The sequence below is a fragment of the Ictalurus punctatus genome, chromosome 17 (genome assembly GCF_001660625.3).
Source record: "Ictalurus punctatus breed USDA103 chromosome 17, Coco_2.0, whole genome shotgun sequence".
NCBI classification, from domain to species: Eukaryota; Metazoa; Chordata; class Actinopteri; order Siluriformes; family Ictaluridae; genus Ictalurus; species Ictalurus punctatus.
This window is the reverse complement of record NC_030432.2, coordinates 17150801-17222889: the sequence shown is the minus strand read 5'-3', so window position 1 is coordinate 17222889 and position 72089 is coordinate 17150801. Positions and strand designations below refer to the sequence as shown.

General features: G+C 37.3%; 1 protein-coding gene and 1 non-coding gene across 6 annotated transcripts; both read right to left on the bottom strand.

Moving 5' to 3' along the window:
- Nucleotides 1–29972: 29972 nt before the first annotated feature.
- On the bottom strand, nucleotides 29973–30085 carry LOC124629122 (U5 spliceosomal RNA). The gene has a single exon (XR_006984006.1). It is a non-coding gene; the product is annotated as a U5 spliceosomal RNA (small nuclear RNA).
- A 13737-nt stretch (nucleotides 30086–43822) lies between these two features.
- On the bottom strand, nucleotides 43823–62284 carry etv1 (ETS variant transcription factor 1). 5 transcript variants are annotated; one of them, XM_017490248.3, is made up of 13 exons: nucleotides 62125–62284; nucleotides 61568–61731; nucleotides 61241–61319; nucleotides 60898–60945; nucleotides 56763–56816; nucleotides 53383–53512; nucleotides 51846–52076; nucleotides 50106–50353; nucleotides 48696–48764; nucleotides 48537–48605; nucleotides 46332–46501; nucleotides 44579–44680; nucleotides 43823–44405 (listed from the first exon to the last, which is right to left on the bottom strand). In XM_017490248.3, the coding sequence occupies exons 2-13, from the start codon at nucleotides 61610–61612 to the stop codon at nucleotides 44184–44186; spliced, it is 1467 nt and encodes a 488-aa protein (XP_017345737.1). In that variant the 5' UTR covers nucleotides 61613–61731; nucleotides 62125–62284; the 3' UTR covers nucleotides 43823–44183. The 5 variants fall into 5 exon arrangements, with proteins under 5 accessions (XP_017345737.1, XP_017345739.1, XP_017345738.1 ...); XM_017490250.3 differs by having other exon boundaries at nucleotides 51846–52037; XM_017490249.3 differs by having other exon boundaries at nucleotides 61568–61728.
- Between the last annotated feature and the right edge of the window lie 9805 nt (nucleotides 62285–72089).

The following is a 72089-nucleotide window of genomic DNA, read 5'->3' as shown; positions in this document are numbered from 1 at the left end:
TGTGAAAAATGCTTGAGGCAATGTTTCAATAGCTACCAGAAAGCTTAAAAATGTGCCTTTTCTCTCACAGAAATGATCACATTACTCATTTTTACATTTTCTTATTTGACAGTCATGTCTAAATTCATTCATCTTCTATTTTAACACAAAAGCAGCTTTTTAAAGGAACAATCCACACGGAATGATGTGCATATTAATCTTTATAATTAACATGTGAGCTTCGGTGGCATCCAAGATGTACTTTGTAGTGAAATTCTGAGTTCATTTTCATTAGTTTAAATGTGCTTTTCAAAATGTTGGTCTATTTTTACTTTGGTTAATGCTTTCCTAGCCCTTGCTTTATCTCTACATAAAGAGAGCAATGCAGCGGTGCTTTAGTCCTTTAGACTGACCTTCCTCATCTGTACACTCTGCTCAAACAGGTCAACTTCCAAAGCTTCTACTTTCATGCTAATACCGGCATCAATATCATTGTGTTTTGTCATCTTGTAGATTGCTAATTAGAAAAAGCCAAGTCTTTGCTGTAACTTTGCACAATTGATTCACATAACGGCACAACATCCTGGAACTTTGATTCCAACATTTGCTGTGTCCACTACTTATATCCTGCATTTCCCATTAATATTACATTGAACAACACTGGAAAATGGTAAGTGAGAGAGGAAGCCATTGCTCTTTTGTTTTCAGGAGCTAACAGTGAAACCTGTACATTTTAAACACATTGTACAAACGATGTCTTCCTGTGCTGTGAGAGCAGCAAAGGACTGCTAACTTCTCACTGGAATAACAAAAATACAGTACCAGCCAACAAATGAATACTAATAACTGCAGTTAAACAAACAAAAATTAAAATGTAGTTATAAGAGTAATGCCCATCTAGGTCAGCCAACAGATCAATCTTTGTAGCTTAATTGGTATGATTAGCTGTTTTTCCCATTTACTCTCATACTGTATCTCAGTAAAACACTCATCTATGTCACCCAGACGTAATTAGACATGCACACAGATGCTGTTTGGGTTGCATTAGAGGTAAAGTGGTTTGGCTATGTCTCATGTCCTGAACTAGTCTCACATTTCTCAGTTTGTTCTGCACAAGTTCAATGTTCAGACTACACCCTCCTTCATTTTTCCTTTTTACGAAGAGAGGATGCAGGTGTGTGCTGCTTCCTCTCACTAATAATGTCCAACATTATGGAAAAGTGCAATGCAACATGGTTATTGAGAGTTGTCAACTGTATTCATTTGTATGCCTTCTGATGTGAAATAAAACAAAAATAGCTGAATAGATCGTGACTGTGAAGATGCATTTAGGCTACTATTTTTTTTTCTTTAGATCAATCTTTTACACAATTATTTTTTCACATCACTAAATATAATGTGCATATTTTGCAGAACTACTTGACAGAACACCTGCCATCAGAAAGAGCATATTACTGGAAGACTTGTGCTTAGCATATGACTCAGACCGGTAATACATTTTCTACAGAGCTACCTTTTCTTGGAAATTCATGTTCATTTTGCCCCAGTCATGCAGATAGGAGGCCTGCATTCTGTATAGGGTTTTCTGTTCACATTTTCACATTATTGATTTATAAAGGATTGCTTTGGAGATACAGGAACTAAAGGTTTCATTAGGACAAAAAAAAGAGTATAGGTTCAACTTTTCATTAGTAATGTAATTGCTAATTAGTAATTGTAAACATTTCAGGGGATTTTTGGGGAGTAAGATGAGTTCACTTCACTTTCAATTAAAGATGTTACCCCAACCTTCCCGGGCCATATAAGTTGTGTTTTTCACAGCAGTCTATCATGTTTACAGCAGTCTATCAACTGTTTGACTTAGTCCAAAACCAGACTTCTTTCAGTCTGACCATGTTGGTGGTTTGGACTGATATTTCCAGTAATTTTAGAGTTTAAGAGACATATCAATGTTGGAGAAAACAATATGTCCTCATTTGCATGAAGAGTGTTAATTAATAGCAAAACTTATATGCTGGAAAATGCTGTAATTTACTTAACAAAACTATGTAATATAAATATATAAGATAACTGAATAACAAATTTATCCAAGATTAATACTATATGGATTAATACTACTGGATTTCTGTAAAACTGCTTTGCGACAATGTCCGTTGTTAAAAGCATTATATAAATAAAAATTCATTGAGTTGAAGTAGGTACATAGCTGTACTAGGTATGCAGCTACTTATTGCACTATGTTTTAATGTTTTGTTTTGTATATGGAAAATGACCACCAGAGGGCCACTGCTGCCCAGATATCATTCTGAGAACAGTCATGACGCTGACAGGCACAGCAGTGTTGCTGGGGTTTTAAACACTTATCACTCTTGGGTTAAGAAAGAGTTGCCATACAAGAATACCAAGCCAACAGCAGGGCTGTGGTCAGAGGCTGGGACTAATAAAGTGTTAGAAGAGGATAAACACATTGTACACACATAAATTAGCATCTAACTACACCAACAAAGTAGGTGTTTTGATACATTTTAAGTGTAGACTGAGATGGTATAATGGCTAGTGTTGCTGTCTCCTCACCGCTCCAGGGTCCCCTGTTAATCCTGAGCTCTGGTTAGTGTCTGTGTGGATCTAAGCAATACTATTCTCCCCACATTTGCTTAGGTTTCCTTCTTTCAAAAATATACTGGTAAGTGGATTGACTACTTTAAAATGCCCATATGGTGTTCTGTGATGGACTAGAATCCAATTGTGTAGTCCCGCCTCACACCCTGTGTTCCTGGTATAGGCTCCGGATCCACCGTGACCCTGACCAGGACCAGTTTACTGAAGATGAAAGATGAATGAAAGAAGGATTTGTGAAATTAATATTAACACTTTCTTAGAATGCTCTATCTTTAATCAGCTAGAATGGTTTTCTAATAACAACTCATTAAATCATTCCAATTATTTACAGTAAATTGTACAGATTATTTATTGTAAAATGTATCTGGTCTAGGTAACTGTAGTAAAATGTTAACATTTGAGTCTTCATTTGTGGTCATACTGTATGCCCTTTTACAGAAAAGCACCATTGTACACACAGCACTGTAGATAAAACTGTGAGTTTAAATTTCTTCCAGTAGATGGGGCAGTTGTATCTTGTTAGAAAATGTTAATGAGAATTAACTGACAAGCATTGAACGGCACAGCAGGAGTTTTTGAAAACTTTTTATACCAAAGCCTTTTAAGTTAATTCCGAGTTAACTTAATATATATATTTGCACAGCCTTATTTCAGTCTCCACATAAACTGTAGTCTACAAATTTAAGGCTACATTCACATACATTACTTTTTAACTCTGGTTCTCTTGTACTTGAGTGACTGTATATAAGCATGCAGGCTACTCTCAGTGACAAATGGATATAAAACTGGTTATTGACTTATTGATGTCATCATAAAGAATCTAAATAACAGAAGTACTAATGCACCATTAATTTTGATCGATATCAGGTCAATGCACATAAGTGTGTGCCATTAAAGGAATATTTTATAAGGCTGTTTGATGCAGTTGATACGCTACATTATAGTTTTGATCCCACTGAACATTATGAACAGCTCCTGTGTGACACTTATGGGTTAAGAGTACTATGCTGAGATAATATCTAATAAACTTAACGGAAGGTAATGGAAAGAAATACAATGCATGATGCATGATTATATAAAACGTTATGGTATAACAAATGTACAAAGTTCCCCCTTGTCGAGATAATCAGACTCTATCACTCTCTCCTTCCTGTCTATCTCTCTCTCTAACACCTTTGCTCTCTCTAGTGCTGCACAAACAACACATGAACGAGAGCGTTGGAGTGGCGGGCGGCCTGCTTGATATGCACGCTCACAGCCGCGCGCTAGGACGTCGCTCTCTGCCAAGCGCGTGATTAATTAACATCCAGCTCGTAACCCCCGAATTAGCGCCGGAGCACACGGGCTAATGAGCTCACTGTGATCCTGCAGGTTACAATGACTCCTCCACCACATCCATCAGACCCATCAGGCTCAGCTCTGAACGACAGAGATGGACGTGACACTGGGAGAACGACTAGGCCTACAGTAAGAGAAACTACATGTGTGTATTCTGCAGGGAGAGACAGACAGATAGACAGTGAGAGGGAGTGAGTAGTTCCTCACAGCACTGTCTACAAGAGGTGCTTACATTCTGTTTACAAAAGTATTCTGAGTATTAACTCGGTTAAAGCACCACTTGCACTGTCCTAAAAAGTGCACACAGAGGTTAAGTACAAAAAAAAGTTTGTTTATTTATTTATTTTTAACTCTTGACTGAGTAATGTCTCCCACAGTTTAACCTTAGAATACCACTGGACACCATTTTTGAGACCAAAATGTCCATTGTCGCTATATCTAGAAACTTTGCTCCAAGATGAGGTTATTCCATAGATATGTTTAGTGACTTTATTTTGAGATCCTCTTTTTGGACCCTCTTTTTGAAGAGACATTTGCTACATCCCAATTCGCCTACTATCCGTCCTAAATAGTATCCGATATTACAATTAGTGTGTCCCAAATTGTAGTATGCTGAAACGAGTATCCCAAAGGGACCCGGATGGTCTACTATTTCCGGTATATTTTCAAAGTGTGGATCTGTTGACACTCTTTCAACTGATATTGCCCACAACTCTTTGCACGAGGAAGGAGGCGTTTTGTGACGGTTTGCGTCGCTGAATTCAATCTGCAAACATGGCGGACGAGTGTAACGACGGTGATGCGTCTCCAGTGTTTTAGTGTAAGAAATGAAATGTTAAGCTTCTAACATTAAGTACATTAAGTAACATTAAGTACTTAAGTACTTTTTTATTGTCACATAAGATTAATGGTTGGATATAGTGTAAAAAGAGTTCCATTTTTAGAGAGGTGTAAATGAAATGTGAAAATAAATAAATAATGGAATGGTAAATTAAATTCTGTAGTATAAATTATATAAGGAATAAAGAATGAAGAAAAGCTGAAATGCAACGAGGAGTATGTTTACTGGGACAGTGTGTGTTACTAGGCAACAATTTTCTCTTTCGTTACATGATGTGTTAGTATGTCCCAGTACTTGCATACTCTTTTACTGCACACTCAAAAGTATGTACTTTTTCTTCACAAAAAGAGTTCATACGTTTAGTGGACAGTATAAGTAGGCAAATTGGATGCAGCATTGAGTATTCTCCTGATTATGGCTCACCAGCACCCGTAACACCTGCTACAGTAGATTATATGACTTCTGAAAAGGGCTTACTAATCAAACCAAGAGTGCACCTGAAACATGCACAACCCCCTTACCACTTATCACTGATGGCTACTGCACAATGACCAATCACTGATCACTGTTTGGGTTTTTGGTCCTGACTCAACCCATGTCCTGTCCTGTCATTGGCTTGTTACCATCTGTGTTCACCTGTTTGCAGTTAGCCCTTAATTACTTGTTGTGTAAGTTCCCTGCTCTTTTTTTTTTTTTTTTTTTTTAAGTCCAAGCCTTGTTTTCGAAGTTTCAATGTTCTATGCTTCCTGGTTTTCACCCTCACCTGTTTTACAAATTTTTTTAATCACTGATATTCCTTGATTGATGCTTCCTGCCTGCTCTTTGACCTTCTCAACCTTTTGCAACTAAACAAACCCCCCACAAAACCTTCCCTATCATGTCCCCCCCATATTGGAGGAGACCAGGAATAATATGTAGATTATCCATTCTATATAAAATAATAAGAATCAAGCATTTATAAAACTTTTTTGCTTTAGAAATTTTCAGTAAGTTTAGCTTTAATCAGTCCATACAGGATTTCGCTATTTTATTTTTTCGGTGATTGCTGCATCCAAAAATTGATTTTAGTGTGGCTTTTGTTAAACTTTGCGAAGCAACTTGCAGGCTTTTTTGTACTTTTTTTTTTTTTTTTTGCAGAATTGGCGAAATTGAAATTGCACAAAATTGTTTTGCACAGTCTTTTGTTGTGATGTTTGTTGGTAAATGAGACCTTTTAGCTGTATTCATGTTCGTCGCATGCGAATCAAAGAGGGTTTTGGCTGAATGCAGCTTGTGATGATGTCACATGACGCATCTTGGTCACATCTCGTAGATTTCATTTCTGCAATCGCAAAATCCTGGAGGGACTGGTGCTGGTGTACATTTGATTATCCAGCTGTTGCAAAGCAAGCATGCAGGTTCTGTGGCTAAAGTTTGCCTGGTACCACATTATACTCTGGAATACTGGACCGTGATAGGTTCAGAGAACTGAGAGAATTTCCTCAGTAATGGAACCTTGTTTGAAAATCTGAGTTAAATGTGAACATTTCTCATTTTATATTTAAATTGAATCTATAAATTGAAAAACATCCATCCAACTTGAGTTAATAACTAAAAAAATTGCATGTTTGGGTTTAGAAGTAGTTTAACTTATGTTCCAATTAATTACCTTTTATACTTTTAATGATGTTTTAAAAAACGTTTAAATATTTTGAAATATTGAGGAGCTTGTAGTGCAGAATGTAAAGAGAGCTGTATAAAGTGAGCAGGTAGGGTCAGTGTGATTTAGTGTGGTCTCTCGCTGGGCACAGGTCTGTCACAGCTCTGGCATCAGGCAGACCACAGAGCCATGATAAAGACGTTGGCACACAGACTGAGGCTCAGGTGCAGTCACAACACTTACCGCAGTGCCCACAACAATCTGATCACCTCTCTGCTAAGTGATGGCACAGAGAGAGAGAGAGAGAGAGAGAGAGAGAGATAGAGAGAGAGAGAGAGAGAGAGAGAGTGAGAGAGTGGCCAGGGTGGTACACACTATAGGTTTGTTTTGTATTTAAACATCATAATCCGAATACAAAACTATTCATTCTTTACATCAGATGTTTTTGTTTTTTTTATCCTGGCTGGCAGATTATTCATAAATCCGGTGAATAATGATATTAATACCACCTCACTATCGAATTCTCAATTCTTATTGGTCAGAAGGTTTTGATTAATTGTCTATAACAGCAGCTCTGCTAGTAGTGCCCTCTACCAGACAAATCACAAATTTATATTGATATGCTTATTCTAATATGTTGTTGTTTCTATAGTAACAGCTTCACCAGGCATGCTCCACATAAACAGATTTTCTGTGAGGAGATATTTAACATTTTTGGAAGGAATCTCCAGTGGCTCCAGTAACAGTCATATGTAAAGATAAAAGACTTTGCGGTTTTTCTGTAACATGACCCACAGTGTTGTTCTGATTAATTTAGAGAGAAGAAAAAAGAGAGGCTGGTAAGGGAATGACTGTTTATGTCTGTTATAACATTGCTATAAATGAGTAACGCATACTATGTACCATTCTTTAATGAATAAAACGTTGTCATCCTTGGCAAACTGCTGTGGTATAAGAGGAATAAAACGCTTCCGGGCATACTGTTATTAGAAAATAATCGACGTCTGGGTGGTAACAATAATTGCACCCAGTCCTGGGTTACTTTGCTATCGAAACATGACACCAAGTGTTGTTTTCCTCGCATAGCACAGCAGTTTGCCAACTCTATAAACATTTAAATTTATTAAAGAATGATACGTTTTATTCCTTAGTGAATATATTATACTGTTATTACAAACAATATAAACAATGATATAAAAGATAGAAACAGTTTGGACTATGACATGCGAATGTCTGAATGCATAAATACAGTAATTATCTTGGTAGTATTAGTAAGACTTTAGATGTTGGCAACAACCTTTAAAAGTAAAACAGACTGTAATTAACTGTTTAACCCCACTTTTAATAGCTGAGACTACACCTGAGTGGCTTAATGCCAAACCACTGTATTGTGTGTGTGTGTGTGTGTGCGTGTGTGCGTGTGTGCGTGTGTGTGTGTGTGTGTGTGGGCTCTTTGTGCATCTAAGCATGTGAACAAGTCCATAACCACCCCCTGGGATGCCATTAATCTGTCCCAGGTCTGACGGCCATTTTTGTTCGTGTTTGCTTGGTGTTAGGGAGGGTAATGTGGGTGTGTATGTGTGTGTATGTGTGTGTGCGTGCATGCGGGGGTGGTTGAGCTTGCTCCTTTAAACGCACAATGCCATATTTATAAGCCTGTATTTATAAACACATTTGCATAGATCAAGATGAAAAAGTTGTTTGAATTGGGGGGCCATTTGCATTTGGCGAAACATATGGCGTAGCCGCGGAAGCCACGGGCCATGCCTTCATTAAGCCAGCTCCGTTTCATCAGCGCCGCGCGCATCCCACTGTGCTCTCCTGCTGAGCTGCCTTCTGTCCCCGAAGGTTCCTCTGACAGGGGACAATATGTCCCCAAGGTGAAACGCACCCTGCTCTCAATGATTATTTAATCTGACTCACGCATCGCTCCTAAAAGGGACAGAGAGGGACAAAGTGGCAATTTTTTGTGCTTATAATTAGCAAGGCTTGGGCTACAGGTAAAGGATCACGTGCTGTCTGGTATGAGCGTGACTGCAGAACAGTATGCAGTAAAGGAAAAGTGTGTGGGCATGCTTCCGCTGTGCTGCAAATGATCCTCTTCTACTGCTTTACAGACCTAGGTCAACATATACATTTACCATATCACTTGGTTAAACCGTACCGAGGAATTTGTATGGAAGCTTGTTTCTGCCACACACGAGAGAATATTACCTATTATTTTGCAATTGTGAGCTAATATCACACAATTGGGACTTTTTATCTTGGCATGAATATCAAACAATTGCAGTGCATTGCTTTGGTTTCTAATAATCAAACCACAACAAACCCCATCAGGGCGGAGCCCACCAACCAACCAATTAAACTTCAGGTTGATTAAGCACAAAGTTGCAGTAAGTCACATAGAGATAAAGCATTGTGAATGTGAGAGATTAATTCAGAACTGCGACAGAGAAAAGATGGAATTGTGTGCTATTTTCTCACAACTGTAAGATACAGTAAATTTGCATAATATTTGTAATATATGTTGTGGAAACAAGATTCTATGAATTTATTTCTGGTTATCTGAAGTGTTAAAAAATGATGCATTAAGGACTTAATATTACTAACTTCATTTGGATTAAAATACCTTAACCTTTTTTATTTTTTATAAAAAATTTTTTTTATAATAATTCTCATATGTCAGGTTTGGTATCAAAATGATAACATGTGTCTTCTGTTTATACTCGCTAATATACAGTACAGTACACTGCAATGCCTTCAAACTGGTTAAGTGAACTAGCATCTCACAATAGCATCTTATCTCTAGTTTAAAATACACAGTTGTGTAATAGGCCTTTCAGCTGGCCTGCCATATCTTGCTCAAGCCTGTTAAACCTGAAAAAAAAAAAAGATAAGCAAGTATAATTTACACTGTTACACAATGTGGCCAAAAGTTAGTGGACACCTGACCATCACACCCATATGCACTTGTTGAACATCCCATTCCAGATTTAGCCACCCCCCTGCTATTATAATAACCTTCACTGTTCTGGGAAGACTTTCTACTGGAGTTTGGAGTATGGCTGTGGGGATTTGTGTCTATTCAGCTTTAATAAAATCAGGCAGTGATGTTGCGTGAAAAGGCCCTGGGTTGCAGTCAGCGTTCTAGTTCATCCTAAAGGTGTTCAGTGGGGTTGAGGTCAGGGTTCTGTGCAGGACACTTGAGTTCTTTCACACCAAAATTGTCAAACCATGTCTTCATGGAGCTCGCTTTATGCACAGAGGCGTTGTCATGCTGGAACAGGTTTGGGACTATTAGTTCTAGTGAAGGGAAACTGTAATGCTACAGCATACAAAGACATCCTATTCAATTGTGTGATTCCAACTTTGTGGCAACACTTTCAGGAAGAACCACATATGTGTGTGATGGTCAGGTGTCCACATATTGCTTTTGGCCATATGGTGTATCTAGTTAGCTACTGTTGATGACTATCTACTTGTAAAGTGTGCTTCTTTGCTGTATTTTGCAGTAGTGTGTTGGCTAAGCATGTGGTAGTTACCCACCAAATTTAATAAAGATCAATTTACATGAAATATATCTGCTGTATTAAGACATGTCTGATTTCACTAGCAAGCAGCAATTTTATTTGGCTATTCTTTAAATATGGTTTTAATAACAGCAGCTCTGACATATCACAGGTTTATATTAACACACTTCTAATGTTCTCTACCAACTTGCACAGGGACTTGTATACTGGATGCTCTACATCTAAGAATGATAATTAAAAAGCATATTATTTTTAACAAATAAAAACATACAGTCGTTGATGTGATGAAATGTTTTGTAAGGACCTTTTTGTAAGCAGTCTCCAGGGTCAGTACTATGACTGTAACTGTAACTGTAATGGTACATTTTCCTATACAGTCTTCAAGACAGCAGTTTCCTGTGTAACATTCCTGTGTACGCTGCAGTTGTTGTAGTTTTTTTTTTTTTTTTTTTTTAAATCTTATTATCTTCAAGAAAGAAAAAAAGAGGCCAGTGAAGGAAGGACTGTTTATGAGTGCTGAAGCGTAAGAGTTTTGAACACATTCCATGACATAAGTTACACAAGACATAACTATAAACAATTCAAATATAAGACACAATGTTTATAATGTGTTCAGTGTGTAAGCCTTAGCAAATCACTGTGGTATAAGAGGAATAAAATACTCCAGGACGTGCTGTTATAGGAAAATGATCAACTTTTAGGTTATAACAGTAACTAAACGTGGCATCAGGTCACATCACATTACCTCGTCGTTGATTATTTTCCTATAATAGCACTCCCTCTTGTGCTATACTACTCCTTTACTTACAGTATGGTGAAATAAACACATACCTCTGTAAACCTTTGTACATCACATATGCACACATACTGCTCAGTTATTTACTCACTAAAACATCCAGATTTATATTGGCTTCTAGTATTACATAATTCAAAGCTTAGACCCAGACATAGACAGACACGCGCACACACACACACACACACACACACACACACACACACACACACACACACACACACACACACACACACACACACACACACACTAGTTCTCATAAGAAGGAGCTTCTCACAAAGCAGGCTGATGTGTTTTGACATATGATAGTCTCTGGTCAGTGCTTTTCATAAGTGTGTTATTCTCAGCATTGAAATCCAATATGAAGGCAGATATAGTGTCTGCACCACAGCGTCCCTTCCCAGGTTTCTAATCCTGGCTGTTTTTCGGGCTATTTACATAACTGATCACATTTTCAACCGCCACTGGTCTGAGGCTCTGCTGACTGAAATAGCAAACACTCCAGAAATATACACTAAAACCTTGGGTGTATGACCACCCTGGGTTTGAGGAACAGAGTTGTTCAGTGTTGTTCATGTGTTGTTCCATTTCAAATTGAACACTTACCACACAGTCTGATGTCAGGCAGAATATTTAATTATGGGACTAGAAAAAACATGTTACAAATATATCCGAGCAGGGTTTTGCAAAGCACAGCTTCATAACCCAAATAAAGTTTTTGTTCATAGTCATTCAGATGAATCTGTTAGAAAATCAGTGCTTGTGTTGGCTCCTTATCCTATTAAAAGATAAGTCATTAGGGGAAGAATGTAGAATGTTCAGTATTCACAAGCTAATGGAGATAACTTTTTTGAAACCAGATTGAGACATTTTCAGTTCCTGCTATAATGGATAAAACATGACAGGGCATGTTGGAGCAGGAATATGATCAATAATGGGGTGGTGTGATGTAACCTAACTTGAAGCAGAGTTGATTATTTTCCAATAACAGCATGTTGCAAAGGATTTTATATAGTATCTTATGCCACAACAATTTGCCAACACTAACAATTTTTCACTTGTTGTCCATTTATAGTTGTATTTCATGTTGTAGACATCCACAAACCATGTTAGTTCTTGATCTCACTTATGATTGAGCAGCTATAAAAAGTTTTTACCTCACCAGCCTCTTTTCCTCTCTCTTGATGTTAATTAGACAAAATATATCTGCAGAGTTTCCTACATCTGGAAATATTTTACAGGGTTGCAGGGACCCAGGGGACTCAGGGCACAAGGCAGCGGGGGACACCCTGGATGAGGTGCTAACACATCGCAGGGGACAATTGCATACACACACTCACTCATCCATTCACACACTACGGACAATTTGGAAATGCCAATCAGCCTTCAACACATCTTTGGACTGGGGGAGGAAACCGGAGTACCCGGAGGAAACCCCCAAAGCATGGGGAGACAAACTCTGCGCACACAGGGCAGAGGCGGGACTCAAAATCCCAACCCAGGAGGTGCATCCTTTTATTTGACCAATTGAGAATTCTCAGAATTGAGAATTCAACAGCACTGTGGTATAAACAAAAAATAATGCTTCACATCAACTAGCTCTAAGAATGAAAAGTCCAAACCATTTATTGCTGAAGCCCTGGAGAAAGAGTCTTAATAAAAACTGGGTTTCTCAGTTAATTTCAAATCAAAATACTAGTTTAACTAATTGGCCAATATGATAATTCTAACTGACTCAAAAGCTGCACTTTTTTGTTTGCATTACTGGTGGGGTTGGGCGGTGGTGGCGACCAACCCTTATCGTCGTTAAGTTGGGAATTAAAATACGATGGCATGTGAGATGGTTGTGTTATTAAGCCACACAGTGACGTATTCCAACTGGGAAAAAGCATCGAGTCCCTTAAATAAGTAATGATCGCCAAGATCAGAGAAACCGTACAGTACAGCAAATCAAGTTAAGCACAAGCTTTGATAATGAGTCTTAATAATTCAAAATGTGTAATTATCCCTTTACAGGAAAGCACAACAGTAGAGGGAAGCTGGAGGGATTTTGGCAATTAGTGGAAGATTGGGGTCACCCATTCCGACCCAGTCCTGAGCGAAGGAGGCAGCAGGAACAGCAGTCTAGCATCAATATATTGAAGAGTTATAGTGTTTTGAAAGAATCGTTCAAGAGGAGATCATATATACCCTGATCTTACTTAATCAGTCATGGCTTTTTTTTTTTTTTTTTTTTTTTTTTGCTTCTTCAGTATTTCTCTGATTCTGCAGGGATAACATAGCTAATAAGTAACAGAACCTTATGATTACCAATATGCATCATGGAAACTGCACACCTGCTTGACTTCACACCATTTTTTTCATATAAGCATTAATGACAGTAATTTTTCGTAGCATCACAGTAATCATAGTAATTGTATGTATACTGTTACTTGGCAATTAAGGCTGATGTCACTGACAGGACCACTAGTGTTGGTCTTACATGATTACATCTTCTAATCATCTTATTAGGTATCAGATTGGACTAGGTTGTTATGTTAAAAGGGATCAAGAACTTTTGACTGCCTTGTTCACAGTGCATGTGTTGTGAAGGGCAGATTTAAGCTGGTCGTATGATTTAATACGGGACTGGTAGTGCTGTCAGAGGGGGATTTTAGGGTTGACTAGTGTTGATAGCACAGCAGTTGTATATATTGAAATGGTCAGTGTTACCTCTGATCTTTAATATCTTCTAATATCTGACCCACAGCAGGAACATTGTGGCTTTGTAGTGGTGTTGACAGAAGGCTCTGGTACTTCATTGCTCCTCTTTGTCTGGCTTTTATCTTAAGCGAGGGCTCTTATTCTCCGCATTTCAGCCGGGTAAAAGGTCCCACATTTGCAACTTGAATAATTGAGATTAATGGCCCAGCTAATCACTGTATTTGTCTTCCATCCATTTGTGTTTCACAATACACCAATGAAAAAAAAAAGGATGAAAAGAATCAGCGTTCCTATTAAATCACTATCTTTTAACAAGCAGCGCTCTCCTTTCATGCAGGAGGGCATTCAGTGGAGACACTTGGCACTCATTGTTCAGTTAAATGAGTAATCATAACATCAATGAGGCACTGAAACGCGACGCGGCGCACATTGACAACCTTTGCGCCCCTTTCAGGGAGGGGAGTTAATTTGATCACCATGATCTGGGCTTCTTTCAGGCACACGCCACCACAGCCAGCAGCTGGTAGGCCTAATCCCCCAAAAATCACACACCACAAATGTTCTGAAAAGGAGAAAATATGGGATCCAAATCGCCCCTTTCAACACTTTGCCATGCATCTATCTAGTGGGCGCTAGACCAGCGTTAGGAGCCCTATCCTGCTCTCATCACTGAGTATCATTCGTGCAGTCGCGGCTGAGCCAGAATGAGCCTGTGAACCTTAATTGCCAGATGGTGAATATTTATCTCCCCCCTTCTTCACTCAAAAGTTGCATTAATTGCAGGGTGGCCCAGGGGCTGAGTTTCCCTGATCAGAGTGATAGAAGCCCATGACCCTGATTAAACCCCCCCTCTTTTGCCCTCACACACGAATCTGCGGCAAAGGTGGCGCTGGCTGTGTGCAGGGTGGTGAAGGAGGGAGTGGGAAGTTTGAATTCTTACCCCAGTCATTTGCCTACTGAGCCACCTGGGCCTTGACACTGGCGGGTGGGGGCATGGAGAGGTTGTGTGCACGTGTATATGTGAATAGCTGCTGTGGGTTGGCACAGGGAGGGCTTAAGGGGTCTCGGCATTCTCCGAGCCCTCTATCCTCATCTTCCCCCACTCCTTTTTTTCCCCTCCAGCATGGCGTGTTGCCCCATGGCAGCTCTCTCTCTCTCTCCTTCTCTCTCTTTCCCTCTCTCTCTCTCTCTCTCTCGCTCTCTCTTGCATTCTCTCTCTCTCTCTGAGCATGGCCTCGTTTACATATCTCCCAGAGATGTAATTGAATTAAATGAAGCTTCTGGAGGGCAGCTGTGGCAGCTGCTGTTTGTGGCATGTCAAAAGGGCCGCCACTTTAAGAGCACTTACATATGCTCCAAATTAGCAGGTCAGATAGGCACACGCGCTCGATGACAGGGGCACTGCTGCCAGCGCAACAAGGGGCCCTGCAGCTGTGGGCAATTCACTCTGAAGGGCCTTTATCACAGGCTCATTATCTGTGTGTGTGTGTGTGTGTGTGTGTGTGTGTGTGTGTGTGTGTGTGTGTGTGTGTGCGTGTGTGTGTCTGTGTGAGGAGTAGGGTGACTGTTTATGTGTGTTGAGGCTCACAGGTCACTGAGGGAATTAAAGAGTATAAGATTAGGATCAGACCTATTAGGATGCTAATAATATGTGGAGGCGTTTAGGTCATGGAGTCAGGACATAAGGTTTGATATACAGAGCTTTAGCTGAGATAAGTAAATAAGTATAATAGTAAATAAATAGTAAATAAGCCTTTATTTGTTCCTAGCTGTTGATTTTATATCCATTGTTGCAGATTTGTACAATTCAGCCCAATTTTTCTGTGCATTGATTTACTATCATTGAACCACTTAAACAGGTTAAACACTGGTTAGTAAATCTCAACATACAGTGGAAAATAACAATTAACTCATATTTGACTTTTATTTAAAAAAAAAAAAAATTGGTCTTGCTTCCAGGAAGTGAATCTGTTCATTTCATTTTATAATTCATTCATTCATCCTCAGTCAGTGCTTTTTCCTGGTCTGGTGGATCCAAAGACTATCCCATGAGCACTGGGCATGAGACAGGAGTACATGCAGAACGGGACGCCATTCATTCACAACTAGGGACATTTTCGGGTAGTCAATTCTCCTGCTACTATAATGAGGCCAGTTGGAGGAAACTATAGAACCCAGAGGAACGTACCCTCGCACAAGGATAAGATGAGAAACCCCACACAGACAGTAACCTGAGCTGAGGTTCGAACTGAGAACCCTGGAGCTGTGAGATGTTACCTGCTACAGCGCTGTGCTGCATGATCTACCATCACATAAACAACTGGAAAGTCAATTTTGATCAGCTACGCTCATCATGCAGAGATTGAAGTAATACAGTTTAGTGATTACAACAGTAGTGGTTATTGGGTGTACATTGGATCTGCAGTGCATTATTGCTATAAATATAGTGAACTACTCAAAGATGTGTCCACTTAAGAAATATGGAAGAAAAAAAACAAAACTGACATGCCAAATAGTGCTGTGTGTGTGTGTGTGTGTGTTTGTGTGTGTGTGCAGTATGTAGTCTCAATTGTATAATTTACTTAGTGAGTCTTTAAAAATATTTAACACTTTACTAGTATGTGGCAACTTTAGAGGGCTTAAATGGATAAACAACTCACAGACTTCTCCACTCTAATATGTGTGGCAGTCTTGGAAAAAAAGCTGAAAGATTTGAGCTATTCTACCAGTAATCTACTTTGTCATTTTACTTTAAGAAAGCTTTATTTAAGACACTAACATTGAAATGTTGTTCTACCTGCAAAGATCACAATGTGTAAAGAGTCAATTTAACAAATGCAGTGGTAAAAAAATAAACAGTTAAGATGTCTAAAACCTTGCTAGTGAAGTATGCATTTCTCACAATTGATCAAGTTGTTGGATAACTAGTGAATGGATATAATTCTAATCATTTCAGCTTGTAATCAAACAATCAATCAGAGTCAAAACATCTGCAATGATCCTGCACTGTCACATCATCAGAATGGTGTAAAAGACTCTGTACAGATGACAGTGGGCAAAGTTTTAGGATGCAAAGTTTTAAATTGGCTAAAAGAAATCTATTCGAGGAAACAGAAGTGACTGAATTAATCAACGATTATTTCTCCAGCAATGAGAGGGTGAACGGAGATCAGTCGAGTAATTGCAGACTTGTACTTCAGGTGATGAGACAGAGGCTGTTGTGGGTGAAGCTGATAATCAAAGTGAGAACTCATTTCTCACTGTAAACTTAATTCTTGAAAGAAACAGCAGTAATGTTGTTTTTCCATAAGTAGATTAGGTTATAAATGTGGAGGTAGGAGGGCCATCTTTCAGTAAACTTAATTCTTGATCAAATGCAATTTTTCACTTTTGGGGGTAAGCACACTTTAAATGTTAAAATTTTGCTTGTGGTTGAAATATATGCAAAAAAAATAAAATAAATTCCATTCTGGAAGTCCATAAACAATAAATTCTAACTTTCACATGCCTCCGCATATATGCTGCAGATGAAAATTATGGGAAGTGCATTCTTTTCTATACAATAATAATGTTAGAACACACATAATGTATAGAAATTAATTAAAAAACATACTAAGTTGCATCTTTACTTAAACTTAAAGTATCTATATTGGTAAATATGCTTCAATTAATTCTCACAGTTTTCCAAAAAATGTGTTTTCTTTCTTCCTATGAGATCATCTTACGTAAATATCTCTTATTCTGTAACTTAACAATTGAGTTTACCCAAATGGCTTACGGAAAATGACTGTCCTAACTGAAATGAGTGGACTTTAATCACTTTAGCTGTGTGAGCTGCGGTAATGAATGAAATAAATAAAGATAAATCACCATGTGAAGACATAAATGAGTCAAGGGAGTCATTTTCAGTTAACCATTTCTGAGACTCAACAAGCAGCAGAATTATGCTTGGAGGCTGTGTTAGAGTTGTACTGTAAGCAAAAGACATTACAGAACATAATATGGGAATGTAAATGTGCTTTTAGACCTGACACTCTCTGGGTTATACTTGTGCTGCCAGATTTTGTTCCCAAACTCCCCTAATCTACTGGGAAAATATTTACACGTCGTATAATTTGTGGCAAAGGTGTTAAATCATTTTAGTTCTCATGTCAGTTCTTGATATAATGAATCTAATCGTATATATCACACAGAGGTCTCACTTTGAATGCAGATGAGTACTTACTTTGCTCAGGTTTCCAAGGTGTTGCTGCGATATTTGAATAATACTTGTCACTAACTAATCAGCTGTTGTGAACAATTACCTAATGGCATGTCAATCAAAGGCTGTCAGTCAAAAAAGTGTTTTGCAATTATGTTATTTTTATTCCGAACTGGGTGATGTTTATGAGAAACAGGGCCTTATGTAATTGCAGTGAGCATTACCTAAGAGCTGTGCCGTTTGATTAGCCACCAGTGTGATTGAGAGCAATAAATAAACTGGCTCGGGATACGAGTGAGCTGCACAAACAACACTGTGTGTGTGTGTGTGTGTGTGTGTGTGTGTGTGTGTGTGTGTGTGTGTGTGCGAGAGAGAGAGAGAGAGAGAGAGAGAGAGAGAGAGAGAGAGAGAGAGAGAGCAATCAACACTACAAAACTTTAATAAAAGGTCAATATGAGTGTGAGTATAGGGCTAATTTTCACACAATCACTAACTTGGTATAAGTAATGACTAAAACACTTCTTTCTAACACATGCAGTTATAAGAGACATGGCGGTGTGATGAAGTTGTGATCATGTTCCTATAACAACACATCCTGAAGACTCCATGTTAGTTCTCGTTGTCACATAAAATTTAGCAGCTATCACCGTTGTTCCCTCAGAAACGTTTGTTTTTTCTCGGTCTTGAAATTAATAAGACTAAAAAAAGAAAAACCGCAAGTAGTCATGTTACTGAGGAACGAGGAAAAGCAAAGTGCTGAAAACGTTCCTGTGGTGTAAAACTTACTGATGGTTATAAATCTCTGACACTGGAGACTCCTTCCACAATCTGTTAAATAAATGTCTCCTTACAGAAAAGGTTACTGTATAAATTATTAAACAGCAACATGTTTTATTAGTCCTTAGTCCTTATTATTAAGCTTAGATTATGTGGAGTGTCCACCATACAATTCCCTCCAAGTTGTTACTATAGAAATGAAAACGGATTCAATCAAGAACATTAATAAACCTCTGTGATTTGCCTTGCAGTTGGTTGAACTGAATTCAACAGCACTGTGGTATAACTTCAGTTAATGACTGTTGTCAAATATAGAATTTGAAGGTAAATATTTGTCTCCTCCTATTAAGTGTCTGTAATACCTGTGTAATTACGTATAAACTGTTCCTGTATCTATACAGTAACTACTGAGGATCTTGTACACTGTTATGGATGGATTATAGAAGTACATTTGATGTAAATACACATGTTTTGACTTCAGTGTTGGTCTGTGTAAGAATTGTATCTCTTCAGGTGGACCGGGACATTAGGTCTCTCTCACATGTTGCAACAGGTTAAAACCTCCACATAGTGAACTTTTGACATTTTTAACAAGGGCCGCTGGAGCAACAGGGGCGAGCTGGAACTTGACCCAGCACTTTTCAAACTACTGGAGCGGTGACCCAGCACTTCAGGCAATAAGAGACAGGTGTGACTCGGTTGAAAAACCAATCAAAGCGTCCAGTTCAGCTGGGGAGTGGGACATTTCTCCTAAAGGGGATCTCCTATGAGCAATAAAGTGCTAACTGTGCTTTGGCTCTCTTTGGTGCTTAATAATCATGTGTTTGGTAAGTATCACCAATGTTTCAATATTTTAAGTGACATATGCACATATACCGCATTCTAAATCGATTAAGGAACATTCCTCAAATGACATTTTTCAAATAAATGAAGTAAGGCTTGCTGGTAAAATGTTTAGTTAAACAGACAGTTACTACAGTGACAAACAGCCTATTGCAGAAGATGAACATATCTTTGAATTTTTAAAACATATTTTAGAATTAGTGCTATCTAACTTTGTGAACTAAGTTTTTGCTGTTATTTGCTGTCTGGGGGAATAAAATGTGAAATGAAGAATGTGGGGGTTGAAACAAACTACTCTGATATTCATTAAAAGGTGTGCTGTACCCTGTTATCCCTGTTATTGTATTATAATCAGATCCTGGCTCCATATAGCTCTAAAAGCAAAATACATAGTTTATATGTTTTTATAGCCAAATGACAGATGTACGGCTTCTCTCAGACAAAAACTGCACCCCACCACTTTTGGAGTAGTGGTGCCACACCTGTTTTCTACTATATGTATTTTTGGGTTCACTGAACTGAAGTATGTTTCTCCTTTACATGTATCTCAACCACAAGTAAGGTTACAGCATCTTAATATCTAAAAAAAAATAAAGGGAAAATTGTATTTAAAGATTTCACAAGCAGGATGGACATTTTGATAGTCTCTATCTGATTACAAACTGAACCGATTAGGTTTATGTCAGTTTTGCTTTGGTGCATAGCTATCCAATCGCTTGATTAAAGCATGATTGTGAGGAAATCACACTTAGCTAGCAAGGTTTTAGACATTCTCACACAGACTGACTGCTTTTACTGCTGCATTGTTAAACTCCCTCCTTACCCAACATCATCTTTTCAGGAAGACAGAAAGTAAATAAAAGCTTTTTCACATATTTTTGTGCTAAATATATGTATGGAGGTTTGAGTTGAGGAGTCAAAGTATTTATAAAGGTTTTTCTTGGGTACATAGAAGTTGATACACACGTATATTTAGTGCACAACACGGTTAAGATTATAGTTGTCTGTATAGTGAATGTGTATTACAGAGACAATATAAAGTGGGATTAGTTTGATTTGATAAATGCCTGATACACCTTCTCTTCTCCCTATTTGCAGTTATATTAATGAGAGGCATTTTGTAACACAGAATGCCATGCTGAACTTCTAGGTGCTCTTTGAAAGGTTTTTTTGGGTTGAAGTATAAAGATCTTCTTCCTCTTTTGTGTTTCTTCTGCTGTGGTCAAAAAAAGGGGGGAAAAATTTGTGACTCAGCTGTTTGCATGCTGCATTATAAAAGAATGGCAGCGGAGTGGCAGCAAACAGCGGCGTTAAAAATGCATGAGCCGCTACCCAGCGCTGCTCTCACCGCGTCGAATAGAGCTATCACGGGTGCCTGTTATCTCCAGAAGCCCCAGGTAGAAATGGTAATGATACCACTTAACATCGCTGCACATATGGAGGGAAAATGGAAATGCCAACAGCACCTCAACTATAAAGAAAATCAAATTGAAATATTAATCCGCTGATTAATATAACATTATGAGCGCCCATTCTCTTTGTTGTTTAACAACAAAGGGTTGCAAAATAAGCAACTGCCTAAGAGGTAAGGGGTTTAAAAGAGTCCCACTGAGGTGCTAAAATCCCTTTCAAACATCATTACCACGCATAATGTATTCACTTCCACAGTGCTGAGATTTTGATATTGATGTTTACTCATTTATTTTTTAATTAATGTTCTTTGTTAATGAATTCTTTGATGAGAGGCGTTTTGTAATCATTAGCCTATGAAAAAAAGCACCTCTGTAAAAACGTGAAAATCGTAATGTGTACAGGATGACCAGTTCAAGTTGTTGTTTTTTTTTTAGTCAGTCATTTTTATGTTTGTCGTAAAATTCCTGTCACATGGAAATCTGCTGTGGAGTTTGTTTAGGGACAGGCAGCACTGCCAGCAGCATTCTAAATTAAACTAACTCAGAATCTCAAATGAACTGCTGTGTAGAGACGTTTTAGATCATCGTGGCGTGTTCGAAAAGTTCACGTCTCTCTCTAAATGAGTTTGATCTCAGTAAGAGGAAAGATAGACAAATTAATAGCACATTCAGTAGATTTTCATATAGATTGGGAGTAGAATGAGTTTGTGTTACCTACACTAAATTAAAAGTTCGTTTTGATGCTGCAAAAACTTAACCCATGAACTGTCAGGACATTCCTGAATCTCATAACTGCACACCTTTTGAACTAGTTTTAATGTAATTTCTGATAAAATACTGAATAATAAGGAGAGTTTAATCATCTGCTCATGACTGAAACCTAATTAAGTAAGCAAAACATTTGTGTAATCTCTCCATTTTCTGTACTGCTTATCCTACACAAGTTTGCGGGGAAGCCTGGAGCCTATCCCAGGGAACTCTGGGCAACAACCCATCGCAGGGCACAATCTCACACACACACTCACACACATTACAGACAATTTGGAAATACCGATCAGACAACAGTACATGTCCTTGGACTTGGGGAGGAAACCGGGGTACCCAGAGAAAACCCGTGAGGCACAGGGAGAACACACACGCTCCACACACACTGGGCAGAGATGGGAACTGAACCCCCAGTGCTTGAGGTGTGAGGCACAACATGTTAACCACAAAGCCACTATGCAGCAACCATTGTCCATTGTCCAACTGTGGATTATTAATTTCTTTGAATCATTTCATTCTTCATTTTAGTGAAATTCTTTAATTTTCCATAGTAAGATCCATATGATTACCTGTACACACAGACACAAAAGTAAGAACCTTTAAAATTTCTGATCCTCCCAACTTGTCCTGAACTGCACAAAACCAATCTGAACTTCTGCAAGAAACTTGGAAGGCACCATAAAATTCTCCAACGGATGAATACATTTTGGAAAGAGCATATGAATTTTGTGTCGCTCATGCGGTGTCAAAACATGGCCTTATGCCATTTCATATTCAGCGAGAGCAGAAAATGTGCATTTTACTCTTTGAAACAAAGAAAATGGTTTGCTTCACCCCACAAATGACTGATTGTGTTTGCAGTACCTCACTTACACTATGGTGCTATTTTTCTTTCTATCCTTCAAGCCAGTCTAAATGAAGCCAAACTATACAATACTAAAGGCACATTCATCACCCTGCGTGGAGAAGCTCTGTGCAGATGTTATGCAAGTAACTGATTGCTCCCACTTTCACAAAAAAAAAAAAATCCAAAAAAAAAAAAAAAAATTGCAACTAGAATTAGGCCTTTTCATCGGCAAATATATTTCACTTGTGATTAATTGCAAGACTCAAATCCAGATCATTTCTACACAAGAGAGAGCATTTTGGCTTTGTAAAAATGATATAAAGAAAATGCAAATCGTTGGTGTTCTTGGCACCAAACATATGCTGCCACGATGCCAACAAGCCTGCCCCTGACGCTCCCAGCTGGAGGCTTCTAAGACTTGCTTTTGGCAAAGGATTTTTTTTTCCCCATCCCGTTTTGCAAATGATCGGCAATTAATATGCCAAGCATCCAAGCCCTATTCTGCACCTGTTTATGTGTAAGTTTAAATGTGTATGTAATGTGTATAGGTACAAAAGCTTTAGATTGATTATAATATCTGTTGTTTTGTGATTCATACAGCAGAAAAACCCAAGCAGATACTGAAGACATTACTATTATAAACTGTGAGTGTAAGTGTTTTATGACTATCAAGAAGAAGCATAAGAGTGCATCAAATCTAAGGCATTTTAAACCTCCATTTTTGAAGGTATCTTAAAGCTGTTGTTGTGTTTTTCAGACTCGGTGCACCTGAGAGCTGAAACAAAGCCTGAGAGCAGAACGAACATATTTACATCTTTCCAGTCAGCCATTTTAGGAAGTTAAAACTGTGGTAAATGCAAATTAAACAAATATTCAAATGTTGTTCTTGCTTTTAGTATGATGGGAAATCAAGTTGGGGCAATGAGACTCCCATTCTTTATTGTATACGTAGTACATGTGTATATAGAGTCCTATACGTATATATTTTATTCTTAGTCTACAATGTCATGTACGACACACAGGTCAAACCATCGGATAGTTAAGCATTCGTATTAAACTATAATGAACACTTTTGTTGTGAGAACTCTATAAGAACAGGACACACTAATCCCAAAACTTATATCATGAAGCGCTTGAATGGAGTGGTTTCTGTTCATGACTCTCCTTTCTGGCTCATCTTCTTCGCCACACAACTTATGATGGATAGGAGGCCTTAATGAGCTTCTTACAAGCAATTAAGTAATCAGGGAGCCCTGCTGCTCCGCGATGAGGCTTTAGAGAGCGCTGACAAACGGTGGGCCGTCAGCGCTCCAATCAACAGGACACAGAGCTCAGCTCCGCCACCAACGCTATTTTAGACAACGAGCTAATGAAAACATTCACACATCCATGGATTTATCAGTTTTACACAATAAGGCCACTTGCCTAAAAAGGCATAATATATTTTGTTGTCTATTTTGGTAACCTTTATGCAGTAATACTGCCATGTAAACTTACTCATTTTATCATACTGATAAAATGATCAAACTAAAAGTTTTTAGCGAAGAAATACCTCTCACTGCTGTGCTGTAGTCAGGTTTTTTTTTTTTTTTTATTTTTTTTTTTAAGAACAATCTAGTCTTTTCAGAACAATGGCGTGTTAACCTTAAAGCAAAAATGGTATTTACATAACTTCCACTCCAAATGTTCAGTCATCCACGATGGGTTTTGTGTCAGCTGTGTGCTTCTTTGGTTTTTCACTGAAGCTGAACGCTAACGTAGCCAGCAGTTTAGCATTTCACAAAACACATCAAAATCATCACACACTTACCATTAACTGTCATGTTGTTTAATATATCAAACAGTCTTGTTTATAGTGTATGACTGAGTCACACCACCTACCTGAGTGACAACAAATGGTGAGCAGAGGGAAAAAGTGATTCAGCTTTAAGATGAAACCAGTAACCATATACGTTTGTATGTGAGACATGATTTGGATGATAATATAGTTTTAATTTCTTTTATATATTTATGTATTGACTTTAGCTTTGCTTCTTTATGAAACTGTTTGATTATTTAGGCAAGCAGTTAACATGTCAGCATTATTAGCTTCAGAGTCCCTGGGGAAAATTCTGTAAATTAGATTTTTTTTGTCTAAACTATCACTTTACGTAGTCACTGTGTGCGTAAAGCCAGCAGTCAGATGTGTTTTTGTCGCCTGCACATGCTTTGAGGATGGTCCTGTTTCCCAGAGCAGAGTTGTAAATATGCAGTCTTTATATGCTAAATTGCACCACTAATGCAAAGCTACTTAACTAGCCTGATCTATTTTCATAACCTTTCCTCCTATTGTAAAAATGTAATGGTGTGTCAAGCCTAATTTCAGCCTGGACCACATGTGCACTTTGGAAGCCCTTGAAGTGCCATAACCTTAGGCTATTATCTGTTTAAAATATTAGTATAAATGTAGCTAATCTGATTATGGTAGTACCATATTAACTTTTGTTTCATAATGACAGAAAGGTTTACTCAATCCTACCACAGATTCTTTACTGTACAAAAAGACAAAGACAAAGACAAAACCGTACAGGTATCTTTGTTCTTTTTCAACGTCTGTAGGTTGCTACGCTAGGTGATGGATTTTAGCATTTGGATCCAATCATTATATTGAAGTCTACTTAACATCACAAGTGTTTCAGGAGCATTATTAGACACAAAATATACATTTCCATTTTTAACCAGCATTTCATTCCACTAGGGCTCTGTAAGACACAGTTCTATGCACACTGCTGCATTTGTTTTAGTCATAAACATGCACTGAAATCTGACATTTCCACTTTCTATGCAATGGAAATTTTATTTTAAGTCATTTTAATGATTGTATTTGTACATCATTGATTCTTGCCCATCCATTTTCTGTACCTATTCTCCTACACAGGGTTGCAGGGAGCCTGGAGCCTATCCCAGAGGCACTTGGGGCACAAGGTGGGGGGGCACCCTGGACAGGGTGCCAACCCATCACAGGGCACAATCGCACACACACATACACACACATATACACACACACACACACACACACACACACACACTATGGTCAATTTAGAGATGCCGATCATCTTTGCAATGCATGTCTTTGGAGTGGGGAGGGAAACTGGACTAAGCAGAGGAAACCCCTGAAGCACAGAGAGAACTTGCAAAGAATTGAAACCCCAACCCTAGAAGTGTGAAGCAAACGTGCTAACAGCTGAGCCACCGTGTGCCCCATCAATGATGCGTGTACACAGAATAATTAGAATAAACACAAATGTATGTTTTATTCACTGTCCCAATGTCTTATACCACATTTTTACACAAACTATATTGTAAAGCTGGCCCAGCATCGATTCTCTCCAGTCCTCATGTTTCACAGACACTGTTATACATTCGTGCATTCATTTTCTTTGTAATAATTAGGTGCAGTGGCACAGACAGAACTTAGATTGGAAGAATACTTTACATTTATTTATATACTTGCTACACACTCAAGCGATGCATTGCCATTGGCTGATTTAATATTATATATGCAAGTTTGCTCAGGCCAAATCAAATTCAAGTCAATTGCATTTTTATTTGTACAGCGCTTTTAATAATGCATTGTCAGAAAGCAGCTTAAAAGAAATCAATTCAGAAAATAAATTTTAAATGTATAAATGCATCCCTAATGAGCAAGCCAGAGGCGACTGTGGCAAGAAAATACTCCCTGAGACAATATGAGGAACAAACCTTGAGAGGAACCAGGAGACAGTGGCTGTATTTAAGCTGCAGGCTTTGAGTTTGACCCACCTGCACGCTATGGTCAGATTAGTGACTGTTAGAAAATAAATAGTTAGTAAAATTACTCAAACTGTTCCTTCACATGTCAGGATGGAGAGATAAAGGGCAATGACGGGTATCAAAATGAAACTTGTAATTGTGACCTGAATGGACATTTGTGCATTTTGTAGCTTGAGAATTCATATTTACTGTTATTCTCATGGCACACAAAGACATCCTACACTATATTTTACTTCATTCATGGTTCATGTTGCTCCACTCTTTTTTCCTTTTCTTTGACAATATATTCTTGGCATGATGTTTACAGCTGCTTTCACCCCAAATTAAAAAATTGAATTTCTTTCTTTGTAATTAGCAATATTTGGTCTCAGGAAAGCTCCCTGGGTTGCAACAGTACAATTCCTACTGTGACAGGGAGAGAAAGAAGTGCATTTTAATTGCAAGAGCAGTCATGTTCCAAATGCAGCAGGCTGAGGGCTATGACACACGACGCTCCACTCTGAATTCTCAGCTCCATGTTTCTCACCCAAAGGAGACAGGCTGAGCATCCCTGGGTGCAATCACACCTCAGCCTCTGCGATGACTTCCTCACGTATTAGAACGCAGCCCCCTACGTGGCTGCAGCTGAGAGGCGGGGAGTTATTGGAACATGGCAGGAGAAGTGTGCACTGCAAAGCAAATATGTTGCTTATTAATAGGCTGGTTTGGTGAGTAGTACCTGGAGCAGTGCCGGGAGGGACCGTGGGTGAATGCCAGAAGTGCAGTGTGTGTGTGTGTGTGAAAGGGAGAGAGGGAAGAGAAATTTTGCTGAGGGAGCACATTCGTGCCATTCTGGCATACCACTCTCTCTCTCTCTCTCTCTCTCTCTCTCTCTCTCTCTCTCTCTCACACACACACACACACACACATATACATCCACAGTATGTGTTCAAATACATAATAGTGCTCCCATATTCCATGGATACACCTTTGCTCACAAAAACACACACCTATGCGCACACACAGACACACAGCAAGCCAAGGTAAACTTACAAATAAAAAGAAAGATTTATGACACAGTGACAAAAACATGCTTAATGAGGACATTTTCCTTAGGTATGGATGTGAGTGGTCGGTTAAAACCTGAACTCTACGCTGAATAATTAATACCGAATGTTATTGAAACATTCAATCAAAACATTTGTTAAATGTTTCATGTTTATGTGGTCACAGTATGACAACAACAAAATGCTGGCCAGTTCTGTGTAGCACTCGTCCATATGGCTGACTGCCACTTGGAGCTCTCTTGCTCTCTCTCTCTCTCTCTCTCTCTCTCTCTCTCTCTCTTACTCACCTCATCTCTCTCTCCCCACGTTCTCTCTACACATGCTTATTCCTCACAATCTCTGTGTGAGGCTTCAAACTCTCTGTGTGTGTGGGCGCTTGTATTCAATTTGCTATTTTTTTTTCCTTTCACTCTTTAGCTTGCTCACTTCTGTTCAATATTTTTTCTTATTATTGTTATTTTTTTGCACTCCACAGATACATAGTGATCCTGGATTCAGTAACGGTGTAGTAGCGATAGTAGATGATTAAGGTCCCCCCCCAGCATCATTAGCTGCAGCTACTTGGCATTTTCATGTGTGAAATTTCCATAGATACAAGCCCTCGTGTGTGTTTAAATAGCTGTTCTGTAAATGGTTACGGAATATTTTGGATCACAGAGTGACGGAGAAGCACTGTGCGACAGAGCCGTGCTCCTGATTCCATGCAGATAGCACAAGCTAATTATGATCTAATAACTGGCAGACTGTCCAGCATTATTACAGGAAGGCAAGGTTAAATTAATAGCTCATCATCTGCCCTCAGAATCAGTCATTTTGTTATAATGCTCATAATTTCGACGTTAAATCTTCATTACCTGCCAAGATCTTAAAGGAGGGCTGTCAATTTGTGGCCTCGATGAGAACGAAGGCCGGCATTGTTCAAGCCAGGGTCTGTTTTTCAAAAGGGGGGAAAAAAAATAATCGAGTTAACAAGGTACACAACACGACAGCAGAGCCTCGCTCAAGAACATTTTTCAGCTTCTGTGGCGTCCAACGTTCTCCTAATAAAACCAGATGTTTACTAAGTAATAACTACTTTGTACCGTTGGATGTGTTCTTTGCTAATTTACCCACACTGGCAATAAAAGCAGGGCAATTAACTTGTGATTTTGGATTTTTCTTCCTGCTAAACATCATTAGATGTTTTACATATTGAGATTGAATTTTTCAAGAAATATCCAGTGGGCAGAAACTATCAATTACTTGAAGTGTAAACATAAAAAATAATACTAATTTGTTCTTAAAGAGTATGGCGTTGCATAAATTCTATCACAGGCGGCCTGTCCTGGTGGAATTGCTATCAAAAACAAACACATTTTCTGTGCTGTAAATAAAAAAAACAAACACCAACAACAACAAAAAAACAACACAGACCAAACTGTAGCTTCACACGGCTGAACACTGAAACACAGAACTGTTAATTGGAAAAGTGTGAGAGACGTTAAAGCTTAAAGGAAAGAAACAAGAGCAGAAATCCACATCTCTCTCCCGTCTCTCTCATTGTCTCACTCGTTCTCTCTTGGTGCCTTTCCGCTTTTCTGTTTGTGGTGTCATGGTGTGTTGATTCACAGCAAACAGCTCCAGGCTTCAGGACAAGAATCAGACACCAGACAGAGACATGGTGAGAGATTCACTGATGAATTAGAGTGAGGTCCAGGAGATTCACACCCGCAAGTTTAAAACAATTCGGACAATTCAAATCACATGAAAAGATATGATGTTTGAGGTTGGTGTTGGAGGAGGGATTAGCGTGCAAAGATTTGCTTACAGCTTCCATCTTGTGGAAGTGATTGAAATCCAATTTGTATGGATTTTTCATGAGATTGAAGCCCATTTTCCTGAAACCATTGTAAAATATAAGATCATATTAGCTGGAAAGGGAGAAAGTGTTCAGTGTAATGCTTGCTTCACCATTTGAACCACAGTGATCGGCATGTTCGGTGATTAGTGCATAATAATATATAATACAATATAATATATGAGTGAAAGAAATGCACTTATTAGCTGTTTGAGAAATTATTTTTATCTTATCTATCAGATAATTATCTGAAGTGAAATATCTGATTGCAAATGTGCACAAACATTATATATTTTTTCCTCTTATTGATTGATTGATTGATTAAAAAACTAATGCTGAGTCCCAATTTGCCTACTTATATTATGCACTAAAAGTATGTACTATTTTTGTGTAGAAAATGTACATGCTTTTGAGTGTGTACCAAAAGTGTACGCAAGTAGTGGGACATACTAACACATCATGTAATGAAAGAGAACGTTGTTGCCTAGTTACACACACTGTCACTGTAAACCAACTCCTTGTTGCATTTCATTATTTCTTATATAATTTATACTATATAATTTAATTTCCCTTCATTTATTTTTCCACATTTCCCTTACACCTTTCTAAATGCGTTGCACTTGTCCACCATGTTTGCAGGTTGAATTCGGCAAAACAAACCATCACAAAACTCCTCCTCCCTAGTGCAAGGAGTTGTGGGCAATATTAGTTTAAAAACTGTCCACAGATCCACATTTCAAAAATCTACTGGAAAAAGTAGACCGCCCAGGTACCTTTGGGATATTCGATTCAAAGTACTACAATTTGTGACACACTAATTCTAATCTCGGATAATATATATATATATATATATATATATATATATATATATATATATATATATATATATATATATATATATATATATATATAAATAAGAAGAAGCAGCCTTTATTTGTCACATATACTTTACAGCACAGTGAAATTCTTTGCATATACCAGCTTGTTAGGAAGCCACTTGCTGATCAATAACCCGCGATAGCAAAGGCCATAGAAATAAGTTGAACTCATCAATGTTCTTCTCCACAGATATCTTTAGTAAAAGGTGAAAGATTTCTGCGTGAATGAAGAGAAACCTGAGCTATTTAGGATGGATAGCAGGTGAATTGGGATGCAGCATAACTTATTTTCTTCAGAATACAGCTAAAATATTATATATATATATATATATATATATATATATATATACACAGTACTGTGCAAAGGTTTTAGGCACATGCAAAGAAATGCTGTAGAGCAAAGATGCCTTCAAAAATAATGAAATGAAATGTTTCTACATTAAAAAAAAGAAAATACCATAACAAGCAGTAAACAGTAGTAAATGAAACAAAAGAAATATTTGGTGCGGCAAAAAAATACAAATAAAAATAGTAGTCTCTACAATTAGTGCAGTTTTATAAGGAAATGAGCTGTAAGTTTTATTGAGCATCTTACAGAACCAGTCACGGTTCTTCACGGTTCTTCTTCTTCTGACTGTCGCACAAATCCAGCAGCCTTCATTGTGTTTTTTTTTTTCTGAAAAGTTCTCTCTTATGTAATATACTGCTTTATTTACTGACATACAACATTTTTCTGTAACATTTAATTTTGTGCTGGAAAACTAATGTTTGGGAATCTAAAGTGCTTTTGTACTTACTCAATAATGTAGAAATCATAAAATTAATAACAATCAATAGCAAAGTTTGTACTAAAAAATAGGCTGCCTAAGACTCTTGCATAGTTCATACTTCATATCAGATTAATCCGATTGCAAATCGTTTGTTTCATCCATGCATCCATCCATCCATCCTGCCATCCATCCATCCATCAATTTTCTGTACCACTTATCGTACACAGGGTCATAGGGAGCCTGGAGCCTATCCCAGGGGACTCGGGACATGAGGCATGGTTTCCAACCCATCACAGGGCACAATCTCACACACACTCACACACTATGGACAGTTTGGAAATGCCAATCATGTCTTTGAACTGGGGGAGGAAACTGGAGTACCCAGAGGAAACCCCTGAAGCACGGGAAGAACATGCATACTCCCCTTACACAGGGTGGAGGATGGAATTGAACTGCCAAGCCTGGAGGTGCGAGGCAATCGTGCTAACCACTAAGCCAACCCCTCCCCCCCCAAGCCTCCCACCCCTCTTTGTTTCATTTTTTTCTTTAATTGTCCTGCCATATATTTCTTTCAGGTGGGAAAACTTCAACTTCCACCACACACTGTTAACTGTTGCAATCTCTCAATATCTCACATCTCTCTAACACCTTGTACAGTACCTTATGTGTTGTGTGATACCATCACTACTGCTTTCAGTAGATAATGAATGGTTTGGACATAGAAGAATTGTAGTACTATATAGCTTATTGAAAAATATTGTTTAGGGCTTAACTTCTGATCTGCAAATGCAACAGCATACTCTGTCTGTTTATGTGGCAGAATGTGTGACGTTTCTGTCACTGTCATGTTTTAACGCATTTTTCTACTCTTCTGTTCTCAAAGTGAAGGGGTCCAGGGACCTCCAGGATATTGTGAAGTATAGCCACGTGAGTTTAAAATTGTATTACAGTGGTGGAAATCACAACCTACTATTATTAATATTATTATACTTAAGTTCTTATAGTTAGGAGCCTGTTTAACTGGTCACTTATCTTTCCAATGGGTTTAATTGGTCCAAACCTCAATAACTCAAAAATCTATACATTACATTAACTGAAATCTAATTTGAACAATTTTAACAAAAATAGACTGTATTGTTGCCAAAAGTTTGAGAACTCCTGTTCACTGTTAATCCTCTGAATGCAGTATATACAGGATTTTGTTTTTTTTGTTATTGTTGCAGCCAAAAATGTTTGCTCAAGCAGCCCCTGGCATTTGTGAAGTAACTTATGAAGTTTTTTATGCTTTTTTGTGGAAAACTATTGACTTGGCAAAATTTTCAATTGCATGAAATTGTTTTGCACGCCCTTTTGCAGTGATGTTTGTTGGTAAATGAGACCTTTTAGATGTACTCATGTTCGATGCATGTGACTCGAAGATAGTTTTTCCTGAATGCGCGTTGCATCACATGATGGGTCTTGGCCTAATTCTGTGGAAAATCTGCTGTAATTTTGAAAAAATTGCAAGCTCCTCCAAATATTGTAGAGCTTGCTTGATCTTGCATTAATTTCGGCAATCGCAAAATTGCTAAATCCTGGAGGGACTAATAAATCACATCAACTGTAATCTAATTTTAATAAAAATAGATTGTATTTCAGTTAAAATATTAAAATGACCCACTGATGGCAAACGTTTGAGAACTCCTGTTCTATTTCACTGTTATTCCTCTGAAAGTATTGTTACTACTGTATTATTTTCACTATTGAATTTTAGAACATGCAGACACACACACACACACACACACACACACACACACACACACACACACACACACACACACACACTGTATAGCATTATGCATTGCTCGTTTTTCTGTGATGTACACATGTATGATGAAAATCAGTGTATGCTATTCTAATCTAAATGCTAGTCACTATTTACAATGAATTAAACAGTTATTGGTAGTGGAGTCCACACCATCCGCTCAGTCCAACATCCTGCTTGTGAAGGATCTGTGATCTGGGCAGAGAGTGGAGCATAAATCAATCAAGTGTGTCTGCCGTATGGATGCAGTCGGTGCTGGAGGTGCCATCGCTGAGCCTGGTGCAGAAAGGGCAGATTTGAGTACATCACATGCACGTGAATGAACCTACTGTGCATGTCGAAATGAAACGTACGCTGAGAATCATTTACCCCTGCCAGCTCATTACAAGATTTACTATGTACTATCAAAGAATGTATTGTATTGCACACAGTGTATATATATATATATATATATATATATATATATATATATATATATATATATATATATATATATATATATAAAGTGAACAGGAAGGGCACTTTAGTAAGATAGCTGCTTTATTCTGATATTATAAGAAGTTGATCGTCTTAAATATTTCCAGCATCATGCTTATACTGATTGTGAAGATTCAATTGAAAAGGTTGACACACAGTTGTGTAACACACACGTGTGTGTATGTTGTGTATACTCTTTATTTGCACACTCACAATAACGATTCAAATTTTCATTAGAAAATTCTTGCACCCGCTTGCAAAAATTGAAAATTTATGTTCAGATAATTGACAAAAGGCAGGAAATGGAATAGGCTCGGCTGCAAAATTGCCCAATTCTCTATAAATTCAGTCTAACAGCAACAAAGAAACAAACAAAAAAGGCCCAGAATCATCATGATTAGAAACTGTCAGTCTCTCTGTCTCTCTCTCTCTCTCTCTCTCTCTCTCTCTCTCTCTCTCTCTCTCTCTCTCTCTCTCTCTCTCTCTCTCTTTTCTTTTCTTAACCACCTGACATATAAATAAGACCTTAAAATGGACCTCTCAAATTGAGCCCCGGCTAAAACAACCAAGTCATTTCACCTCCCGACAACAATTGATCAATTGTAATTACCGACCTGCGGATTGACCCTGTAGTCCGTCTGCTGTCCCTGGAGGGACCCTACAGAGCGAGTGATCCCCCAGTAACAGGTAGACTCTGTAGGACAGTGCAAGAGACGGAGGTTTTTAATTGCTCTGTGCAGTGCGTAATTGAAGGTTCAAGTGTGTTGCCATGAAGAGTGTGACTTCACTTGGCCTTGTCTAATTAATCCCGTCACACGATCCTTCTGCCTTCAATTTTCACGTTTGGCGAGGTGAGAATAAAGCTGGAAATATAGGTTTGTAACTGTATGCCTCTTGCTGAGCCAGATGCACACAAATAAAGCCATATTGAGGAGGGAGTTTGAACTGGGATTCCAACTTGAAGTGTTTCTTTGGAGACTCCAAGAGTTAAATATAATATACAATCGCTATAAATAACTTGTCGTGATTTGGAATAAATTCAAGCAGTTGGTGAATTGCTTGTTGTAGGTTTCTCTGTTGACCCTGTGTTGAATTATTAAATCGGCTTTAAAGCTGTGATGCCATGTTACTTCACACACATCTTTTAGCACATATTCACAATTATGCTAATCTTTAATATTGTGCAGTTTAACACAGAATGCTGCTGATAGCACTGTGATGAAAGTGCTGGATAGTGCGCTTATTGTGCAACACCGTGTCAAAAGGATGTGTGACGGACTGCTTTTTGGCAGACAATGAATGATCTGCTCTAGCAGGAGAGTATGGGGAGAAGGTTAGCTCTTGAAACCAACGCTCAATGCTTAGAATTGCATTAATGTCTTAAGCACTATTTTCTAGCTTGGACTCGTAGTTCACATTCCTATCTAACAATGCTAATCATGAATCCAAAATGAAAAACTGGGTTTGGCTGTTTAGAGTCTTTGTCCAATTATTTAAGGATATATAAGTGAATTCTTTAATCAGCAGTAAGGTATTATCATGACAGATACTTCATTCAGAGTACAATTAACAATAATATTACTCAATAATATTTGGAAAAGGATCAAGCTTTTTCCAAATATTTAACTACTAGGTTTTTTATTTATTTTTCTTGTTACATTTTTATTTGTATTGAATATTATTGTTAATTTTTGTGTTAAATACTATGGCTTATTATTATTATTATTATTATTATTTATAGTAGTAGTAGTAGTAGTAGTAGTAGTAGTATTTTTTCTTAAAAGCTGTACTCTAGAAGTTTATATATATATATATATATATATATATATATATATATATATATATATATATATATATATATATATATATATATATATATATATATATATATATATATATATATATATATATATATAACCTAATCTACAACATATATACCATGTGTTACATTATCATGTTTCCTGGTGCTGAGAAAATAACAGCATTCAAAACTGATCTATTACAGTAGTCTTAAGGGCAGCTGTTGAATTCTGTCAACAGATGTTAACAACACACATCACTGTATAATGCAAATTTAAAACTACTACAGTCTAAAACAGCATTCTTAGAGTGAGACAGCCATGAGCGAGTGTCGTTTCTATTCTTTTATCCATCTTTTAAACACAGGCACAATCAAAAGAAAAAGAAATTCGGGGTAATTGCCCTTTAATGAAGAGTTTGTTGTGTCAGTGAGAGATTAGTCCAAAACTGAGGTGCTTCCATGTTTAGATGTCTAGTAGCCCCATGTCTAAAAGAATGAATTACGCATCCATTTTCAAAAAAGCATTCATGAGTTCATTAAATAATTTGATAAAAATATGTTTCTCAGGATAGTTCATTGACTGCTCAAACAACTGGCCTTAGAAAGAAATAGGTTTTCTGTTCTGATTTTCTTTGTGCAGGGAATCAGGTCAAAATTCTTTTCTTTGGTAATCACATTAGAGGTGTAACACAAAGATCTCACAATCTGTATCTTTACATGCATCCATGTAGTGGCCCAAATATCAGTATCTGTATTTGAAATTAAATACAAAGTGGTCATGGTTTAAACCCGAAAATGCTTTTTCTTTTCTTTTCTTTTCTTTTCTTTTTTTCTTTTCTTTTTAAAAAAAAAAATAAAAAAAATTTAAAGCTCCATGAACTTGACCAAGCAGTTATTATGAATGAATGAATGAATGAATGAATGATTACTGTATTGAGAGATCACATGCACTTGAGCAAGCAGTTATTATGAATGAATGAATGAACGAATGAATGATTACTGTATTGAGAGATCACATGACCATGAGCAAGCAGTTATTATGAATGAACAAATGAATGAATGAATGAACAAATGATTACCGTAAAAGCATTGCTATAAATGCATCAGTCTTGTCCACATTAATGAGTATTGTCTTTCTTAATTCCCACAAGCGTCATATAAAACACCCCCCCACATGAAAGTAAAAACCGTTTTTGTCTGGTCTCAACCAGATGCCAATTTTCTGGCAAGCTCTCTAATAAACAAATAAAGAATTAAATACGTGTACCTCCTATTTGTATCTATATTAGTATCTGTTCAGAGCGCATTATTTGTTCATTCCAAATAATTCACATTTAGCATCTATATCACATGCGCTACAAATGTGGTAAAAATATAGATTTGGGGAATTTAGTTTCAAAACACTAGACTCCTTTAAGACTGTTTATTCATAGAATTTTAACTTAAGACATCTGAGTTAAATATGTAAAAATTCACTTATTACAGTTTTCCTGTAATACCAGATGCAGCTCACTGAATCAGTGAAAGCTTGTCTCTGAAACATAAGGCTGAATTCTGAGCCAGCAGAATATGAGACTGGTCTCTTTTCAGCAGCTTGGGTCTTTAGCAATGGCAAAGCATTAGCCTCTGTTGCTTGCTGTCACTCTCCATACACCAGTGAAGCTGAGCAGAAGCCGAACAAATAACCCATTAGCCACCCAGCAGGTTTAATCACAAGCATGTTGGCTAACTTTCACAAGGAGGAGTTGATATCAGCACTTTCTTGCTCTGTTTATACAGTTACATATGTCTACATCCACAAGACCCCGAGCTCGCGCCTGAGCAGAGGCCGGTGGCAGAGTTGGAGAGCGAGCGCACCGGCGCCACCTGACTTCCTTCTGTTCTGTTCACAGCACATCTGAAGATGGCAAACGGCACTGTTGCTCACACCCCTCCTCGATCGGCGCATCGTTGTTGGATCCCAGCCACCAATCACGAGCCAACCGAGTTAACAGACACTTCCGCTCCACACACAACGAACCATCTGTTTTTAAGGCAAAATAAATAATGAAATAAATGTCCTCCTAACACCACACCACGTGTCCTTTTTCTAAAGCTGCATAACAGCGAGCTGTAATTTATGAGGGTTTGTTCTGACATGGCTCTACATCAGCCGGTAGTGTTTTGCTTGAATCTGGAGTGCTGTGTGTGTTATTTTGCTTGGATTAGCATTTCCAGACGTTTTATCGTAATTGACTTGGCCAGGCTTCTTAACATGATCTTTCTCTATGACTATCATGGGTCAACGTGTAGCGCTACAGACTCCTGTAATAACCCAACAAAATGAGCTGCTATAGTTCTGCATTAGCAATAAGACTTACAGAGACCTACAGTTAACCCTACCGACTATATGCTTGGATTGTATTATGCCTTATTTCATACTTCACTTTGGGTCATTTTGTGTCTGTCAAAGTAGTAAATATCAATGTAAATGGTTATTAACGTCCAGTTTCATAAAACCCAATTATTCTACAAGTTATTGGACTTAATTTTGGAGCTAGTAGTAATCGGCATCTAAGACTCATAAGCAATTATTTAATTGCATTAACAATTAGATATCTGTATTTGTCTATGAAATGCTAAAAACCTTAAATCCACAAAGGCCTCACTTTCTTCCAGTATTCAAGTTGCACACCTTCAAGTTCCAAATTATTATTCAGTTATTCAGTAAAACTAATAGGGAGGCATGCAATTACAAGAGTGAGGAATCTTATTCTACTGTCCTTGGTGTTTATAATTATTTTGTATATAAACCATTGCTTTATCTGTGCTATAAATATAAAAACTGATGTGTGATGTGTGACTATTTTCACTAATATGAGGCTGTGGTGATCCAGCCTTCATAAAATAAAATGTTAGCATGTTGTGTTTTGAGTGTATTTTGAGACTGCTTTTATTTATTTACTGACTTATTTACTTTATCAACCCGAGGAGGACTGGGTGTGATCCACCTTTATCCATTTCGAAAGGGAGGTGTGAATTGTGTCTGTCTTCAAATGTTAGAACTACAATCCTGTTGCCTTTAGGGGTAAGACGCATTCGTTTTTGTCATTAAGGAGTTAGGTTACATTGTAATAAATGCATTATTTATCAGATTTGACACATATGTTAGCAGAGAGATCCAATTTCTCTGTAAAAACTAAGCAAAGGAGAGAAAGAAATGTCATCATTCAAGGAACCTGTTTCTAGGTTACTTTTTAAAGGCTATTTCAGGAGCTGGTTATAAATGTCCCTTCCTAAATTTACCTCGGTTACATTAGTCTCAACGCCACCCCTATTAGTGTATTTTCCAAGCTCTTAGCTGACCACACTTCATCTGTGGTAAGTACACGGGCAAAGCGGCATGAATTGTAGTGTTTTAACTTTTTATAAGCAAGAGTTCATTATCTGTTCAGTTGAAGTGGATTTTCTGTTCCAAGGTTCATACCTGGGGAAAATCTACAGAAATTTATGGAGGTTCTCTTAAACTACTCAATCTTGTTGCACAAAGACTTTTAGGTATCATATTTCCAGAACTCATCTCTCCAACCCCCCGCCCCGCACCCCCCCTTCTACCCACTACCATCATATCCACCACTAACCCCCTATTCTCTTTCCCTCTTTCTTTCTCTCGAGTGACAGATGGGTTGGCCCACCTCTCTGAGGACGGTCTTAGGCAGACCTGTGTACGCCTGACAGGATGGCACAGATCAGACGACATTGTGGAAGGTGAAGAGCCTTTTCATTCGCCAACATCACTGTGTGATGCGAGGCAAAGGGGGCCAGTGGCAGCCTGACTGGCTGGGACGGATTCAAAAAGTGCGAGACCCTGTTTTGTGTACAAAACGATGGCACAGGCAGCTGGCAGTGAGCACATGACTGATAAGGTGCTGTTTGTCCTACGTGCTAAATCACCACTCTGTAATGCTAAACTTTTTAGCAAACTACTTTCATACACTTGAATTGAACATTAAAGCAGTTTTCCTAATACAATGACCCATACTTAGAATTTACTATACAACTATTAATGCAAAAATATCTAATCTAAACTACATACCCAATTATATGATCATATTATATAAGAAATAAGTTTTTATGTTAGAAATTATTTTTATAACACCACATCCCGAAGTGTTTTATTCCTCATACTACAGCAATATATTTTATTAAAGAAGAACACATACTATTGATCATTTTATCGTTATATTTAATGTGGTGCAATGAAACAAGTTAGTTCCTGTCATCACTTACATTATAGCAGCTATAAACAGTATTTCCCTCACTGACCGCTCTTCAGTCAGATTCAATTCAGTGCTGTGATATAACTCACAATCAATTGATTCTTTATTATTTGATTTTTTTTTTTCATTCCTTCTGTACTTGTCAAAATTTGCTAAATCTACAGTATATTTGAATGTAAAATAAAATCAACTTCTTTTTAATAATTTTTTTGTCAATTATCTGGCACCTTTTTTTTTTTTTTTCTCAAAATAACTTAATACACATTCTAAAACGAAAACAAATCCAAAGTACCTACTTTGCATTAAATTCAAACAGAAAAGGATGGTAGTGCTTCAGTAATCAGTTTCAGTGAACTCACATGCATTACATAGATTTTGCTCTTTAAAAATATCCTGCAGATGTAAACTTCAAATCCATGCAATTCACAATCACGATCTCTCTGGATGCGTGTGACCCTTGGCTACAGAGATGCACTACAGCCAATTTCACCACTGTATGAGCACACATCAAGAGCTATTCATCAGTGTCATGCATGTCTCCATAAAGCCCCAACCCTGTGGGGTTTCGTCTGCCATAAAGCCGCCAAGTGAGCAATGGGCAGCAATGTAATGAGTGTCAACCAGTGGCAATGCCTAGAATCCGTCTCTCCTCACCGACAATTACTGCTCCAATACTACGCTGCTCTCTGGAGTCAGCAACAACTCCGCCGTCTTTGATCGGCTTGCTGAGAGCAATTATCAACCGAAGCCTTGGCGTGTAAATCCGATATGAGATCAACATGTAAGCTTGTGCTAGCAACGGATGCACTGAGGAGGCCTTCACAGCAATAATGTTGCATTTATTAAAAAGCAAGACCTTTTGATCGTGAGGTACATTCACAACAAAACGCATAGCCTGTACAGATTAGGTGTGAAAGCCGGAGTGGAGATGATTAGGTTGTAAATGTGTTCTGGTTGAGAAATATATTTACACAGTATTGATGTTTTTAAGATGAATCAAAGTCTAATCTATGTGTTGTATATCTTAAGCAAAGCTTCTTCAGTTGACCTTAATAATTTGACTTTGCACTGTGGATTACCCTGTGAATGATTTATGTATTTTCACTGTCAATGGCTGGCTATTGATGTGCAGTAAGTGCTTTTTCTCAGGTTTTCTTACGTGCATTAAAACTTGTTAAGGTGCTCCAAACACATTTGCTTACACTAGGGCCCATTTGGTTTCATTTCACTTGTCAAACACTGCCAACTGGGACACAAACCATTTCCTATGAGCAAACATGGCATGCTGTAAAGCAGAGTGAGACAACTCGAGCCTCTGCAAACACAGAGGTGGATGGATGGGCACGCCGTGCCGGGCTAAATGGCTTAACACCAGCCACTCTACTAATGGAGCTGACAGAGAGAGCAGGCGTTTGCTCACTGTAGAATGGGGGGAGAATGGCAGAATTACTGTCAGCCCAGTGAAACATATGGTCAAAGTGTTTGTTAAATACACATTTTAAGAGATTTGGTGAATTGATTATGCACTCAGCTGTTGATAGAGTTTCTGCAATGTTGAATGTACAGATGTAAGATTGATTTTTAAAAATGTATGGCCTGTATTTTGCTACAATAAACAGAGGAAAAAAATTAAACTGCTCATAAGAAATAGGCATGGTGGCATTACAGTGACCAGAGAGCAGTGTTCCCATTTTGGTAAGAAAACACCATCTATAAGGGATTTAACTTTATGACCCTGGTAGAAAACCTGAGCAATGAGGGAAGGAGAGTTAAGTGAAGAGATTGATACAGTCAGAGAAAAGCTTTCAATACACTTCAGAAAAAAATATTTAGTGTACATTTAATGTAAAGATTCATCGTTTATCATTTCTTAGCATTTCAACTCCAACAATCCTAAAGCTGTCATTAAATCTACATCAGTATATCTGGTTCAGTGTCTTATTACATGAACTATGGAAGGATTAAAGTTATAAACGAGAAATGGTTGTACTTATTACTGCCTTTAAAAAAAAAAATCAGAAATCTATCTCACTTTTTATGGTATATATATATATATATATATATATATATATATATATATATATATATATATATATATATATATATATATATATATATCAACAGGGACTGTGATCTGTGTAAATAGAAATTACGAAACCTTACTTTCATCAGCATTCCCTTTTTAACTCCTCAAGGTCCGCAAACTAAAACGCGACAGATTTTGAGGGCAGAGAAGGTTTTGCATGATATTTTAATCTGAGATATTTGAATTAACCACCGTCATTTGTGTCCTCTTGAGAACCGTGACGATCATTTTACCAGACAAATTTGACCACAGCTTTGTGCTAATACATGTGCATGTCTGTCTGTGGCCCTGGTGTTCAACTACTGTATGTTTGCACAAAATTTATTTATTTATTTATTTATTTATTTTTTAAAAGGAGTGATTCCATTGTGATTTCTTTTTACAGAAGACTTTTAGTGTCAGGCTCCAAAGGAGAAGAAGGAAGAACCATATTTGGCATTAAGCCCTAAGGCAAATTAATCTCGTTTTCACCTGAGTTTGAGGATTAGTGCCATTTTCAAAAGGTGTGCTAACACAAGGGTAGATTTGTATTTTCTTCTTTCTTGGTTTTGTGGAACTTCAAAAATAATGTTTTAATGCAGAAAGTTCTATATACTGTATGCCCACTTGAAATGAATCATTGCTTATGTTCATTACCCAATCTTCACCCAATTTAGTCTTCTATTAAGTATTTTTTTAAACTTCATGTTTGTCTATATAATGCCATTAATGTGTCTTAATCAGTTAGCCCACTGAAAATCTTACAACTGGTGAATGATTAGCTCATGCTAAGACTTCATTCCCGTTCCCACTGGACTGACAGCCACAGAGGCAAAGCTCAGGTTTGATCTGAGGTGTAGGACACACCACTGGTTTGTAAGCTAGGTTTTTCCATGTGAGCCTGTCAGGAATACTCGTAATAGGCCCAAAGGCTGTCTTTTAAATAGTGTATTTGCTGAACAAGTTATATTATCATGGTGGCTTAGTGGTTAGCACTTTCGCCTCACACCTATAGGGTTGGGGGTTTGATTCCCACCGTGGCTCTGTGTGTGTGGCGTTTGCATGTTGTACGTGCTGCGGGGGTTTCTGCCGGGTACTCTGGACTTGCATGGTAGGCTGATTGGCATGCACATAACAACTGGAAATATCTACTTGAAAGTTACAAATATATAAACAATATTTAAAAGAGCTCATGTGTTTGATTTCTGTTATACACACAGAACTAGATGGAGCTGGATAGAAACTGAGCACAGACAATATCTTTTAATTTAATTCAATCATAAGTGAGTGTCATTGAGGTTTTTTTTTCCATTCACTCTCATATTTGGAAAAAAATCCATCTCAAATTCTTGATTTTACAAACTGTAGGTCTACATAAAACCAGCCTTTCTAAACTTTTACTTAATAAAGCAGAATTCTGAAAGCTCCCTTAAATTTAATGTGGTCTAAGTTTAAATTAGATATTGATTTTCTCAGGAATGTCTTTTGACCAAATGCATTGTGGTTAGATCTCTAACCATGAAAAAAACAAAACAAAGCTCGTATACATAGAATGCCAAATTTTCCCATTAAAAATCATTTCCTAAATCTGTCATTTTAGCTAAGTAACATTTCTAAAGTTCAAACATATAATACCACTGTGTGCATTTACACTGAGTCCTGATTAAATCCTCTATGTGTGAGTTTGTGTTTATTAACCAGCTTAACAACAGCCCATGTTCTAAAAAATGACAAAATGACTAAAACATTAATTTGATTGTTTGAGGAGTGACAACTCATTTGTATTTCAAGACCGTTTTATTACAGAAGTGTAGCTATTGCCATTCCTCCTCAATGCTAAATATATTTTTACATTCAATAAACACTGACTTTTAATGTTTTTTTTTTCTGCTGTAAAAAAAGACAAAAACATGAATGAGTGTACTGCAGGGCATAGCTGCCATCTGTTATGGAACAACTACATGTATCCAATCACATGAAAAAGCAGCATCGATGTGTAATAACCTGAATATACATGTTCATATGTTCAGAGATTATGGAGGAGTCAGGAAATGAAACATTTATCTCCAACCTTTGACTAGGAATTCTTTTTTAAAAAATCTACAGGAAAGCTAAATTGTACATAATTACGATATAGATATGGCCTAGGAATGTGTGAAATTATGAAACAATAGTTTGGATTAGAATGGATTGATTGACATACCCTGTAAATTAAATATATATATATATATATATATATATATATATATATATATATATATATATATATGGAAGATATTAAATGACAACATAGGGTCAAACCAGTTTTCAAATCTTAAACAATCAGTCATCAGGAATGTTTATTTCTCGATTTTCTGCATGTTCAGGATGGACCCGATCGTCCAAAAGAAACAAATAACACAGACATTTGTAGTTCCTCCGTTGTAGTACTTCATCATCTTATTTCTTAATTACAGGTGAGAGCCTTTTATGAGATCTTGCTCACCTGCTGAACAGTGAATCACCTCAAATGTGTGCTTGTTTCATTTCATGGTGGAGAGTTTGATGGGCTTTATTCTGATACAAATACACTGAATTATTATTAGTTGCTACTCAGCATGACACCAAGTAGATGGGTAATGAAAATAAATGAGCACTACGCAAATGATTTAAAGAGAGTCTTAGTAAAAGAGGTTGAGATTTATTCACCCACACACTCCAGACTAGAAACCTGTCTAAATAGATGAACACCTATTTCCAGAAACAGCCAATTTCTCTAGACTTGGCCCTGTGTGAATCTGGCATGCTCAAATTGCCCCCCCCCCCCCCCCCCCCCCCATTTATTGAAAAAAGAAACAAACATCAAAGGAGCAACTACCGTACCTAGGACAGTAGGTTTTACACGCTGCCCATCTCTGTCCATAAAGTGCACTCTTTGTCCCGGGGAATGACGGAGACAACAGAAAGAGGAATCCGAAGATGTCCTGATCTCACACAAAATTCATAAGAATTCTAATGACTGAGAGAGATTTTTTTGTTGTTGTTGGATTTCACTTGAATGGAGTTGTAAGAAAAGCTACGAGCGATAACCCCTCCACCACTGAAATGTTCATATCTTTTCATACTAGTTGTGAATTCTTACGAATTTGAAAAGGTGAGACCAATGTGGCAGAGTCTGTGCTCGATGATCAGTAGACGTAGCCTTCGCTGTAAGGGTGCGGGTTGCAGTAGGCTCCGTCCTGAACGTATGCCATGCTTTCGTCGTAGTGTGACAGTGGCACTGTCTCCTCTTCATTGATCTGCCTCTCCATGTCGGTCTTCAGCACAGGCCGCTGATTGTCAGGGAAGGCCATGGAGAACAAGGCCTCGGGGTCGCACACAAACTTATACACGTATCTCTCACCTGCCACCTAAAGAGCCAGAAAAAAAAGAGGAGATCAGTTTCACTTTATAGTGCTGCTTGAACATGGACGTGAACATAATTTACTAGCTTTTCTAATAGATTTTTGAAGAAAAGGTAATACATATTACATAAAACGTAATAAATTTTTTCATAATGCATTAGCTCTGTCACATCCTTTACCTTCTGCATGATCCCTTTCTCGTAGTAGTAGCGTAACGAGCGGCTTAGTTTGTCGTAGTTCATGGCAGGGCGATTCTTTTGGATCCCCCAGCGTCGTGCCACCTTCGGAATAAAAAATGGCCATAAGCACAAAAGAAGAATTCATTAATTCTCAACTGCAATCGGTCTTTATCACGGAATAGTCTCTAATTATATGCGACACATATTATTTTAGTCTCTAAAACTCCTTCAGGTGTACATACTGTATGTATCATTAGAGATGTGCTCATTAGGATGAGTGAAGCATGGCAGATGTTATGGCACCTGTCCGTATGCCCCCTGCTTCTTTTTCAAATCTCCCTCCCTCTATTCTCCATGAACCTGCCACAGTCGGCCTTTTTTCATTCACGTCGTCCACCTGCCTGGTCAAACCCTGCAGCCCTGGGTCACCTGATGGCATGAATTGGCCCCCTGTCCCCTACAGCTGCCCAATGGGCCTGTGCCAGCTTCCTCCACACACACAGACACACACACACACACAGGCTAAAGGGAGCTCTGATGTGCTGGATGCAGCTCACAAACGCAGCACTGTTAGTCTCCTTGAAAAACCTCGGCCAGTCAACATAGCTTTCACTTTCGAAATATTTAGCAGTCAGCTCTCTGCTGCATGTTGCATTTGGATGGACATAAAAGCTTGCTGTCTATTAAACAAGGCCTGACCTTTTTTATGGCCATCAATACATGACCATGAGTTCAGACTCAACATTTAACATGGTGGTTTGAAGGAAGAGTGAAAATAACTTGATTTGGCTAAATAAGGTTAGGCTTATATTTGGACAGTTGGATGAAGTAATCAAGTGATGAAGCAACTCACAGCATATTAGTGCTGCAGGACCTGATTTAAAACCAGACTTATCTAGTACTAATCTCATTGAAATGTAATTAAAGTGTTAGGTATCATTAATGCAATGTTTAAATGCAATTTTCTGAATAACCGAATGCACCATGAATAATTACTTAAATAACAATAAGAAACGTAACTTTAATGTTCAGTTTATGTTCAGAGTGATCAGTTTTTTATTTTCTAATCCAAGTAAAGCATGAGTATTTTTCCCCAACATGAGCCTGTATGTCCTTTTTAATTCATAGCGTAACATGGTCAGTTCCAAAATGACAAAAAGTGAAGCCATTCCCTGTCACATCTCTTCCTCCATGCCTTCATCCCATATTTACACTTTCACATGTGTGCACACCTGGCATCAGGAGGGTTCCCACAACAATGGAATAACTATTGTTTATATTGCTTATAATTTTGGCTAATCATAATGAATGATAATATACAGTGGGATATTTAATCTCTTACATTATTGGTTTATCATACAATTTATTTATTTATAAGGAAAGTACATCTTTATACTTTAAAGGGTTAAAATGCATTTCACAGTCATATTATATACAAACACACACACACACACACACACACACACACACACACACACACACACACACATATATATATATATATATATATATATATATATATATATATATATATATATATATATATATATATAATATAGTTCAATTTGTAATTTTCTCATCATGAGATTGTGATCAAACAAATATAATGACGTTAAAAATGTCTAGAAATAGTCTTAATAATCTTTTACTTATTTTACTAAATAGCTCTTAATGAGAAATATTACATACAGCTCTTTAGCATATTTTCAGTTAATAGGACATCATCTTTTGTGATCAACTTTGATTGCAGTACCTCCTCAGGTTCAATGAGTTTGAACTCCATTCCTCGGCCAGTCCACGCTATGAAGTGGGAGTTGGAGGGGTCGTCCAGCAGGGCCACCAAGAACTGCCAGAGCTGCAGTGAGCCACGCCTCTGATAGGTTGGACCCTCACGGTAAAGCCCTGCCTCCTGTTTGATGTCCCCTGCAGGGATGAAGCAGCTGATCAGGTCAGGATTTCAACAGTGTGTTTTCACTGAGGAGTACAGTAAATCTCATAGCCCAGAATACAGGATGTTTCTGCCACTTAATCTCCAAAATAAAGCAGGTTGTAATAGTAGACAACAATAAAGCAATGCAGAACCGCTTCATTTTAACAAGAAAACTAGAATTTAGTCACAGATAATGTAGAATATTCACAATAGTAGGAAATAATATCCCGAATAATCTTTCATGTAGAAGATCCTAAAAGCTAGAAAATGACAAGAACAAGATATAGATACACGAACCATATTTATTAACAACAAAATGTAGCACGACTTGCTGTTTTGCATCAACCTACACATTCACAATAATTCTGCAATTTGAACATTTATTCATTTATTATTATTTGTTGCTCACCCTCTATTGTTATCTGTGCAATACTCTATTTATCCATTAATGTATATAAACAAGGTGTTACTCATGTGCATATATTCATATTTGTATTCATTTGTACATACATCGAGGTGTTCATAGTGTACATATTACCATTATTATTATTATATTTTACTACTTTTATTCTTATTTTTCCATTCCTATTGTATATATATATATATATATATATATATATATATATATATATATATATATATATTAGACATTTTTTTCAATTCTATTCCTATTTAATATGTATTCTTTCCTATCTGTTTTTTGTGTAATTGAGCTGCTGTAATGAAGGAATTTCCCCAGTGTGGGATCAATAAAGTTGATCTTATCTTATCTTATCTTATCTTATCATAATACTCCTTTTTCCAAATCTGAAGATCATAATGGCAAACATCACATCACACTGACATGTAATTAGATAGAATTGGACAATAAGTATCATATGATAAGTATCATAATGTAGTATTAATCACAATATTTAGTGTTGACACCCAAACAGTGGACATACACAAAAAATATTTCTAATTATTTATTAAAAAAAATAATAATAAAAAATTATATATATATATATATACATATATATATATGTATATATATATATATATATATATATATATATATATATATATATATATATATATATATGGTAAATATTACATAGAAAGGCATTATTTATATATTCATTATAAAACTCATTATAAAATATTATTACTTAACCAGTAAAAAGTAAAGAAAATGAAACAATTCGTACTGAAATAAACTTATCAGTTGGAGTTAGTAACAACTGAGACAAGAAAAAGTGCTGACACCTGACGATACACATACAAAAGTGTACCCTCTGGACAAACAAACAAACAAACAAACAAACAAATAAATAAACAGATTCACCGCTGTAATGGCAATGCTTTTACTGAGAGTGAGGTGTTCGTTAATTTTTAAGATAATTATATGGTATTGTAGATAGTTGAATTTGTCTGCTTTTTTACTGCTATATTTGGCATGACAATAATGCAAATGAGAAATTCATTTCTCAGAAATTATTTCACTGCCTGTGTAAAGCTGAAACCCAGAAGATATTTATGACATTATATCAGTAATTATAGTAACACCCGATAACAGTAATTGTTTTGGACACTGATTTTTAATTGAATCAATTTTGAATGATGTTATTCTAACTCTTGCTCACGCACCCTGACATCACTGTTCCACTAGTTTGCATGGGTGTGTTTAATCACAACTGTACAGGTTACTACTTTCCAGGCAATAAGAAATTGCAGATCTGATGTCGTCAATATCAGGTGTTAGGCATGAAGAGATTGCAGCAATTAGTGCTTTGTGTTAGGTGTGTACATATATTTAGATTTATATTTAGATAAAATATGTGCTGTTATAACACATGAAAAAGCAAATGGTGTGTGAACGACAGCTTTCGGTTACACACAAAGATTTTCTCAAACAGCAAAAGCATTCATATTAGAATCCTTCAGTAAATAAAGCTTTGTACTGGTGAAAATCTGATTTTCTCATACATCAGGAAATGGATAATAGACTGAGATCTTACAATGATGACTTAGTTGCAAAATAAAACTTACCTTCAGCCTTTTCTGGTACTACACACGTGTCATCATAGAAATGCCTGGTGCCTTTATCAAACATGCAACCTGCAGCAACAAGACGTGTCTTATTATTATGTATGGGACCTAATTTCCTTTTAGATATAACAAATGTTAATGTGAAGCTTTAAACAATACCTTCAGTTCTGTTTGCATGAGCCAAATAACCCTCTTGTCTCAGGTAAACCGAGTGGCAGCTAGGCACTTCTGCAGCACATAAAGAAGCAAATAAAGAAATTAATTGAATAGCAATACATTTCCAATGCCACAAATTAAAGTACCTGTACAACATAGGCACATAAAAAAAAAACTGTGAGCGTTTGGTGCTATATTTTTCATTTTGTTATCTTGTAATGTAATTTAATCAAAGCAAAGGTTTCTAAGTGAAAGCTCAATAAAACAGCTAACCCTGTTCATTTAAGCCTTTAAAGATCTTTCAAGGCCTCATCCAAGTAATGGCCCTGTCGAGGAAATTACTGCTAATTAAATTAGCCACTGCCCTCCCATCCTCACTACAGCACACAACAAACATGCTCCTTTTATGGGACTGAATTCTTCTAAATGACAAGGCGAAGACACAAAACACAAAAAATATGTTTCCCACCCTCGAAGTAAAGAAGTTGTAATGAAATGTTATTATATAGGTTTGGTTTTGTATAGGCTCAAATTTTTAGGCTCAAGGTTTCAATTTTATTTCCCTAAAATGCAACGTGACATGTCTGTTTCTCAGAAGAGGGGATTAGGGCATGTGTCCTGATTCACATAACCACTACAGGAAGCAGCTGAGGGCCAGACGCTACATTCCTTCCTGACAGTCTGCTCCAGTGTACCTCTACGTTGTTTTTTTTTTTTTATGAATGAACAGCAAACGCCACTTCATTCATGCCAGAGCTCTGCCAATAGCCCGGGGGCCCTGGGGAGAGATTATGGGGGCCCTTCTCTCCTCCCTGCTCCAGCCAGGCCCTCAGGAAATGAGACCAGAACCTCTTTTCTCTACTAATGCACTAATTCTATCAGTCACCCCATCCCTCACACAGCCACGATCTGCCTTTAGAGAGAAAGAAAAAAAAAACCCGAAAAAACATTTACCGGAACAGTCTCAGACTCTTTCCTGTCATACTTGTGGGGAGGTTAGTACTCGGCTGAGGGGAGGTTATTAGCAAATTTAGGCTGACTGTTCCCGCTAACCAAATGCTAAACATCTGTGAGCTATGTATAATTAATTCATTTGTAAAAATGCACTCCAGAACAGAGGATAAGCTGAAATGTGCTCTATTGCGCGCACACACACACACACACACACACACACACACACACACACACACACACACACACACACACACACACACACACACACAAACACACATTGGGATAAGGAAGATTTGGATAAAATGTGACCAAAATCACAATACTGTATTGTATCTTTTCTATAGGGTTTGCTTAATTTAACATGGACCCTGTGTGAGAAAATCTTACTCGAACATCTACTATCTTATTCCTTAACATATAACACATTAATAAGTGCTCTTTTGCCTTTATGTAAATCACCTGAGTCATAGGTGAAATCTCGTGGCTCTTGCTTTATCATCATAGAAGGGGGATAAGATTGAGGCAGTGGCGCTCCCACCATGAGTGGATGCTCAAACAGTGGGTCAGAGTATTCCTGCTTAAACCCTTGGGACTGGAAGGGAATGCTAGGTTCAGACATTTGTCTGTGGTACAAGGGACGTCCATCTCGCCCCATCGCAGCTGGAGAAGGGAATGAATGACATGGTTCTGACAGCTGACGACGGAACCTGAGGAAAGTCATAACAGCAGCAAAGTCAGCATGGAAAATGGAAATTTTAATTAAATTAAAAATGAGCTTTTAACACTATTTTGTGAATGCAATACTGCATTCGAATGATTGGTTATAAAGCATGAGTAAATCATATATTCTACATAAACTTTTCCCAGTGAAAGTCAAAAAAAGGGCCACAACAATCATCTCATAATTAATAATAATCATCCAGCATAACTCATATTTTAGCCCCGTCACTAGGGCAGACAAAACTAACTTCTATCCCTCAGCTACTACAGAGCCCATCTCATTGCTGAATACTATTTCAGTTTGGAATAGAAAAAACATTTTTCTGAATATTTGCACTCAACTCAGACTGCATCAGATTCATTCAGACTTATTATAAAGTTATACTTCTACATCTCTTGTATCACATTATTATTTAACGTGGCATTTTTAATGTCTTCCTGTCTTGTGCTTTACTGTTGACCTGCTCACACACAAAGCCATTACAAACCCACCGATCTCGTCATGTGGAAATGAAATAAAATAAAAACAATCATCATTGTTCCCACCGTCCCACTTATTTAGAACAATGACATTTTTTTCTTACTGTCCTTCCACTTTGTTGACATTGAATAATTAATAATAACCTTCTGCCATAAGTGTTTTGCAAAGTATCTTTATTTCAGTTGTTGTGAAAGCCTCAGTTTGCTATGTTAAATGCTTTCTCTGATTAAAAAAAACAAAACAAAACCCTGTGAAGCACTTTTTTATGGTCAATCTTGCTGCTACACTTTTCTGACACTGATTTCTTCCATCCGACACTGTTGTGTTGTCCTGTCTAGTTAGCATACACTGTCCAGTTTATTAATTTATTATATATTTTGCAGTTGTCTTGCACTGTCTTGTATTTGCACTTTAGTTCATCCTGTTTACTGTGCAACTGTATTGTTTGTTGCACCATGCTGCTAAAGATATCACATTTTAGATGGAGGAATGACAATAAAACTCACTTGCCTTGACTTCAACCTAAACTATAACTGATTTGAATTTGTTTTGGATTGAATTGTTAGTAATATTTAACGTATAGCAGAAGGTATGATGGACTAAAACCTCCCGGGTAGTACATTAATAATTATTTTCAGATCTTTACCAATAAGTGATAACATGCATAGAGGATAGTGTTATACCTTTGTCTGGTTTATATAGTATAGAAATGGGCAGTATTCATATAAAGAATTTATTGCTGATTGTGGTTTCCAGAAATTCTAATAAGAAATTGGCAAATCTTAGAATCCTTGGATCAGAAACTGCTTGTTGTAGATCAAACACATCTCTCCAGTATTTAATAAGCTTCAATAAATCTTGAATATTGACTGTGCACAATGGCATTTAACCATCATGGCACTTTAAACACTCTATGTACCAGGTACAGGTATATGTCTGATGTGACCTATATGTATAAGAAGCTCAAGCCTGCTTTGGCACAGTATTTGCATAAATACCTGTGGTCAATGTTGTAGGTGGTGTCGGGGAGGGGCTGGGGGCCATTGAGTTGGGGGTATGTTCTGTCTGGTTTAGGGGTGAGGCCAGCACTGGGAGACACATGGTGCTGATGGGGGGACACGGGCGTGCTGCAGGGCGTATTTGCAGGACTGGAGCCCTTCATTCCTGCTGCATGCTTTTGCTCGTAGGCACTGCGATCATCAGGGAATGACAGGAGATTGGTTAGAGCCCTAAGGATTTTCAGAAAAGAAGCTCTATCAGGATAAGCTGATGGAAATATATGTAATTGTGTACATTAGTTGGAGAACTTTGTTTAACTACCTTGCACATGAGATCTGCAGCTGACATCAACACTTCAACTTTGACTTTGCAAATGCAATTACGTGCCATTCAGACACATTTAAACATAACATGCACAAATTCTCCCATTTCATCCTTCAACTCAAAAGAGAACATCGTTGACACTGAGCTCGCTAGTTTAACTCAGGTGTCATCAAGCTAGTCGTATTTTTCAGCACTGTGTTCATTTGAGTCCAATTTACACCCTTTACAACATGGAATGTCATAAGTGTATCATCAAATCAATGGAAAGATTACTGTAACCAGGCAACCATGTTTCATGTGGATGGTTGTCCAAGTGGAAAGAAAATTAGGTACATGTATTGTGATATAGTAATTGCACTTTTTTTTTTTTTTTGCCCTTTCGGTTTTAGATGCACCTGCTGTTTTGTTTCACATAACACAATTTCTTCTGAATGAAAAATTGGGGGGCTGGTGTAAATTACGAATATTGCACCACTATTTTACTATTGAAAACATAACTTCACTCAGACTGGAAACTTGAAGCACAAGGATCTCTGATATAAACAACATATGATTGTACGCTTGTACTGTGCAATATATATTAAGTAAATAGGAGACAAATTTGCAACATGCGACACACACAGCAGTAGACTACATTATGCTGCACGCACACACACAAGTGAATCATGCTACGCTTGAACAGGACTATGCAGACATGGACTGTGGGTTTCTATGGCTGCTGAAGAAATTAATCAAGAAAAAATGAACCACAGCAAGAAAAGCCAGCAGGACAATTAAAGGAGGGAAAAGAAGAGAAGATTTAAAGTTATTTAATACTGCAGTTACGTATTGTGAGGATAATGGGATGTTTATAAATTATGTCTCTCTGTCTGTCTGTCTCTGTCTTAAAGCATTATCCGTTTTCCAGTTACTTCAGTGAAAAATAGAAAGTGTATGTGCTAATTGATGAAGTATCTAAGGGAGTATAATAGGTTAAAGGAGTGCTACAGTCTTGTGCTTTTCATTGTCCTATAATGCTTTGCTATGTTCTTATAAAAAAAACAACAACAACAACAACAACATCAAATAAACCTCATTCGGAATCCTATCTGAATGTTGTATTGGTGAATTGTGTATATGTGTGTGTGTGCGTGTGTGTGTGTGTGTGTGTGTGTGTGTGTGTGTGTGTGTGGGTGGGTGAGTGTGTGTGCGTGTGTGTGTAATTGACCATACCTGATGTTGTACATGCATTTCTCTCCATAGTGGAGCTTGAAGGGTCTATCCTGACTGCAGGCTGATCCCAGATTAGCACAGGGGCTGTGGGGCTCACGCTTTATCCTCAACTGCAGCCCGTGGAATGCCACTGTGTACATGTGATAGAGAGAAAGAGAGAATGAACCAATCAAAAATAATGCTGTAATTAAAAATTCACTGATAAAAGAGCTTCAGCTACCAACAAGGTGCTGAAACACCCTGAGAAAACCCATTTAATGAGTTGTTAAAGCACATGTATTGATACAAAAAAGTTAACCCAAGATGAAACATAATTCAATTTATTTCATTGTGTCTAAAAGACATGTCATTTCCTGGCGTGGTGTAACCCACTGTAAACGCATGCTCTCTTTTAGCTGTATGCAGATATCGCTCAGACAAGAAGGATATCATTGATCATGTGGCTCTCTCGCTCTCTCGCTCTCCCTTCGCCTTCCCACACCATTCCCATTTCTCATGCCTTAAAGGGCTGTTAAGAGCTGAACGACTGCTGATGAATCTCCTGTCCTTCTGAGAAAAGATCAACGCTAAGTCAGTTAGCCTAGCAAAGCAGCTCTTAGTCTGTACAGTATTGAGAAGTAATGCAGCACTGCTGCTGCCACTCACTAAGGATGGATTGGGCTGTACCTGAAAAATATAAATTTTCATCAGTTATCAAAGCACCTGGACATTTATCTATCTATCTATCTATCTATCTATCTATCTATCTATCTATCTATCTATCTATCTATCTATCTATCCAGCTTTACGACTATCTATCCATTCATTCCATAATGGATAAATAAAGATTGGAGAGTCTATAAAAAAATTCTCAAGCAGCTGTCCTCACCATAGTGGAAAATCACGAAGACTAATTCCCAACCCCCTGTGAGATTTGACCTTTTACGATCATTGATCGGAGGTTAAAAAGGCACAAGATAAAGACCTCTGACAATGTCGAACAGAGTAACACTCGTTAAGCAGTGGCTCCATCGCCATAATTATGAGGGTGTAATGAGGGTGGAGATGCGTTATTACAGCTGATGATGATGGATTCTGAATTGACCAGCCATAAGGTTTCAATTCCACAAACTATATACATTAAATCTACTTTTTATTATTATTATTATTATTTTTTATGAGCAAGCAACGTATTGTGTAACAAACTGCCAAACACAATTAAAGGATAGATAAAACAGACAGGCAATGGATTAAACAATGCATTTTTCAATGGATCAAAACAAGAACCACTTAAAGTACAGAAAAATACCTCATTATGGATTTTAGTCTGAGGAACAAAAGTATATAAATCAGTACAAAATGTATTTGCTTTTCAGCGAAGCTGAACCCTATTTTCAGCGGGGGACGTCATGCGTGCGACTCGTTCAAGATTGCAGCAATTACAGACACATTGATTTCTCTTAATGGACGGCATTACGATGATTTTGTCTGTGGCATTTGCTGCTATTATTCATTTCCTCCAAATTTGGATGATAGTTTAAAGAACTATAAAGATGGAAAGAGTTCCCATTCACATTTGCACATTTCCCACTGTTATGGAAAACAAAATATAGTCATAATGTATAACATAATAATAATAATAATAATAATAATAATAATAATAATAATAATTATTATTATTATTATTATTATTATTATTATTATTATTATTATTATTATTATTATTATTATTTTAGTCACATGTGGGCAAATATATAACAAATTCTTAATTTGCATTGCTTGTTTTCCTAACACAGGTGTCTTGCTTACAATATTTGAACAGAATAGTCAGAAAAGCATCAAACATGTTGATAAATTTAACTAACACTAATGATTAAGCACTTTATGTATATTTTTAATAATACAGTTATACTGAGGCAAATCTCACATTTATTAAAAACCATGTTATTAAATAAATTGGTGGATAATGATATAGTCAGTGAAAGGTCAACTGAGGAATCGTAAGTTCTTCCAGATACAGAATGAAAACTATTCTGTTTTCATTCATTTTTTTCCAGCTGTTACATTGTCTTTACCTAGTTTGTGTTCATTCCTGAATGACCTGAGTAAAAAAAGACTGAGCCTTTCTTATTAGTGTTGTAATATGAACTTCTAGACTGCATATCTGTTTATTTTTATTTTTTATTTTTTAGAAAAACTCCCTACAAATCCAAACATCTACATTCCCCAGCATTTAGTTTTAGCTTCTCTCAAACCATTCTAGTTTATTCACAGATTCATATAGTCTCTTTTATAGTCCTGTGCTTTGTGTGGTTGTGTGCTGAGGGAAACTGAGCAAGCGGGGCCGTGCCAGCGTTGACACATATGGGAGGGCTGCATGCTAGGCTGCCTGTTCAGGAGCGCCACAACCGCGCCCTCGCCCTCCCACCATCTGCCCATCCCTCCTCTCCTGCCCTGCTCTTCCCTCGCCTGCATCCACAAATGCCAGCTAACAGCACTGAGCCGGCTCAATGACACTGCACTACAGTGCACAGGGACGCAAAGTGGATGCGTGTTTAAAAATATACAAACCACCAGCTGATTCAGTACAGTAAGTGCACAGTATCCACCACTGTGCAGAATTATATTAGGTGAAGTGGTATTTTATTCTGAAGTGAGGTCACACAATAAATCCCTGGCTGTTATAAATGCAGTTATTGTAATCTCACAATCCTAACTGTTTTCACGCTTTACGCCCAAACATAGAGCCAAGAAATCCTGATTTAACTCGTGATGAGGAGAAATACACCCGGTTACGGTACTCTTATAAGCAAGAGTATTGTGTGCTGCTTGGTGAACTTCCGTCACAGGACAAAGCCCTCTATTTTTTTTTTCAGCATTCTCAGTGCGGTGGTGTGTTTTGGCTTCTCTTTAAGACATAAGCTGGCCTCATACCCCACTGTGCCACACTCAGTCCATGCCACTTCCGACACTGGCACTGAATCCGCTGATCGCCCCGAGCCAAGTCTACTTCCTATGGCCATTTAAAGTAGTACCGGAGCTAGCTGCTACATGCACCACACAACCTACAACTCAGTCTTACTTCTACTTACAGAGATAGCAATAAACGTATACTAAACAATACAATACATATATATGACAGTTTTATAAAACCTGATTTGAAACACTTATACTGTGTTTTTATATATATATATATATATATATATATATATATATATATATATATATATATATATATATATATATATATATATATATATAAGCTGATTTTACAAATAGCTTATGTTGCCCGTAAAACATTGAGTGACTATTTTACTATCAACCATGAAATCATGTAAAACCTTTAGTAACTTTTAGAACGGTACAGTTCGAAAAGCAAAATAAGAACGCACTACACTTACAGTTTTCACCCTGGAAGTCAGGCACAAACTGCTCATCGTTGTCCGGAACTTGAGCTGAACAGAGAAAAGAAAGAAAAAAAGATGAGAACAGGACCAGATTAGTTTCTTTCCTCCTTGCCTGTGGCTAACTCGAAGAGTTAACACAATCTGTATTTAAGTCATTTCCTCTATTACGCTCCAATGATTTAAACAGTAATGAATCAAAAATCGTAATCCTACGCATGCGGACATTTATTCATTTATAACAAAGAAGACATATCCTCTAATTATGTCAATAATCTAATTTGGACTTCATTTGCTGGACAGAACAGGGCCCTGCGTGTGAAACACATCCTAAATCTCTGTCAGTCATGTTCTGAGAAAAAAATTCTATGAGTGAGGGTTAAATTATCACATGGAAAGAAATATTGCATTTTTGAGCGAGCACCAAAATACTCATAACACTAAATCTTCCATCTAGAATAAATCCACAATGTTTTCTGCTCTCTTTGTTTTGACGAGTGTTTTTTTTTTTCCTCTTTGAGGCAAGACTTGGGGACAGCCATGCACCCAAAAAAACACCCATTGTTCACACCGCCTAATTGGGACACGTCCCCACTGGTGAATGCACCTGTACCTGCCGCGTCGGCTCGCCTCCAAACTAAGCATCTCTCCTCCACTGCTGCCTAATGCTAAAATAATGAATCCTTCAGTGCAGACTGCAATCAGGCTTGTTCATGTTTATGTTCCACACGTTTTACACTTTGAGTGTGTGTCTGTTTCCCACTAGCCCGATCTGGTGTAAAAGCCTGTGAGGCAAAAATCAGTATGAGACCTCTGAGCGCCAGCCTATTAGCACGTTCATTTTGGAGTGATAAATATGGATTTCCATTTTCACACTAACAGTAACATGTCAGGGCACACAAATATAAATATACAAACGCACTGCACTTTTATTTGGTTTAATGAGCGCAATAAGTTAAGTTTTTGCTTTTCTTAACACACACACACACACACACACACACACGCACACACACACTTGTGTCCACTCTAACACATGCTGCATGCAAAGCAGATGACAGATGACTTATCTTTATGGTAAAAGCCTGTGTGGTTATAAAGGTGTTTAAAAGCTCAAAGAGCACTTCAAATACGCACAGCAACATCACCATTACAAAACCATCACCCATCTGACAGATTGGTCCAAATTTACAATGAAAAAGGGTGCTGCTAACATTCATGTCTACCATTTATTTACTATCTTAGAATGAAATAAGGAAGAAAGGAGGCACAAAAGACAGAGTATAGGTTAACGCAAATGAGAGGGAGATGAAGAGACAGGGAGAAGGAAGAAAGCTGCAGGACTCAGCAGGGTGAATGAGAGAGCCTGTGAATGAGACAGCTGATCCAGGCAGCACTACTGAGGACGGCCTGGGAGTTGGAGCACTGCCGTCATTCACAGGAGAAAAAAAAAAAAAAAGACACACACAGTGAAAATGCAGGCCTCGAGTGGCTCGATCATTACACACAGATGCACAGTGGTGCAAACACACTATTATAAGTTCTCTGTACAATTCACATTAAAGTGACACTGGATAAGAGTCTACCTTTAGGACACAAACCTACAACTGACTTGACATAAGAATCAATTTTTTGTAATTGTTACTTTCCTTTCAGAAGATGCTTCCCTGTATGACATAGATAAAAAAAATTTAAAAACTCGTCTATAATTTTTAAAGGGACTTATAGCTGGCTGCCCTGGTGAAAATGACACATGCGTGTCAAATGACCACCCCATCACCTCTTTAGTCTCTCATGTCGGAAATACAGTCGGTCTCTCATACGTCTTCCTCTTCTTTTCAATTACCTGAGACGATAAATCTCTGAAATGATTCCAGTAGTTCTTCGTTTTGGTTCTAATGGACAGGAAGTCATCTATTAAATCTATCTACAATTTGCCTATAACCTCTGGCCACCGTGCCTGACTGATGTAAGACAGACTGAATTGGGTTCGTCACTATAATATCTACAGCAGTGGACAGTTCCTTTTTTTTTTTTTTTTTTAAATCCCCATCTTCCTTCCTGAGGCACTAAAATATTTAAATGATGTCTTATTCTTTTAAAGGCCCTGAGGTGGAATTTCTATAATCATACTGGCACTGAGGAAAGCAAAGTGTCCTCAAATCTATTCCTAAGCGGGTTTTTCATCCGAAAATTCTTCAGCAGTACTGCAAGGATTTTAAACGTGTTAAAGAATACATGACGATGGTCTAAGGTTATCAAATATTGAGATTCTTTCACACCTAGGTGTGCGCCGGGTCATATTTTAGTCCGTTTGATGGTAATGATAATGTCTTTATACACATTTTTATTACACTGAACATCTGTGAAACGCGCAATAACTGTAAAGTCTATTACTATAATTCACCAAGTTAATAATAAAAGTTAATAATAAACGTGTATAATTATTATTATTTTTTACCTAAATGTCATGACTTAATTATTAAATGTCCAATTATATTTCTTAATGCCAAAATGGCTAAAAAGTGAAATCATAAACATAAACAAGAACATTAAGTTAATTGCTTATTTCGTGTACAGCACAGACCCTAAGCAACAAAGACGTAGACTGTGGAAATATGTCCCTAATGCAAAACACTGGTCCAAGTTTTACAAAACTACTTTGCATAATTTTAATGTGACAATCTATTTTGTTTATTTAAAATATGCACATAAAAGATGAGGTTGACCTTCTGGGTCAAACTGCTTAGAAGGATATTAGAAATCCAAACTACAACTTCTAGCGGATTCTGATGCATATTCATATATTATAAACCTCTCTAAAATATTTAAGGCAGTACTAGAAAATAAGAGTACAAGAAATAAGGCATTGTTTTAAAAAAAATAAACAACTCAAATCTGTGAATATGAATAAACAAAAATATATCATTAAAAATTATTGAATTCTTACAAATATAAAGCCTAATCGTTTAATAACCCTTAAAAATTCTATTAAAATTGTTGTAAAGAACAGTCTAAACCAGCCATCTAATTTTTTGTCCAGAATGATTTTTGTTAAACAATTTTGTGCTCAAAATCATACAAAAGTTTTCGCAAAAAACGCATTCACGCACACACACACACACACACACACACACGCACACAAATAGTGTTAGATTCTTTTAGTCAACTGATAATAAATGCAGACATTTTCCAATTATACATATTTAAGATGAACTGCAATCAATACTATACTGTACTACTATAGTTACCTATCTAAAGATTTGGAAATTTTTACCTCTTAAGATTTTTTTTCTGAATTATATACTAAACTTTTTCGAACACAAATAGCTACAAACATGTTCAATTGCCAGAAATATCACAGGACAAAACATACACCACTAACCTAAAGGCCGGTGCTGCAAGCAAGAAGGAAACAAGACGCTGGCGCTCAAGTCCTGAAGCATCCCGTTACACCATAACAAGCATGTCTTTCCATCAGAAAAAAAATCAATCAAGTCAGAAAAGTAAAAAAAAAAAAAAAAGAAATTGTGGAGGCTACGGCTCAGGCTGCACCCCTTCTGTGCATTTTCAAAAGTTGTCCATTTGTCCAAAAAGTGAAAAAGCTCTTAACACGCAGCACTGATAACTGTAGTTCTTTAGAAAGATTCATATATAGACACTATAAGAGGATGTAAGGGAGAGAAAGACAGAAGCAGAGAATGTGCATGTGTGAGAGAGAAAGAGAGAGAGAGAGAGAGAGAGGGAGAAAGAGGTGGTGGTGGTGGTGGCTCGGCTGCCTTAGCATTTGCCAAAAGCGGGGGAGAAGAGAGTGAGTGCGATCGCAAGTTCTCCTGGTAATTTGTGATGACACTCGCAGTAGAAGCTCTTCGGTCTCCCTCTAGACTCCTCTGCCTCTTTAATGTATGCATGACACATGAGGTGCCTTCGCCACACACGCATTAATTGGACTGCATATTAGGCATTGTAACTTGAGGCATATTGCTTTCCCCTCCCCCACCTTTTCGCTCTCTCTCCTCTATTTCTCTATCTTTAACACAAAAGCGCTTGTTGATCATCCAACCAACTATAGATAACTTCAACAAGGCCAAGCTTTTAACACAGAACACACACACACACATATACAAAAGCTTACCTTCTGCCAGCCAGGTCTCCTGAAGTTGGCTGAGATCTTGGAAAAGCTCTGTGACAAAGGACAGACATGAAATCAGAAAAAGGACCACAATGACAATCTTCGCTTATTTCACTTCAGACTACAGTTTGTGCTATTCTAGTTCAACAACACACACCTCAGTCTGGGTCTGAGAGCTGGGGGAGCATGTTGTGAAGCTTCTTCAGAGGCATGTGGTTTGTAATTGAGATTTTACAGAGCACAGAGTGCAGGTGGAAACAAGCAAATTGCATTTTGTGAAATGTTAAGAACCCGTGAAATGAAGATTGCCTCTTTCAGCCACCCCCTCTACATGTTCTGTGCTTACCCTCAGTGTCCAAAGCCAGGTCAGAGTTAATGAATTTCCTTTTCTTGTCTTTTGCCAGTCTGTTACTGCATGCCTTTCCCTGTGGATTTGAGGAACAGACAAACAAATCCATTTATCAGAGCTGAGCCAGGGCGCTCGGGCTGTGGTGTTCATTTTGGATTGAAATCAGTTTATTAACTTTATTTATTTATTTTTGCCAGATTTTCACTTTAAAGGTCTAAGACATCACGTGTAAGCTGTTCGATTAAATATAATATGAGTAGCCTACTTTTGTGTGCTGCATCTGTGATGCAGACCAGGCAACATGCAACCTTGCAGCCTACTTACATGTGCATGAATGAAAGGCACTCGCTGGTCATAAAGTGTGTCCATTCTGCAGCAGTTTGGACTCTGACTCTGGGAGATCTGAGTGGAGATGTTAGCTGGAGCTGTGCGTTCAGTGCGCCGTCCGATCAGCGCCTGAGCTGCTTTGAGTTAACGGCTTGAAGCTGCTTTAGTGATGAGGGAGGGGAAAAAAAAGCATGAATGAAGTGCTCGAACCCGCAGAGAAGGTCCGCTTTCAGATGCTCCATTCACCAAGACGCATACAAGCGTGTAATCTGGCGATCTGCGCTCCAAACGCGGAGTGTCTCTCAGCGTCGGCGCGTATTTAATATCTAATCTGTCCGATTCATTTCATACAGCAGGTATGAGCAGCAGGTAGGATAAACTAACACTTCAATTACGGTTGAATTAACATATTCAGGATTGGATTAACTCTTGGTACACGGATTAAAAGCCTAACGTTTGCGTTTATGTTGCGCGCAGCTGTGTTCATGTAACACTGGAGAATTTACGCGTCGCTACGGACTTTCCAAACTCACCGATAGAAATGTCGCACTCACCTCTATAAAACGCAGCGTGTTGTATCCACAAGTTGAAACGGGAAAAGGTGCTGAGTCTCGGCGCACAGATTTCGGCGATCAGGTCCGCGAGTTCTCGGCCTCCCTTCAAAGCCGCGCCGCCGCTGCGCATTCTCATTGGCTCCGAGCGCCGCGCCGCCAAACCCCGGAGCGCCCCTTCTGCCCTCCACAGTCCTGTTTACACTCCTCTAACATCACGTAGACCGAATTTACATAGATGTACGGCAGAACAATAAGGGCTGTCGTGATCATCGGATTTTGGTTATGATATGTTCCTAGAGTGGCACCCAAAGAGTACTTCTTATATAACTTTAAAATATATAACATTTTTTATTTATTTGTTTGTTTATTTTTTTTTTTACCTCTAGATGTGGATGGGACATATCTTCAAAATATTTTATGTACATAAATAACACAATAGTTAGTTTCACATTTGAAAGGTACACTACATGCACATATCTACCTAAACAATACACAATAAAGGAACACAAGATATACCCCTGATTCTACCACCCCACTGATAAGGAAAGCCATTGTTTTGTACCTTTTCCCCACTGTGTGTATGTATTTTCTTATAGTTTGTCTTGGAAGCCATATGCACACTCCAATGTTGAAACATATAAATGCACACACAGTCACAAGGAAGGTGAAAGCAACAGAGGAAAAGTTTGAATTAATGGCAACACTGTTTGCAGGTGTGCAATCTAAAGAACTGTTAAAAGTAGCAAATAACTGCAAAGAGCAAAACCCATCAATCCTCCAACTTGAATTCACACACTATGCCTTATGTGTGTGGACTTTTAAGGAATAGCTTTAAAAAATGTACAAAATTTTCTCCCTTAATAGTATTGATCAGCCAAGATACTGTATATTTCATGTCTGAAGTTCTTTAGATTTGCACTGGTGCTATGAGGGTAAAATAGCTAAACATAAGCGTATATCCTGCTGTTTAGCATCATGCAAACAGCAGGCCTAAATCATCACATGCAACCCGGTTGGCAAAAAAAATACCATTGCGCCATAATCAGTTTCATAAAATATGCCCAAAAAATCCAAATCACTTCTAATGTAAAAATCCATTTTTAAACTCTTACATGAGACTGATGCTCATGTTGAATGATAAACTATGTGCTGAGGAAAATGAGTTCTGCGACATCCTTTTGTCATTTTTTGACAATAACAGTATGTGATAGTGTGATAGCACATAATTCAGCTCAATTTAAGGCAAGTGTGTGATTATTAGGACATGGTTGGTTTGTTGTATTTGGGTCTACACTATTCACATGGTTGATGGACAGCATGTGTATATTAACACTATAATTGCATACTATCCATAATGTTAAGCTATAACATTTGCAGTCTTTTTTTTTCAGCCAAAGTGCTTTCACTCGGTGGGACTTGAGAACCACCGTTATAGACTGAGAGAATTCCATTACAGGAACTTGATGATACAGAGTGACACTTTAGGTTATTCAAGGTACCACTAGAGTTTTAAAATGCACAGGTCAGTTAGGGGTGTACAATTGACATAAGATAAATATCAAATCAAAGTTCCATGCAAAAATCAAAGGTCCATGCAATATCAAATCAAAAGGTGAGTGCTGTTGTTCGGAAGGTCTAAGGTTCAAGTGCACGTGTCAAACTGACATAGGTTGGGGTAAATGCATCAAGCACTAACTGTCCATGTGATGGAATGTGAAAAGGTAAAATTTGTAAAATTAACAATGTTCCATGAGTACTGAAGCATTGCCATTCACCACTTTGTTACATTTTGTGAATCCTAAACCTCTAACTAACCAAAGTATTAGCATTAGTATTTGCATACAATATATCTGTATAAATACTCTTTGGTCATATCAAATTTAATCCACAGTAGACTATAAATTGTGAATCTTTTTATGTGACACGTGCTTCATTTCTTAATCTGCTCATAACAGAACGGGTATGCATTAATGATCAGGGCTTATATAAAGTTTGAATATTTTCTCAGCCACACACAAGGAAGTGTTCCATTAAAAGTAATAAACTGCCAACTGCAGCTGTAAATTAGTTGTTTTACATTTCTGTTTTTTTTTTTTTTTTTCTCACTCCACAACACTTGCTAATGTTATAGTGCAAATTTAATTGGGAGCTATGCCGAGCATCAATTATAATTCAACATCAACATCAAGAGATCTGTAAATATCAGCCATACTTTCAACTAACCCTCGAGCTTTGCTGATAAAAGCCCACAGACATTTGCAAAGATAATAAGAAGGTAAATGGTAGTAAATGCCTCAAACAGAGGCCTTCTTAGATCTTCACTTCAGAGGAAAAGCCAACATGACATTTGTCATTTGTCATTGACAATCTTAAGACAAAAATAGATACAATATGACGGCCATCAAGATTAACAGTAAGTGTTAGGCCAAAAGGTTTCTGGGTGCCATGTCAAATGAAACACTTAATCTCATTAGACATTTTATCAGGTACACCAACATTTATCTGATTGTAGCCAGCATACTGATGCTATGGATACTAGCCCACCTATTAATGAAACCATGTCAATGTTAATCTCTGAGAATGATCCACCAGCTAAATAATATCTTGTCAGTGGTGGACCTGTAGTTTTTTCTTGTTAATGAAGCACAGGGTACATGTGTATATCAGATAGGCTACACTTAATTGGATACATGTTCTAAAACATATGCGATAATGTTTTACTTGACATTGTTCACACAGCATTCCCAATTAAACAAAAACTAATATTAGGAAAATTATGATGTTAGTGTTAATGGCTTTAATTCATCAGTGTTGCATATTGTCAAATATGATCATGAAATGAGCAGATGCACATTCCACTGATATTTTCCTTATTCATCAATTTAATCTTTGGTGTATCTATATAAGCAAGTCTGGTCAGAGTACAAGAAAACTTGAGGGAAATGCCTTAACAATATGAAAAATGATCAAGACCTTGTTGTAGCTAAGAGGCTTTATATACTTTGGTGAATCTAAGGACGATGTCTCTGTGATCTTAGTCTTCTCATTAGGGCTATCCTTGGTAAAAAGTACCAAGTCCAGACTAGGTTTACCAGTACTCATCCTGGAGCCAGGCCTGAGAGTGGTGTCTGGTGACTAGACCACCCACATAACCCAGTGAAACTCAATAAAATGTTACAACTTGGAGCTATATTGTGGGCTTACCACCTGCAACATGAAATGTTGGGTTAGGTGCAATGACATTCTGGTGGCAGGTGTGTGATGGACAGTTTTAGATGGATTAAATGCATGCAATATAAACTGGCTTTGGGAACATGCATTATCACTTTTCTGTCAAGGATAGAGTCTGGGCTAGTGTGTTCTAGGCATATTCAGCCTTATATCCACAGACAGTACAGGCTCTGGTACTAAACATCTTGATTGGGGGCCTCTCTCCCCACTGGAGAACTCTGCATTGTGGGGATATTCACCAGACCCATACTGAAGGCTTCACAATTGGAGATTTTCCCAGGAACAAGAGGGTTGCTATAATATGATTTTGGGTCTCAGAAAACACACTCCGATTTTTGTTTTTGCATATGCACCAACAGCAGTTTATATTCAGCCTTCTTGGAGCAGGTGCTCAAGAGGGTAGCTCCTACTTACTCAATAGTGCTACTGGTGGACTTCAATCAGTCACGTTGGGAATGGTAAAGATTCTTGGATGGCAGGAAAGTCCTCTGGGATCTGAACTGCATTCACTGAAAACGTTATAATCCTCTACCAGCCACAACTTGTCAATAACAAACACTTTCAACTTTCAAGGGTGACTTCTGAATAATGCTCTCAGAGGGATCTCCTGATTCATGCAAGAGATATAGGAAAGCCAGAAGGGCTGCAGCAAAAGCAGTTGCAGAAGCAAAAGCTTGGACATGGGAAGACTTAGGAGAGGCCATGCAAAAAAAGACTTTTGTGTGGCCTCAAAGACGTTCTAACAAACTGTTAGGAGGGGAATAAGATACCATACACCATGAGTAACTGAGGCAGAATATTGATCTCTACTGGGGATATTGCAAAGCAAGGAAAAGAGTGTCTGAAAAACACTGTAACCAAGTGCACATATCAACATGGCATGCTGAATATCATTATTTCCATCATAACTGCCCTCTATTAGGACTACATGCAAAACTATTATGGAGTATGTCTAAAAATTGATTGTACACATGTACCAAACTAATCCCAAGAAAGACTGTTCCAAGCAACATATCAGCAGCTGAATTTAGCAACACAGAGACACACAACAGCGAAACACAACACAACTGCGAAACTCACACTGACTTTACAAGCATCACTAACTGAGCAACCAATTAAAAGAGAAACCCGTTCCACAAATACCAAATCAACAACAATGCCACATATTTACGCTGAAATAATAGTAAATAAGCCTTACCTTTTAGCAGAACATCTTCTTTCCTGACTTTGTGCATACAAAGTCATTAATTAAATCCTCAAAAAAAATTTGCTAAATCGAAAGAGTGAAAATCCAAGAGTGATTGTGCATACATTGTGAATGGTGACTACGTGCCATGATAGTTTTTTTTTTTATATATTTTTTTATTTTGTGTTAATCACATCTATGGACAATCCAGCATTCAGCTTCTCCAAGTCTGAGGCCATGTTTCTATCCCAGGAAACAGTGGGATGCTCCCCAATGCAGGAGTTTAAGTACCTTGTGATCTTATTCACAAATGATGGCAAAAGAGAGCATGAGATTGACAAAACAGATCAGGTCAGTGGCAGCAGTATTACAGAGTCTGTACTGGCTTGTGGTAGTTCAAATGAGAGACTGGAGTCAATAATCACTCTAAGGTCTGCCTGTGACCCTAATACAAGTACTTCTGTTTTGTCAAAACTAAGTAGGAGGTTGTTTCTCAGCATCAATTTTATAATGTCCTTTGTACATTCGTCCTTTTTATTAAGCTGGTGTCTGTTGTCTGGCTTTGCTGAAACACACAGCTGTGTGTCATCAGCATAGTAGTGGAAGCTAAGATCATATTTCCAAATAAGTCTAGACAGAGAAATATATATATATATATATATATATATATATATATATATATATATATATATATATATATATATATATAAAGAGAAAGCAGTGGTCTTGGAACAGAGCCTTGTTTTCTTTACTTTACCGACATAGTCAGCATTTACAAATTATTGTTAGTGGACATTCAAATAAGGACCTGACATTCAAATAATAACCTGACTCAGGACAGAGCTGTTCCTGTAACCAGAGCAAAATTCTTGTACTAGAATAATATTTCAATCTCTGGTATCAAAAGCTGCACTAAGATCAACTAACACAAGCAAGGACAATGATCAGAGTGAAACACTGATCAAAGGCCAGTAGAAACAGCATTGTTTTAATATGCTGATGAGGCCTAAACCCTGGGTGAAATATGTGATACTTATTAAAGTATTCACTTCACTGCAGTATGTACTTTGCTGCAGTATGTACTTTGCTGTAGGTTCTTGGTGATAAAGGGGAGGTTAGATATTGGTCTATAGTTTAACAACCAACAAGAGCCAAGGTCAGGTTTTTAAAATGAATGAGTTGATACCTGCTAGTTTAAAAGATTTAGCTACATAGATAATGCTGAAAAGTTGATTTTTTTTTAACAGAGTGCTTCTGGTAGTATTTTTAAGACAATGCATCAGTATCAGATCTAGTATAAAAAACTGATCATTTTGGGGAGGAAATCAGGGAAATGAATTCAGTCTGGATTGGAGTAAAAGATTCTATTCACTCCACTGACGTGGTTATATTGGTCTCAACATAGTAACTAGGTATTATGTTGTCTGACTTAAAATGAATGCTCTGTATTGTCTGTCTAATGATTTTGTCAATTTCTCTACCATTAATGTCAGTAAAAATGAAAGGTCAACATTTTTTAACCATCCTTTCTTCCATTAAAATAACAACTGATATTTCATGTTTTTATTGTGTGTGCACATTTCATGCAGTATTTGAGGATAGATAAAAATAATATCTTTATTTTCAGCATCCTCAGGGGCTTACACAATGTAAGCCTCTGAGGATGCTGAAAATAAAGATATTATTTTTTATTAATAATAAAAATAAAGACATTATTTTTATATGTTCCCTGTCAGATACAAGCAGCTCTAACTGAGCTTCACTGATTTTTTTTTTCTCAGTCTTGATTTACTTCCTTTGTTGAGTATTGGATGATTTTGTCTGCTGAATGTTTTCCTTTTCAGTGACTCATTGTTGCAACCCCTGCATATATTAGGGTGTGTTAAATGTAAATATGATGTATATAAAGCTGTTAAATAGGAATAAATGTCAATTTGATGTCTATGAGGCTTATATAAATTGGGGAGTGTTCCACTGTACATGATATGTAAATAAAAGACCAGGTGCTGGAGCTTGTTTTTATGAAACTGAAGCAGATTCATCATGTACTTAAATTACTTGGTGGAAGGACAGTTTCATCAATCAGACACAGATTCATTCGTACATCATTCCTGGCACTCTAATCCATGCTTGTTTAGATTCATCTTTAATGATGAAGGGTCAGTAATTTGAACAATTTTTTTTGATGTAGGACCATTTATAAATGTTATGTAAACATTGTCAGAAAATTGGGCAGATTCTTAGAACCAACTGCAAAATCCAGTAAAACTTTGCCTAACCTAAAAAAATCGTGCTGTCTTTAATAAATGGGCAACCGAGTATAAATTGGAACATACTGCGTGGATAGTAACTTTTATTTTGTTCATGTACAATAGGACTGTTTTTATGCACTGCAAATAATGAAGCAATATTGATTTAGAAGGTCAGAAATTATGCACTCAGGTTTTAAATTGTTCGTCTTGATGAGATTGCATGCTTCTGGCCACAGCCACTTTAAACATAAAACTCCTTTCTGATTCCTGAATGGGTCATCAGCAGGCTTTATCCACCTAAAGATAAATGCCAACAGATACAGAAGGAAAGAGTTCTGGATGCTGTCATCTGATCTGTGGATCAAGTGCAATGGGAAATCATCTCCTATTCATCAGTCAGTTAATAAAAGTCAAGCTGTGCAAGCTTCCTGATACGCTACTGTACCGTGCCCCTGCATTGTGGAGGAACTGCAATGCAAATTCCTACTTGTATTTAACCATAAAACTATTCGTGCTCATAGAGACAAACTAAAAGAAACTCAAAAGGGATCTACTTGCATAGTTTCATAATTAAAACTCACGAAAAACTTGTTTTGGAGACTATATTTTGTTCTTATTGTGGATCATAAAATAATCCACCAAAGGGACAAAGGCAAATAATCCACACAAAGAACAGAGGCACCTATACTGTACATTTAACCTAATCATTAAATCACGATATATACTGCAAACTGGAATTGTGTGATCGTTTTCCCTGGTAACCTAATGTAGTCCAGTACTGGAACATTTCCAAGCCTTAAGGGCTATTTCAGTTATCACCCTTTGGGGGCTATTAAAGGTTCAATGTAGAGAGCTACATTTTTTAAGATAAGAATTGTCGAATAAACCCATGAGAATTCCTTTTTTTCTAAAAGTGAACCTGATTAGCATTTATTTTTTTGTTGCTATAAGACTTTCCTGTCGCATGTTCAATACTAACTCACATTTTTCCAATGTGATTTTCAGTTGTTCATGTTTCATAAAATGCACTGCAGAAATTATGATTAAGATGATATTAAGGTGATTAAGATGATAAAGTTGAACACAGTTTCAATGTTTGTGAGTAAACGTGAGTTGTTGATGGTTTCTAGTAAGTCAGGCTGTAAGCATTCTCTGCTGTGTTCCTCTGCTGTACTCTGTGGTGTTTGATTTAAATACAGTGCAAAATCCCATTTAGGTCAAACTTACCAGAGTTTTTAAAGCTCACACAAACAAGGGTTAATCACAAATCACAAAATTCTTACCGGGAATTTAAATTCCAAGCATATTGTTCAGTTATTCATATTAAATCATATCATTAATATTTCAGAATTATTAAGTGTAGATACAGAAACAGATCCTGATAGTTTAAGGAGTTAAATATTGCCTGAAAGATTCGCAACAATTGTCAGTTAAAAAATACTAAATGCAATGCATTATCGTAAGTACAACCACAACTACAGAAATACACACAATGTCTGCAGACTAATCAGCATAATCAGTTCAGCAAAGCAAATGTTGACAGCAGCACCTCCTGAGCATTTTGTACAGGTAGATTTGACTGCTACAAATGAAGTGTTGACTGGGTTGTCATGGAGATCAGTAACACTAGTGAGGTCGGTGCCAAACTTTAGTGAGAGTTTTCATCAACAGGTATGAGTGCTTCTCCAATTACTCGTGCTGTTATGTTTTTCAGCCCCCACCCCCAATCGCAGACAGAGTGAAGCACATGTAAATGAACACTGCACTTCAGCCAAGATGCTTTCAGAGAAGCAAAACTTTAATTAAAATCAAACACAACTCCAATTCTTTCAAATTAGGTGATGTGATTTGAGGAAAAAAAAAAGTTAGTAATCAAGCAGAATGCCACAACTGAGAAGTTGCTAAGTGAGTTATATGGATTTGACACAAGCTGTAAGGAGTGACTAGCTCATTCATGCAGGAAGTACAGACATTTTCACAGAGAAATTGTGTGTGAACTGAATTACTCAGGTGTAAATGAAGATTAAATATGAGGCTGAACATTACATATACAGCCACGATGCATGAAGATGCAGTGTTGTATTTGTCCTGTCATCAAACAAGGCATAGCACATCTGAGTGATCTGAGAACTAATAAATACAATCACTGCTCATCATTTGTTTTATACATCTTATACACACAAAGATAAAGCACACATGTAGACACACCATTTGCAGTGCAGTTTCCATTTTTAAAAGCTTATTATTATTATTCTTATTATTATTCTTATTAATAATAATAATAATAATAATAATAATAATAATAATAATATATCATTTGAAAACTATTAATATTGTCATAAATCTTTGAACATTCAAATATTGAAATACTGATTATATTTCTCTTAATCTACACTGCGCTAATATTTTCTTATCAGAATCAGGATCATGCTCTTTGCGTTCAAAATAAAAAAAACAGCTGCATGAAGTAATTAAAATAAAGACTCAAATAACTGATCCACCACTGTAGAGTATATTATCACTGACTTACGTACATCTTTAATCTTACTCATAGTTTTAGGGGCTCTTTCACGTCATACTTCAATTATGGTTAAATTTGAGGAGCTTTGTAACAGTTATTTAATGTGCACTGTTACAACCTGTGTGCATGGTTAAATATAGGCCAAATGCTGATAAAAGTATTGCAGAATGGATTTAGTAGTATTTATAATACTAATATTATACTTATTTATAATCTACTTTTTAACATTCTTATTTGCAGTCTATCATTTAAAAAAAAAATTTTTTACTCATGTTTGTTCTGCATAAAGCTAATTGCCCTCAAGGTAATAATAAATTCTCTAAAACACTGTAATCAAGACACAGCACAAAATTTCATTTTAGTAGTTTTAACCTGTCTTGCTCTATTTGCATAATCTCTTGTTAAATAAGTACTGTGCTCTATATACAGTGCTGCTTTATTCTGTTATATTCTGCTGTTTATACTGATTTATTCTGTTTTTGTACATATCTCATAAATTGTTTCAGGAATTAAAACAAAATCTAAGATAAGAAAAAGACAACCTGAGTAAACACAAAACTGAGTTTTTAAATGATAATATTATTTACCAAATGATAATGTTATATACCAAAAATGTTCTCCCCTGTAGTTATCCCCTGTTACTAATTCCCCAAATATATGAAACTGCATTCATAATGGGGTTCAGCTGGACTAGATGCAACCAGGCCTGATTACTGCAAACCCTGTTCAGTCAAATCAACACTTAAATAGAACTTTTTTAACAGCATGAAGTTGG

Coding starts and splice junctions, on each gene's coding strand:
- etv1 (XM_017490248.3), bottom strand. CDS start 61,612: ATGGACACACTTTATGACCAGCGAGTGCCTTTCATTCATGCACAT. Junction 52,077..53,382: donor AAATGCATGTACAACATCAG/GTATGGTCAATT, acceptor GAAAATCCTTAG/GGCTCTAACCAATCTCCTGT. Junction 44,681..46,331: donor AACTCATTGAACCTGAGGAG/GTACTGCAATCA, acceptor TTTATTCCGAAG/GTGGCACGACGCTGGGGGAT.